Here is a 72089-nt window from a genome sequence, read left to right on the forward strand (position 1 = left end):
ACTACATCAAAAGCCTTGCTGAGATCACAGTAAATGGTGTCAATTTGCCCCCTTTGAAGTACCGGCGTGGAGATCTGTGTCATGAAACTTGCGAGATTTGTGATAGTGGAGCGGCCGGTCAGAAATCCATGCTGATTCGGAATGAGCGAGTTCTTCACAGTAAAAGACAATATGTTGTGAAGAGCAAGCTCAAAAATCTTGGATGTAGCACAGAGAAGAGAAATTGGGTGATAATTCGACACATCTGATTTACATCCAGACTTAAATACAGGAAAAACACGAGCAGTTTTCCACATGTGAGGGAAAGTGGAAGTAGTCAAAGAGTTATTAAATATAGATGTCAATACTGGAGCAAATATACTGCCGTAAGCTTTAGAATTGCGGAGGGGATGCCGTCAGGGCCACAGGATAGGGAAGGCTTCAAGCGCTTAAGGCATTCGTGGACAAGCTCTTCATCAAACAACACAGCACTAGATGTAGGAACCGTCGTGTGCTGCTTACTGACACCAGCGTTGAAACCTGCATCTTTATATATGGAAGAGAAATGGGATGCAAAACAATCCGCGACTGCTAGCACTTCTGCCCCCCTAGAGTCAAGTAAGCGCAGGCCCTCTCCATGTTTATTGGAACGCTTACGGATATACTTCCAAAATTCCGCCGGCCGGTCGGAGGCGCTATTTTCCAAGAATGCCATATATGCATCTTGATCCCGCTTATAGAGACGTTTACAGAGAGATCGAAAAACGCGGAATTCTTCTCTGTACTCATTAGGCAACGGAATTCTGGATTTTCGGTGTGCGCGATCTTTACGCTTTAGGGCAATTATGAGTTCAGACGAAAACCAGTGGGGATATCTAGAGCGTCTAGGCCTGTACTGGGGAATGTATTTGCGCATACTGCTCAGAACAAGCTCTGTAAACTGATCTACTTGGTCATTAACATTGCTTTTGTCTGTAACCAGTGACCAGTCGGTGGTGGACAAGGAATTATATAAACCAAGATAATCACCACGCTTGAAAGCAAAGCGTGGGGATTCATTTACGTCGCTGGAGGAGCTCTGCCTCAGTGCTGACACAGAGGCAGTTATCTTTAGTGGCGGATGAAACTTATCGGTACGCACAAGGAAAATTTCGGAACGAGAGACATCTAAAACCTGAGAATTCGAGATGCAAAGATCTAAGACGTTGCCGCAGGAATTGGTGATTAAGTTATGCTGATTAAGTTATGATTAAGTTATAATAATAATAATAATAATAATAATAATAATAATAATAATAATAATAATAATAATAATAATAATAATAATAATAATAATAATAATAATAATAATAATAATAATAATAATAATAATAATAATAATAATAAATGAAATAAATAAATCAAGATGCATTGTTTCAGGTCGATGGATATACTGGAATCGTTTGCGAACAGCATATGGACTCACGAGCAGGAAGCATTGCCATAAACGCGAAGGACAAGATGTTTGTAAAACCGTACACCGTTGACTCGCAAGAGGACAATGCCACCGACGGTGGGGGTTGTCTATGCCGCACAAATGAAAGACGGAATTGTGATATCCACTGTGTATATATCTCCAGGAACACCCAAGTGTCATATTGAGGAGTTAACGACCACGCACTTTGCATGGGTGTGCCGTGATGAAGCTATCCCTACGATCATCGTTGGAGACTTCAGTGTGGACATTTCAAAACCAGACAAAAAATAGTGCACTCAGTTTGTGCTAGAAGACTTTGGCTTGATGTGCCCCAGCAATCCAAGTCACTCAAGCACTCAACAAAGGTCGCGTATAGATTTAACTTTCGCCAAGAATATGTCTAAAATTGTAACAACACTAATCAGTGTTTACCACAGCAATCACATGGCTATAGTCACTACCATTGCCAAATGTTGTAAATAAATTGTCTAACCCTGTGGCATGTGCTACAGCTTCGCTGGTAATCCACCTTCACATAGTGCAATGGCTCCTCAATTAAATTTTTTTTTATAGTGTTCGAGCAGCCTTTCTCCGAAAGCGCTGTAGGAAGCATCGGTACGTGACTGTGGTACAGCCAATGCCGGGCTCTTGACCTTTGATTGTTTGAGATGTGAGACACGTAAAAGTGCAATTTCCGTTTCCGTCAAGCTTTGTTTACTTCAGAGCCTCGCAGCTTCAAAGAGCTGCACATGACGACGAGTCTTACAAAAACCCCACGTGTTAAGAAAAAAAGTAACATATGAAGTCTTTCTTTAGAGATGCTGCGCGGCCGGCTTAATGTTACTTTCATTGAAAAGACAGGCACAGTGAAAGAAAAGTGTTTTCGATACCTTTGATGCCTTGGTCTTTTTGGTTCACTGCCTTTAATTGAAAATCTTTGTTTAGTTTACTTTTTGCCCTTAATAACCTCGGTTATGGGATACGAGCTATTTATCAAGGGTCAAATAAAAAAAAATTAAAGATGGCTACTTGTAAAGTCCAAGAAAGCAGCCCATTATTGCGCGAAATTCTATCTACAGCGACAAACTTGGACATTATATTAAAATTTTTTTAACATTTCGTCAGTACACATCCCCTGGTCATTGTTGGTGCACTGGCTGCGCGAGCTGTTTGACGATTCCAGAGAGCACAAGTTACAATGATAGACACAGATACCACGCTGTGTGTATGTATAGCATCGGTATGTATAGCATCAATAACTTTAAAACTGGATGTGTCTCATAATGGAATAAGAAAAGCTCATAAAAGAGAGAGAGAGAGAAAACAATTAAACTAACAAAGTGGCAGCTGTAGGCTCATTCCAAGTATGTCGGAAGGTAGCTCTCACACACTGGGCGCATCATTCTTCTCCTGAGTCTTCCGATCCTGACGAGTCCTCTGTTCTGCATCGCGGTCAAGCTCAGAGGAATCTTCCTCCACTACCGCACAGAGCGGTTACGCTACTCCGCAGCAGACAAAACACTGAATAAATCACAATCACCACTTGGCGACTACTTCAGACGCGAACTTTCCCAAACTCCGTGCTATACCACCGCATTTACCCCGATGCATACTCCCCGCTCTAGAAAGCGTGCAAGGCTCATGCTGACCTCGATAACATTATCCAGGCGTGCCCCTCCCCCACCAACACCCACCGAACTAACACTACACGCATCATAACTATGGCCGAGCAGTGGGTGACTCGGCTGCTTAGCTTGGACCCAGAAGAGCAGCTCTGGGCCGTCCGGATGGCCGAAGACGCCGCCAGAAAGCAAGGACTGGTCGCCATCTGAGGAAGGGGGGTGACTGGGGGTTAGTCTCCTCACCCCCGCAACCCCCGGACTCCATCATGGACACAATACAGCTTTATCTCTTTATCTCGCACGGATCAGAGCAGACGCGGAAGAATACGCCATCAACCTCACTAATAACAACTGGCAAAACCTCTGCGATTGCCTTAACGGCACACTAAGCCCCACGAAAACGTGATCCCTCCCCAGAGCACTACTTAACCCAACACACACGAAAACGCACGGAACCAACACCGTCCGCGTTATCATCCACAAAAAACGAATGGATGATGACGCTCTGCACCAAACACTGCAACAGAGATACATAGCTACAGGTAGGTCACCGACCGGAGTACAAAAACTACTCACACGATGAGTAAACCCATTTTGACGCCTATATTACGGAGACAGAAGTCAGGGCAGCCCTACACGGCATAAGACGTAACACCGCGCTCGGGGCAGACGGCATTCATTATGGACTAGTACGCAACCTCGATCATCAGGCCATGCAGCAACTCACTGCATACTACAACGACAATTAGAAGAAACAGCACACTTCCACTAGAATGGCGACACGCCGATATTACCGTAATTCCGAAACCATGGAAACCCTTGTACTTCCAAAATCTCAGACCTATCTCACTGTTTTGTGTATCGGCAAACTCTTCGAACCCGTAGTTCTTATGCGCCTCCAGTCTTACCTCGAGGTGAATCAATTCTTCCGCAACACCTTATTCGGCTATCGATCAGGTTTGTCTGCGCAGGATGTACTGCTACAACTTAAGGAGGATGTTGTGGATGCTCCCAGTACAGCTCAAACCAGAGCAATACTGGCGTCGGACTTGAAGGGGGCGTTCGACAACGTCTCACACGACCTCATTCTAAACAATCTTGCATCCTCCCGATGCGGAAAATGCATCTACGATTACGTCCCTTATCTGACCGCACGGCCACCATCGACCTACGTGAAATTCGCTCAGAGAGCATAAACCTTTCCGGAAGAGGAACTTCACAGGGTTCGGTTCTCTCACCCATCCTGTTCAACGTGGCCATGGCAAAGCTACCACCGCTCCTCAACAAACTTCCGAACGTGCAGCACGCCCAGTGCGGTGATGATGTGACAATCTGGGTGGACGCGGGCTCGGACGGTGCCAATGACTCACTACAGGAAGCACTAAACATAGTACAAGAGTATACAACAGCCGGAGGACTCACCTGCGTAGCTGAGAAGTCTGAGCTCCTGCTTGCATAAAAACGTAACAAGGCCGATATACCACCAACCATCACATTGCATCTAAATGAAAACCTTATTCCGAGGGTAGACAGAATCCATGTGCTAGGCCTAGAGCACTGCACGGGCTCGGGCTTACCCAAAAGCCCGGGCCCGGCCCGGCCCGTGTAGAGGAGTTTTTTCACGGGCTCGGGCCGGGCTCGGGCACGGCGTGTGCTTTTTGACCCGGGCCCGGGCCGGGCTCGGGTTTTTTGACGCGGGATCGGGTTTTTTGACGCGGGCCCGGGCCGGGCTCGGGCTTTCTGCGAGCTATTCTCGGGCTTCTCAACTCTGAAAAACATGTATTTTTCGGTCTCGGGCCGGTTTCGGGCCGGTTTCGAGTCGGGCTGGGGCCGGGCTCGGGCTTAAGGTAAAGGGGTGGCGGGCCGGGCCGGGCGTGTAACGTAGATTATTTCCGGGCCCGGGCCGGGCCCGGGTCTCGCCATAAAAGTTTTGATCGGGCTCGGGCGGGCCGCCCAATGTAAAAACGGGCCCGGGCCGGGCCCGGGCCGCAAAAATCGGCCCGTGCAGTGCTCTAGCTAGGCCTTCATATTAAATACAACGGGAAGGCCACACATACCTTACACATACTGCGCCAACAAATCACCCAAGCAACGCACATGATAAAGCGCATTACGAGCCATTGACAAGGACTCCTAGAAAAAGATGTACTCCAAATTATGCAAGCCCTCATAATTAGCACATTAACCTACCACCTCCCCTACCATAACTTGACTCACACTGAGACGAACCGGATGGACACCCTCCTCTGTACGGCAATCAACGTAGCACTGGGACTACCCCAACATGCGTCCACGCAGCTCCTACTACGACTCGGGGTATACAACACCATTCGAGAACTAGTGGAAGGCGAAGCAGCCACGTCCATAGCAGCAAAAGACATGAATTCCTCCTCTGTAGCTGTCCCTGCCTTAGACTTAAAACCTTTTCTAAGAAAAAGCCTAAGGAACTATTGGCAACGCTCATGGGACAATGAAACATCAAACAAGCTGCATGTCATTAAGCCACAACTAGGAAACTGGCCACCTATATCAAAAACTCGGCGAACAGAGGTCATCATCTGTAGACTTCGAATAGGCCACACATATGGCACACACTCCTACCTGTTGACTGGTGACGAGGCACCTACCTGTGGAAAATGTGGGACGACGTTAACTGTCCTTCACGTATTGCTAGAATGTCATGCATTAGAGGCTCACAGGAAAAAGTACTTTCGTTTACCATACCGTCAACAAGTCCCACTAAACCCAGCAATGTTCTTAGGAAATGACCCACTCTTTGAAAGTAAATCAATCTTAGCTTTTATAAACGATGTTGGTGTACTGGATGTTATACACCCAAGGGATTCGTAGCACGTCCTCCACTTGGAGGGTGCTGCTACGGTAATACGCTTTTGCAGAGCACGTGCTTCTAGGCCCTTGCGTTCAAGGGCCCTGCTGAGGCATTAGTGCTGCTGACACCCACATCTCTCTATATCATCCTCTCAGTGCATATCTTTTATGACCACCGCACGTCTCACACCTCACGTGTCATTCTCATAGTTTTAATGCTTATATATTCTACGCACTTATGTTTTTAGGCCTCTATACAGCCGTGTGACATCTACCCTTCAAAATTCACAGCTCATGCTTCATTGACAACTAATTAGCATTGCCTTGGCGCTCTTTGGCCACACATGGCCCTTGCGCCAATAACGTCCAATAATCATCAATCATCAACTAGTGGAAGGTCACCTTAACAGCCAGTTACATCGCCTCCAACGAACAAAGCAGGGGTGTCTCATTCTATACCGTCTAGGATACAAATCGGTATAGAACACGAAAGTGAAACGTGCCTTCACAGAAGTAGTGTAATGTTTATTGCACATTGATATGTAATGTCTATTGGTGTTTTGTGGCTAAAGCGCCCTTAGGCGTTGATGCACCCACGCTGACGCCTGGTGGCACGTCTCCTCCATCACGACTACCAACGTCGATGACCATGAGCAACCGTCGTGCATATGGAAGCTGCACTACGCTGCACACGCTAGCACAACGCGAAAGACGAAGCACGTAACTGACACACTAATACAACACGCAAGACAAAGCACGTAACTGAATCGTCACCGAGTCAAATCAGCGCGTACAGCGCGTCGTATTTACAGCCTCCGCGATCAACTTCAGAAACATTTTCAGAGCTAATTGCGGAGGCCACGCTCCGCTGTGCTGAGTACGGTGAACGCCACCTAGGTGGCGTTGGTAGTGCTTCTTGATGCCAGCGTCCCTTCGAATGCTGGCATCGAGGCGTCGTAGTGCTGAGACCACCGAAGCGTTCACTGTCGGTGCGCGTTAGTGTCATAATGCAGTAAAAAAAAAAAGCCACAATAGAAAGACCACACACTTCTCGCGCTTAGCATTCGAAACAAAATTCACGTGGCCCCAATTCCGCGAAATATGCGCCCTGGCCGTCATAAAGGTCAGAGACAAGCAAGAGCACAAGCCCTGGCTCGACTCTTTGGCGACTACACATCGGACACACCGGTCCTTTACACTGACGTGGCCCGTTACCCACAAAGACGTGCACTGTGTCTCATTACACATCATTACACCATACAGCGTTACACAGGGTGCATATCGTCTGGACACTTGGACACACCTCTCTCCATGGTAATGAACGCGCTAATGTGGTAGCCCGAGAGCTCTCTAACCGGGCGCCATTGGAAGAGCTGTCCAATCCAGACGACGCACCGACAGAACCGCTGAAGTACACTGAAACTCTACAACATTACAGAGATAGCAGGAGACACTTCCTCCCACCACACCAGTCACTTAACCGAGAAAATGCCGTCGCGTAGCGACAGTTACAAACTAATTCATTCCTCTGTCTCTTTTACCTTCACCTCTTCATCCCTACACAATATCCCTCCTACTGCCCCTACTGGGGAGCAAAGCATATCATTGCACCTGAGAATGCTCACACCCTCAGGGCAACTCCCCTATTCTTTCAACTCCACTTTCCTTCTGGGAAACTGCACTGACCAGCTCAGACCCGCGAGAGCACTGCCATTGCGGAGCCAATGGGGATCTGAACGAAGAGCTCCACCCTACGAAAAAGTCGCCCGATCTCATTAACCACAAATGTTTTTTTTTCTCTCTCTCTCTTCGACTATACGGTATCGTGGACAGGTACGTGCCTCACTTATTACGGCTTTTATTTTGCTATCATTACTGTACTCACGGCCCATTCATCAAGAACCAGCGAAGACTTCTTGAACTGTACATGTCTTAAGATGGTATGGATTATTCTGTCCATACAACTTGGCGGGAGCATGATGGGCAACGACGAGTGAAGTAGATAGCGCGACGAAGAAGCTTTTAGAAGAATGCGATAAAGCGGATTTACATGAACTGTCAACAAGCGCTTTCATTATTTTTTCACGTTTCAGTTTTGGTACTCAGTCGAATATGAGTCCAGAAAACAGCGGGTTCCTCTGCCCCTGAGGGAGAAGATCACGGTGGCCAGCATCCCGAGAAACATGCACCCTGAATACAACAGAGAAAGGAGGCGAGCGAGAGTGCAAGCTCTACGTAAGGCCTACGAAGGATCAAAACAAGAAGAAGTCAGATACACCGACGCGGCAAAGTACAAGAACAGAGCGGCCCACGCTATCAGCGTGATCAACGGCCAAGGACAAGAGGTAGCAGCAGCCTCGGTAAGCACTTCAGACATCGACTGCGCGGAAGAAACGGCGATAGCCCTGGCAGCCACTACGGGTAAGCGAGAGGAAGATCACATCACAGTCATCCGATTCATCAAAAACCAGCGAAGACTTCTTGAACTGTACGTGTCTTAAGATGGTATGGATTATTCTGTCCATACAACTTGGCGGGAGCATGATGGGCAACGACGAGTGAAGTAGATAGCGCGACGAAGAAGCTTTTAGAAGAATGCGATAAAGCGGATTTACATGAACTGTCAACAAGCGCTTTCATTATTTTTTCATGTTTCAGTTATGGTCGTTACTCCTTCCCCGAACTCCATCCCCCGAACGCCACGAGGCGGAGTCGAAGCAGGAGCCCGCGGATGCTTCCTCTACAGGAATTGCGGAAGCACCGCAGGCTCGCAGGATCAAATAAATACTAAGAAAGCTTTCTTTCGTAATGTGCAGTAATTTTCTTTGAATACCATCGCAATAGCGTAATTTTGTATGAGTGCATATAATTATACCCGTTGCCAAAAATTGTGTGCAACAATACTTACCGTAAGGATGCACAAGTCTGGCACACCGAGTTCAGTTGTCTGGCCGTAATTCTGAAAAGAGTCCCGCTGTACTTCCCCCCAATCGTAAAACGTCCCTTGCATAAGAACGCTTGGTGAACGACTACAGAACGAACCCTTACAAATAGCGATATTGAACGCGCGCTTCCCGGAAAATTTCTCGTAAATTCTGGCGCTGCCCGTAATATCTGTCGCTGCTCACGACATTGTGTCCCCTGTTGCGTCGCCTGCTATGTGCGTACTTTATTTTGTATGCAGGCTTTACGATTGCTACGGTGATGAAATAGCCCAAATTATTATTCGAGGCACCGAGACGCTCACTAGGCACTGCAGTGTTGTGAAATAGGCACACAGATTTAGGAAAGTGTTGAAAACCTTTGAACATCTAGTACAGTGTTTGGTTTTATGAAAGCTCACAGACTGGCACTTATTAGAGCATTTTATATATGTATATAGCACAGAGGAATAAAAATGCCACGCCCTGGCTTTTCGTGTGCTGGCTAACCAAATGACGGTGAAATACGTATATTGAACATGTTTGAGAATCCATAACAGTAATAACCTTTACATTAACAGCATGCAAATAAAATCAGTAAAGTGTATGCTCGCACTGTAGGCCTCCGTACTGTTGCACATCCTCAATACGATCCTGAGGCAGCCAACATTTCCTGATGAAATGAGAGATGTGCAATACGTATAAATCGGTGATAAAAATGTCGTTGGCAACTGCAAGCCAATTTCTGTACTTACCCGCCGCAGTGGCTGAGTGGATATGGCGTTGCGCTGCACGAGATCGAGAGTTTGACTCCCGGATGGGACGGCCACATTCCGATGGGGGCTGAATACAAAACGGTGTGTACCGGGCTTTGGGTGCTTGTTAAAAAATTCCTGGCGCTGAAAATCAATCGGGAGCCTTCCGTTACGGAATCAGTTATAAACTTCAGTGCAGCTTTGGGACGGTAAACCCTATAGCTTTATTTTTTATTTCCGTACTTGATGTACTCTATAAAGGCCGGAAAATGTTGTGCTATATTGAAAATAATTCAGTAGCAATTTAGTGGGGAATGCTAGAGAAAAGCGTTAGCATTATGTCACACCTCTTTGAGGTCCCGGATCCATGAGTTAAGCAGCGTTCGCCAAAGTGTTTTTTTTTCGAAGCTCACTGGACACACGTCCTGCCTCTTCGCGGAGCGCAGTGCAACTGGCGGTGGTCTGGAGCAAACTAGCGTCAGTTGCAGTACATACGTATACACAAGGTGTTTCAGGGAACAGTTTCAAATTTTTTAAAGAATTCTCTGTGGCAGATAGCACAATTCAAGTCCATGAGCTGGTCTACTCGAAGAGGCGGACATTACTTGCACAAAAAGAAAATCGAAATGCTTAATAAACAAAAATTCACTAAGTGTTAACTGATTACCATATGACACATATTGTAATATACCAATTCTAGAGGATGAGACGGCAAGGCACGTTCCCTTGAACATAAATGTGTGAATGATACCCTTTACGAGAGATGCACCATCGAACTTGCGTTAAAGATGCACTGTGGTACCACACACTTTCTTAACAAAACGTCGGTTTATGTCTTGAAGCACAAAAGTAACTGGAACGCCAATTCATTTCTCCGCGAAGTTATGGAATTGCTATCTCGAAACTGGTGTCATCCTGAGAATTAGTTCCAAGTGGATCCACCTTGCGAACTCCCCGGCTAGAATTTGTAAATTGCGATATGTGCCATAAGGTAACTAGTTTAAACCATAATTCTTGATTATGCATTTTAATTTTTTGTGGAACTAATGTCTGCCTCTTCGAGTACACCATGGACTAGAACTGTGCTATCTGCCACAGGAAATAATAAAGTGGCAGTTGTCAGCTTGCTCCCTCCCTATTTCCTTCTTGTCGTGTTATATGTACTCAAACCAAATAATAACAAAAAGTTTTGAAAGTGTTCGCTGAAACACCCGGTATATACGTACACATGCGCTCTCTTATAAGCTCTCCCATCACATCTCTACATGTACTACCTGGATTCTCATATTTGCCACACATACATTTTTTCCACTGGGACACTCCTAATACCAACGCATGAAAAAATAACATAAAAAAGTTTCTTTGATGCGCAATTCGGTTTTCGCGCTCGATGGGCAACAAGAACTGCCATTGCTATCTTGAAAGAATTATACTAGAAATTCTAGAAAACATTCTTTTCACGTACGCCTTTTCATAGAGTTTAGCAGGCAAACCAACACATTTGGGGTTAAAATCCCTGCCTTTTTCCTTCTTTTCTCCTCCTCCTTAGCAACCGCTTTTACTGCCTTAGTCATGATTTTCTCGCGGATAAGTTGTCCTTTTGTGGCGTTCGCTGTAAAGCGCTCAGTTTGACGGAATCATACATGCAGAATCGCCGCCAATGTGTGTACTTGGGAGGCTATCAGTCGTGTTACCTTTCTGTCGCACGAAATGGGCCCCAGGGGAGTTTTCTTGGCATCCATATTTTGCATGCTATATCACTGATCTTGAAAATGTTAACAATGCAGCTATGCTCATTACGTATGCTGGCGGCAGTAAAGTGCTCCGTGGTGCTGATTAAGAAAAGTTAATATAACAATGAGAAAAAATAATAAGGCTGGTAAAACAAAGGTCGTTATTTGACTTATCACAGAATATGCTGTTGTATAATAAACACAGATCATAGATACAGTTCATGATCATAAGATGGTACGTGGTGTTATTTATTTCCGCACACCTCTACTGCTACTCGCCTCTGCCCCTCCCCTTGAATGTCTTTCATTTTGGCAAGACGTCTTTTCGCGCAAGCAAACCACATAAACTTTTTTCGTAAGAAGACATTCATTTTTTTCGTAGGACGATTGACAAGTAGAACGCATGATCTTATAGTTCTTTTCTTCGCACTCCTGTGGTAAACAAATTGCAATTATTGTTAACGTAACTTGACTATTTTTGTCAATGTATATTATTTTTCAGTCTATTCAGTTTTCTCTTTTTCATCGGCAAAATTTTTTCATTGAGGGTATTATTTAATCCTCTCTGCTAGATGAAAATAAAAGTGATTATTTGATTGATTGATCTCTCCTTTGCTTAGGCGCATGAGGGTACGCCAGCATCGTACACATAAAAAAAAAAACTTTTTGGACTACTTCTGTACGCAGCTCATGAAACTAAAGTGGACAACCTCATCCGCAAATGCACGAAACGAATACTTGGTCTACCCATGACGGCAAGCACGCAGCGCCTGCTAGGCCTTGGGGTACACAATACGTTCAAAGAAATCACAGAAGCACAAAGAATGTCCCAGCTCATACGCCTGTCCTCGACAGCTGCGGGCCGGGACCTCCTCTCACACATAAGTCTTCCTATCCCAACTCAAGTCAATGACCCAATACCATTACCGCAACACCTTCATGCTAAAATCACAGTACTACCCTTCCCCAGGAATATGCACCCGGTGCATAATCAGACTCGAAGAAGGGCACGCGCTCAAGCCTTACTAAAAGCGGCCACCCTACACGCGACAGACGTGGCTTTCGTAGATGCCGCTAAATACGCAGACAAACCCTACTTTGCGGCTGCGGCGGTCACCCCAGACGGGACAGCCCTCAATGCTCTTACCATACAAACAAAGAAAGCCTGCGAGGCCGAACAAGTGGCTATTGCCCTTGCTCTAGCCCTCCCTCAGCGCGACACAATATTTACCGACTCCAAACCCGCTGCACTGGCATACCGCCGCGGTACACTATGCCAGGCGGCCTTAAGCATTCTAGCTTCCGCTCAAATAAACGAAGACGAGCACATCTACTGGTTCCCGGGGCATGAAGGCCTCAACGTTCAACCAGGGGTTCCCAACGGCAATGAGCTGGCCCATAACCTCGCGCGAGATCTTACGCGCCGCGCGGGGACGCGGGCCGGCTCACCGACCGGGAGCCCCAACACGCACCCGGAGCCACTCCTCTCCTATCACGAGATTTGCTCGCACTATAAGTTATCGAGAAAGGAATTCCCTTCACCTCACCCAACACTAAATAAAGCACAACAATTAACGCTTAGATTGCTGCAAACGCACAGTTACCCCAACCCCTATATATGCAGCAAATATCTCCCAGATATAAGGCCAGAATGTCCTAAATGCCAAAATCCTAAGTGCGACTTAGATCACATGCTGTGGCAGTGTCCCGCGCTAAACGCTTGCTTCGGGTCTCCTGCCACCGAGGACGACTGGATCAACCACCTCAGGAGCCCCGACAGGGCCCTTCAACACCAGGCCGTCCAGAAGGCCCAACAGGTGGCTGGGGAAAGGGAGCACTGTCACAGTGCTGATTACTCCTCCAGCTAAAACGAATAATTCAAGTATCTCGGGCAGTGTTCGCGTCATGCATAAGGAATTGTAGCTTGGTATTCGCGACTACGACCAACCGAAATATTAAAATTTTTATTTATGCAAAAGTAGGTTTTTCAACATGTTGCAGATATTTCCTACTGGAATGCGATTTGTGTTTCAAGAGTATATGGTATAAATAAAATGAAAGATTATTGATTTTCTTGTATTACGGTTTTTTGTTTGTCATCAACTGGTTATATGCAGTTCTTTAACAACACTGCATCTTTAACCCAAAATAAAAATATGCGCACACAGAATGCAATGCACAGCCATGGTTGTCGCCTCATTTTCTTGAAGATTGCAAATTGCAAGCGTTTCAGTTCACAATTCCACCTATTATATAACGAATATAGACTAACAGCATTGGCTTCATTAAAAGAAAATGCGCACGGATATGGGAATTAGTGTTCCATGCCGAACGTTGGTTTTCGTTCTTTTATCTCCTACTCAGAAATAAATTTCATTTTGAACAATGATTATTCTCATATTGTACAAGGACCCGTTTTTTTCTGAGTCGGACTGACTGAGTTGCTGTATTCTCAATGTGGTGAAGTGTGTGGTTGTACGCAAGTTATATATTGTGCACTGCCTAATGAGGAATACTTAGAGGCGCTGTCAAGTTGCCTCTAAAATGTATTCCTGAATCCCTTGCAGCGTTTCTGCTGGAGAAATAAAGTAGACTTGAATTGGACACCTCAAGCGCACTTGTCAGGAGTATAGCACAGATTACCTGTTGCTGCAGTTGTCATCGGCTGGGGCGAACAAGGCGGTGACGGCCGACAATGTCACATTTTGTATGCGCTTATAAGAGACCTAGCTCTATTAAGAGACATCTGTTGCAGCTAGGTAACTTCGAGAGAGAGAGAGAGAGAGAGAGAGAGAGAGAGCGAGAACATTTATTTGGAGCATCGAGGTCGTTGCTCTTGAGTTCGAGTGGGTGGTGTCCTCATTCCAGCACTCCACTGGCCATGGCTGCTCGACGAACTTCCTGGACGAGAGCTTCTTGTCCAGCCAGGGTATCGCCTGTCGGCTGTACCTCCCACCGCTCAAATGACGTGCCAGGCGTCTTTAAGTGTTGAGGTTTGCCCCCCACCCCCACGAGATGTGGAAGAGTGTAGGAGGTCTGTGGCCACACCAGGGGCAGATGCCGCGATATGTTTGTGGGCACATTTTGCTGTACCTGTGGAGGCTTGGGAATGTGTTAGACTGCATAAGTCTGACAGCTACTGCCTCTTCAGTCCTGAGTTTTGTGTGAGGGGGATGATAAATCCTGCGATCGAGCCGCTGGATCTCGAGACGGTTTATGCAAGAGAAGGTTATTCACTATGTTGCAGATATTTTCTACTTCGTGAAGTGAATCACATATGGCCCTTTTTCATGAAATCTATGTCATACGAAGCGCCAGGTGAAGCGGCAGGACCAAAGTGTAGAGTGTAGTTGTTGAGCTCCACTATTCGAGAGTAGATAAGACGCGTACGGCGAGTCACATCTTCCACGCTCCGATAACAGGATTCCGCCTGCCATTCCAGGGTCCTGAGATTGAATTACGTCATGAGCCGAGAGCAGCGTGTGTCGGACCAATTACTACGTTCTTCGGCTTGTTTGCCGTTCGCCGGAAAGGCCAACGCTCCCCCGCATCTCCGAAGTAACGAAGCTAACATTCCAGCCGAGACGAACGGAAATCACATCCTGCAAGTAATGCCGATCCCCTTGCGTTGCTTACCTCGTTAACGCGTCGACGGCAACCTCAGCGTGCGCAGAAAATACACAGCGTGGCTCGCAGTGGGGCAAGAAAAAGGTGAGTACGTACTCTGCTTGGATCCCGAGGGAAAGAATGCAGCCTATATACCGAAGTTGCGCTACTCGGAGCACACTGTGTGTAATCAGTGTGCAGGATGAGCGTATAGTCGGCTTCAAGATTGACAGCGCATGAAAATACAAAACCGAGAGTCCCTGCATGTTCTGTATACGTGCGCTAGAAAAGCTTTCCCAAGCACGCCTCAATTAACGCGCCTCTTTCGTTCGACGCTGCTGCGGTTGAGCAACGGACTTGTGGACGTGGGGTAGCGTCGCTTAGCAGCATAGGAGTACTGACTGTTATGACACAAATGGGGGGTGGCCGCCTCGACACCGCAATGGTGCAGCACTCGTAGCTTTGGAGAAAGCTTGCTCGCGGCCTTTCATGCCTCCTTTCAATTTAGAGCCTTCACGGAAGCTGTCACAATGTTGCAAGCAGTTACCACACTAAGGACAAGCTTTGTTGTGGCAAAAGCAGCATAATCTTCTGCGTGCTGACAATGGCATACGGAGGAGGTCGATTACACTGCGCTGGATACATAGCCTTCCCTGTAAATCGGACCCATGATGTTGAAATTGCGCCTGGATGTCAGGCAGACCTCAACAGCGTATATGCAAGGCGCAGCGATCAGTTGATGTCGACTATGATGATGCGTATTCACCGAGGCACCATTGCATCACATAAGTACACCTTCGGCGCATGCATGATAAGATAATGATAGCCGCAAGGTTTTTCTTTCACTAACCGGTGCAGCGAATAACCTGCTAAAAGGCGTGTGTAATCGTCAATCCATGTGAGCTATAAATGCCAAAAACGGCACTTGAGCTATGCGTAGCAGTAGGGGCGCTATGAATGAATTCTGACCGGGTGGTCTTCCTTAGCATGCATGTTGGGCTAAATACTTGAGAAAGCATGCAATAATAGCATGGCCATTTTATCTATCTGATGGGTTCACATATCTTATTCTCGACAACAAAATCCTATGACATCCTTTATGGCACAAGAACCGGCGCACAGGCTACCTAGAATTCAATGCAAGGCGCGAAGTTAGGAATACCCATGCACTAAACATTTTAACTCATATATGGGTGTATAAAGGCTGCTTGGTTGTTTCATGGCTTACACCGTCGCGTTCAAGGGGTAAGATTGAATAGTTTGTGGGGGTCAATGAAATTTTAGTCTGTGTTGATTTTTTATGGCAAGTAAAAATGATAGCTGTGACCGATGACATGAAAGGCGCATTAAACTAATTTAATAGTTATCGATGTCAAACTGGCGCGTCAGAGATTTCTCTGCGCCCCAGGTGGCCAAAATTAATACAGAGTTTTCAACCACGGCTTTTCGTATCGCACGTCTAGTTATAGCTCGCTGTGGCGTGCAATAACATTTTTATAACCCTGAAGCTAAGCGTTTTACCCATAGAACCAGCCAACACCCCTAAGGGTGCAACATTTTTCTAAGTAAATACAGCAACATTAGCCAATCTCATCCAAAGTTCTGCACAAGAGAGTGGCTGTTGGGGCAAGCGATCGAAGTGGCAAGTGAGCGAAAAATAGTGTTTGTTGATTCTTTATCGCCCGCCGTGATTTACCCAGACAGAAGTTTTCAATGCCCCCAAGGAACAACATAACGCGACATGTGCTACTCCCTTGCCGTTCGAAGTTTGAAACTTTGCAGCTGCCTTTTACACCTCCTCAAGTCGTCGCAACGCTCTTGAATAGGGAACGTAGAACGACTGCGCAGTTTAGTCTCCAGTGGTTAAAAGTAATTACGTCTAACTACACGTCATGCACTTTTTTTGGCGCATTGCGCATGACATCGCACCTAACGAGATGTGTCAGCTCCGATGCTATATAATGGTAATGCATGCCTATTATGGCTTTTGCAGCGCACGGATTACACGTTATATCGAAAAACTGTCGCAGCGGTAGGTTTGTATACTTCTTTTTAGCGGGAACTTGACATATTGCGCACTCTAAAAACGTAGTAAATTATAAATAAGCGTTGTTAAAAAAATCTCGCTTTCTGATTATGAAAGAAAAGAACTGAAGATGAAGCGCCAGAGTAATGTTTTCTGAATCCATTTGCAAGTGCGCGGGTGCGTGTTGTTCATGGAACGCTTGGGGTATGTTTAGTATTGAATCCTAAAGTATTAGTATTGAATTTTCATATTATGACTTTCGCACACTGTTATCATAGCATTTCATCGGCAGTATGAACGACCCGCGTTTCTATCACTGAAGTGCGACTAAGTATAGAAACCTTTGCTGCCGCATACTGGCGAAGGCTGCTCCTTTTTGAGTAAAGTACGGAAAGAACCTGCTCCCCGACGGGGAATTCGACCGACTTTGGACCCCCTATTTCAAGCTACATGAATAAAACCTTGTTTCTGCTTGACCGGGTACTATAAAGAGCACCGCACAAAATGAAAAGAAGCCACAGGTTTCTGTCGAGTGCAATAGCTCCCATTCAGTATCGACATTGAACGAAGAACCACTTGCCATATCTGCACACACTCGGTGAATACAGGCTTTCTGCATGGTGAACACCGTCTGAATGGCGCGTAAGGTGGCTGAGGGGGGTAAATATACAGAGCGCCCCGCATAGATCAAAAACAGAAATAAGAAAGAAAGAAAACAAAAGACGAGGGAAGCTGGGAATAAACGAAAGGTGAATTGGAAAACTAAACACCAAAGCATACGGCTAAGGCAGTGTGTGTTCATGCAGTTCGCAGAGATCGATTAGTTTGGAGTGGGTCACCGATAAGCTGTCCTTGGTGCGTCTGCCCACTTTGACGAATGATGGGAGCAGTCGTGGCTGTACTCTCGTCATGCTTGTAGAACAACTGGAACGAACAATGCAGTCAAAGTATAAAATTACAGGATGGTCGACCGATATACAAAGTTCAGGCAAAAGAATACAGTATACGGCAGGAAAAAATATGGTAAATAGTTGCTAAATTATTTTTAAATGTACTGTGCAGTAAACTTAAGCTGGAAAGTCGAAGAATGTCTTTCTCCGCTCATGACAACAAAAATCTAGTGCCCATGGTTTAGCGGAAGCAGTTACGTCTTGGAAGTATGGGGTTTGCTCGTCTCACAAAAATCCAGAAGAGTTGTAGCGCCTTAACCAAAATAATAGTTAAATTGGCTTGATCAATGATGGCGAAAGACCTAGAAATTTGCTGGTGATGTTCTTGCGCCTACACACAGCTGCTAGCTTAACTATAGCCAAAAAAAAAAAAAACCAGTAGACTACGAATACACACGCGAACGAGCTCTTTTACGCCAAGTTCGTTTTCGATGACTGTGTCAGAGAAACTAAAGGTTGATCTTACGTTCTAGTTTGAAACATGCTCACTGATAACGACTTAGCGATTTTCGGTGTAAAATTTAGAAGTGAAGCCTTAGTGGTTTTATACCATCACCACGCAGTGACACGACGTATCATTCTGACTTCTAGCACGGGTATCAGGAAAGCTCACCCGGTAACCGTTTTAGAAACCCAATATGTACAGCAGCGCCGCATATCTAAATTTAATCCACTTGTCAGCCAGAATATCGTGCACCTTCATTCCTTCTGTGCGGCCTATGCTGTCCTTTGTTTAATGTGAAGGGTCCCGCGTCAACGTACCAATGTCCTGCGAAGAATCGCTGTGTTGTCGTCTGGGTGAAAATGAAAACAGGCGAGGAAGCGCCAAATAGGAGTGTACCAGGCACACGCAAAACAGCTGACGTCTCGGGCATAAATGCCTGATTTTGTCTGACATATGATATAGATGTCGGAGACGATTTTAGATGAGCAAGCGCGGAAAGGCGCCGACATTTGCAGCGTGAGGCTTTTGACGTCAGGTCACACTAATTTTTCTTTGTATTCCGCGATCAATGTTGTGAATTAATGCACGGCTGACCTAGACGAAGTTTCTGTCACCTCCGAATAATTGTGCCGCCCAGAAAAGTACCGGTGGGCTCACCGTTCTCTAGACTTTTCGTTGTGTTTAGATTGCGGCCCACCAAAAGAGTTCCGTGCCTGGTGCAGCGGGTTGACGCATTATGTCTGCGCCTGTTTCCACGCTTCATTTTTGCGTATGTTGGAAAAGAATGATAGAAAACAGGTTATTTTCTGTTTGCAGGGGGTCATTCTACCTGTTTCGTATGTAACTTTCAACATTCTTTAGCGTATTAACTGGCTAGTGCAGTGTGGTGTTTTTAGTGTTTCTTTCTTTCCTAGAATAAAATTAATACATTAGAGATCAGAACCTTTCTCAGTGAGGTCAACAAGATTTCTGCATTGCAGCTGATGGGTGAAAAAGGTGCGTGGTATGAACAATTCGTTTATATTTTATTATTTATTTATTTAGAAAACACCTTACAGGCCCAGTCGGGCATTGAGTAAGGGGGGACAATGTAACAATGATGCTGTTGAGTACAATGGAAACAACTTAAAAATAAATCTAACACAACTGTACAGTGAATGAACTAAAAAACAAAACAAAGCACAGAATTACCAAGCATAACAGCAAATAAGAGGAAGAAAATTAAGCAAAAAGCGCGCGCAGATGGTTACGGAATATTTTACGATCGGTTATCGAGACTATTCATCGGGAAGACCACTTCCAGTAAGATATGGCACGATGTACAGCAGATAAATTGAAAGCAGCAGTTTTACCAAAAATTCGCTTGAAGCTAAGATGATTATGTAATCTTGAGGACGTACGGGCGGGGGTTTCGAGGGGTAACATGCAGGGCTTATCGAAATGAACAAATTTGTGAAGTAGACAGAGCAAAGCAACCTTGCGGCGGATGTCGAGTGGCTGTAAAGAAATATTCGAGCTTAATCTGCGTTATACTGGAGTTCCGATCTAAATTCCGAGTGATATATCAGGCAGCTCTGTTCTGTATGCGTTCAAGCATGGTTATTAAATATTCTTGGTATGGTGACCATATAGCAGATGCAAATTCTAATTGCGGGTGTACAAACGTCAGCTATGCTAGTTTACGCACGTCAGCAGTTGAGTTTTGCAAGTTGCGCCTGAGAAAGCCAAGCGTTTTAGATGCAGTTGCGCAAATTGTAGTAATATGCAAAAACCAAGAAAGGTTACTAGTGAGGTTCACGCCAAGATATTTGTAGGCAGTGGTACGTGACAAATTCGTTTTATTTAACCTGTATGTGAATATGGAACTAGTGCGCTTGCGTGAGAACTATATAATATTACATTTGGAAGGGTTAAGAGACATTTTCCACATGTTACACCCGTCGGTAATAATGTGAAGGTCATGCTACAAGGTGGTATGATCGTTAATGGAATTAATCGCTCGGTAAATAACGCAATCGTCGGCAAACAGTCGTATGCTAGAGGAAATGTTTGAAGGTAAATCGTTAATAAATATAAGGAAAAGCAGAGGCCCTAAGACAATCCCCTGTGGTACACCAGACGTGACCTCAGTAATAGAAGAGGGACAATCGGTAACAACGGTAAATTGGCTACGAAGTGATAGGAAGTTTCTATAAGTCAAGAAAGGGTTAGTGAGTCGATACCTAGATGAGATAATTTAGAAATGAGCCGGCAGTGGGCAACGCGATCAAATGCCCTTGAGAAGTCCAGGAAAATGGCGTCTATTTGTTGACTGTTCATACTGAAGTGTAGATCGATGGTGAATTCCAGTAACTGTGTTTCGCAAGATAGACCTTTCCTGAAGCCATGCTGTTTCTGGAAGAAAAAGTTATTTTTTTTCTAGGTGCGAGTAAATGTGCGATGCGATTATGTGTTCAGGCAGTGTGCATGACACAGATGTTGGCGATATTAGGCGATAGTTTTTAGGCTTATGTTTATCTCCACTTTTAAAAATAGAGACAACCTTCGCAATCTTCCAGTCAACCGGCAAGACAACAGGCGATAAGGACTGCTTGAAGATATGGTACAGAAGGACACTTGAAATAGATACTATGTTTTTTAATACCTTAGTGTTAATATTGTCAATACCACAGGCAGATGTTTTTTTAAGCTTGTTAATGAGGCTAACAATGCCTTCAGTTGAGATATTTATGGGTGCCATGAATGGGTAATCGAAATCCGGAACCACTGGAATATCGGAATGGTCTTCCCTTGTAAAAACAGAAGAAAAATATGCATTGAATAGCGATGAACATTCCCCGTCTGAAAGAGGTTGCTGTTTGTCGTCTAGCATGGAAATATCGGAACTGTGGTCGGGTGTCATCCTTTGCCAAAATTTTCGCGGATTAGTCTTCATTACAGAAGGTAAGTCGTGAGCGAAGTACTTGTCTTAGCAGTGCGTAAGGCAACAGTGTAGTCACTAAGAAAAGTTTTGTACTTGCTCCACGAGGACTCGCTTGCACGGTTTATCTCACTGCGGTAGAGACGCTTTTTTTATTACGAAGTGTTCGCAGTTTTTTATTGAACCATGGTTTGGTCTTGTCGTTGGCTGCCGAAACGTATGGAATATAGTTGTCTGCAAGAGCGAGTAATTTGTCTTTGTAAAGTATCCAGTTTTCGTTAACGGAACGTTGGGAAAAAGACTGAAAAAATGAGTCATTCAGAAAAAACTCAAGTTCGGCGTTGATGGCAACGTACCCTTTGTTATAATCGCGAATCTTTTTATACTGAAATCTAGTAAATAACATGGGTACCCGAAGCGTTAGCTGAAGCAGCTTATGGTCACTATAACCATCAGAAATTAAGACGGGACACACGGTTTCAGGTGCAGTAGTTAGTGCCAAATCTAAAAGGTTATTGTCACGGGTGGGTTGATTGATTACCTCAGAAAGATTTAAGTCCAGAGCTAATTCAATGAAATCGGTTGCGTGCTTACATGAAGATGACAAGCACGGCCAATCGATTTGGGGGAAATTGAAATCGCCAAGCAGGTAAACGTAACTAGTTGAACATTTCTGCATGGCAGTAGTAATGCTTTCGTGTAGATCATCAACAAATGGAAGGGACATTTCAGGGGGGTGGTAACAGACACCAACTAATGTTTCCGCAAGTGGTTTGACAGGCAGCCCAGATGATCTCAAGCGAAGACGAGGTGTCAACTGCATAAGACGAAACCCTTTTATTTATTGGAAGCAGCACACCATCGCCCCTTTTATCACTGCGATCATGCCGATAAATGTTGAATACGTCACATTGTGTAAAAGTTTCATCATCTGAAACATCGTGGTGCAACCATGTTTCCGTTAGAGATAGAATGTCAGGATTGCTATCTTCTATATAAGAACAGAATATATCGCGCTTATTTAGTATGCTACGTATGTTAGTGTACGATATTGTGAGCAAGCGCTACACCTTGAGGCTCATCCAATTATTCTTCATTCAGTTATTGTGCAACATAAATATGTTAAACTTCACCGGTTTTATTCATCGAATGTTATATATGTTTTGGCCGGTATGAACACAATAGCAACTCTTTTTATTCATGCCTTGAATTGTTTCGCTAACTTTGCTTCTCAGTCATAGGTTTGCCTTATTCTAAACTACGTATGACTGATTTTGACTGGTGCATAAAACGTTATAAATATTTTGCCTAATTTTGCATATAAATTTCTATATTGTTCACTTTACCCACAAATCTATCGGAATCTCCGATTCTTCATTTCGGTATTTTATTTTGGGTAAGTACCATATCAATAAAGTCCTTAATATTTATAAGGTTATGCTCGCTGAAGAATTATTAGCTGAAATATTAAGCGAAGCAATACAAATGCTTAGCAAGCACGTGCACACTCACTCACACATGCGATACTTCAGAGCTCCTAATGCATTTTAAACATCATCCAAGCTATAGCTGCAAAGCTAGGTGTTGTACCAGGGAAAGTAGTTTAATGATTTCTGTCTCATTCACTGCTAAAAAAATCTCGCTTCTTTCAATGAAGTCAACAGAAAAAAATAAAAAAATAAAGAAAATGCACGGATGTTGATTGTACGCGGCGGCCTGATTAATTTCGATTTCACTCCTTTTCTTTTCTCTTACACCTGTAAATTTTCGCCAGCCCGACAAGTATTCCAGACAACTTGAGTTCTCAGTCTACTATATAAGGGCATGTCGGCATGGCGGTGCGTCGCACAGGCTCTGCACTTGACATTTTCTATGTTCCGAAGGATCAATGATATAGAAAGAGGGATCTCAGAAGCAGAATGCGACAGAGCGGGCTCCTAATTGCTTTCGTAATGAAGTGTTGGAACTAAGGTCAGCTGGAAAGTACGCAAGAAAAGAAAGAAATGCTGTCAAAAAAGAAGCTGTCGATGGAGAACTAAAGTTAAGAACTGCCCTTGCTGTCAATTAGCTCACTGTGAGAACAGTTTAGGCATTACTTTTGAAACTTGGCTGAGAAAAATCGAGCAATAAAGAAAACGTGGGAGATAAAAGAACCACGTTAATGACCGCTATCGTAATGATTCAGAAGTAGGCCGCATGTCCGGCGGAAGAACACTTCAGAGCTGCTAATGCATTTTAAACGATGTTTGGCGCCATGTGCTCCAATCTCCAAAGAGCAAAATCTTGTCGTGAGCCTAGAAACAGAAAGCAGTTGGCTCGTTTTGTCCGTTTCTCGAGTTAGCCATGGGCTTTGTCTGCAGATTACAAAAGCAAAGTATTCTTCATTACTACTGCTTTAAGTCCAAGAAATTATGTTGCTTTGTTGCCTCCAAGGCGTAGCAAAAAAAATGTCCTTGCGTTTTTTTTTTATGCCTCTTCAGTAGTGATGTGGAGCTCAATAAGCGTTCACACACACACACACACACACACACACAAGAAAAGGAACGCTGAAGCACAGCGAAGGCAATTAATGTTCCTCGTTAATGCACCACGCACGTTTTCGTGTAATTACTCTGGTACCACTTGGGAGCCGTGCACTGAGGCAATATTGCCATTTGGGAATAATTTCAATTTCAACAAGTTTTGCACTTCAATGTCAACGAATCAAAAGCAGATTTATTGAACAGCATAGTCATTTAAAAGAAGTTTTGAGGGGGCCGTATTTGAGTCATTAACTCGGTCCTCGGGTGCACACTGCAAGTGCGTTGATTGGCGCTCCAAATTAGACCTAGTAAAGATAACTGTTCGTGAACTTCCTTCTAGAAATCAGATCCTGTAAAAATTCTCTCACCGTAATATTATGCTGCATGGACTGTTGCAGCCCATTTCGTCGAATTCGGCGCGTCAATTTCTAAAAAAAAAATTACTTTGTTCTCACCAATATGCCGATTCGTTAAAACTATTGCATTCTATCAGTAATAACGCTTTTTGTGTCTTTGTCAGCAACTACATAATTTTTGTGCCATGTTGGGCGTCAATGTGGGGAACTCGCGGCCCCGAAGAACTGGCAAGAAGCACGGTAACAAACCAAAACTGAACCGTAAATAACTCCCCCCCCCCCCCCCAAAAAAAAAAAAAAAAAAAAAAAAAAACGTTATCTTGCGCGAAGCCGGTACTGAACAGGAAGGTTAAAATATTTCGTTAGACCGGAACAAACCCAAATATATATATATATATATATATATATATATATATATATATATATATATATATAACGGTCTTCGCTTCCAGTTGGCCAACTTCCCTGGAGCATTGCACGCTTGCATTGTCTGCACTTGTGGCTTAACCATGCTTCCGCATTTGTCAGTACACGCGGGCTTGCTGACATTGAAAGGTATGACATCACCGTTATTGTGGTTTCCAAAGTGGCGCAGTCGGGAGGCAGGCATGTTAGTAATACACTCGTGAGTGTTCGAAAATTTTAACGCGAACGCGTTAAGGACCCCGTGTCGCAGAAAATCAGTCGTCGGCGTGGGCGTAGGCATCGGCGTCCGTGGCGGAGAAATTCACCCCGAACCCTCCCTACCATACAGGTCCTCCACGTGGCATAATTATGTTGTGAACAAATATTGAATTACTCAAAGTCAAATCCGTCAGAAAAATGGTAAAGTGCGACTTACCTACAACCTGCAGACACGATAGCGCCGGATTGTAATTTGAATGTACGAGAAAACATAATTTGTTACGAGGAAACTCAAACACAAACCCCTTTTCCAGAATTTGTACCATAACAACAGCAGCGCGCTCGGGTAGGTTACTTGTGAAAACCCCATCCAGATGGCGCTCGCATCCTCGGCAGGTTAGGGTGTCTCGATGCCCAACGGCGGCGCTGGCATCGAGGCACCCTACGGCAGGTCAAACTGGGATTTAGCCTGCCTAATACGTTTTGGACATGCTCGCGCCTCGGGGCAACAGCAAACAATTAATAAAATAATAAAAAGAGGTGCTAGGGCCTTCATATTTTGATATGAGACCCTGGAAAAACTTATTCCCAGCAATGCATTTGTGTTTAAAAGTGAAGCCGACTTTAAGGGGATCAGTGTAAGCTTGGTCTTTGTAAGCTGGCTTTCCCACGTTGTAGGTTGCAAGTGAAGCCTACTCATAAAGAAAAAAAAATGGCCACATATCTGCTTGCTTCACTGCAAATGACGTCGAAAGACGATAGTCTTCTGCCGCCCCTGATACGTAACACCCTCTCTTCTCCCCCCTCCCACCTCTCACGCTATTCCCCTCCCCTCTCACTTTTCCCATGATGGATGCAATGGAGGTTTTGCTGAATTCAATTCAAATTTCCCGCGTTCGCCCTGCTCTCGCGCCATCTGTTGGGACCTTTTATTACCGTTGGCTTGAAGCCGGCTACAGAGCCGCTGGCTTGAGTCAGCGTATTTTTAACGCGTAGCGTCTCTTCGACGCCCTTTCTAACGCGTTGATTTTTCATTTACTAACGTAAAAATTAAGCTAGTTCCACTCTTGTGAAATCTGATGAAACAGCGGAGCTCTGCAAGCGTGGGTGTAAGCGTAGTGGGTACGACGCTCGCCTTCAGACCGTGAGTACCCGGGCTCAAATCCCGCCTCTCCCTCCCTCTCTCTTTCTTTCTCTATCTCTCTTTCTTTAAATCTCTCTCTCTCTCTCGCTCTCATTTTCTCTTTCTCTCGCCCATAGCAAGTTCTGTTACAATCGTTGGTGCAACGCAATCATATGGTTTCTGTAAATGCATGTTCTACAAGCGTGGGTGTATAGCCTAGTGGTTATGACGCTCGCCTTCGGACCGTGTGTACCCGCGCTCGAATCCCGCCTCGCCAAGAAAGTTTATTTATTAACGCTATAGCTTTGGGCGCCGTGTCGCAGAAAAATCCTGCGTCGGCAACCGGCTTCGGCGTGCGATGTCAGTGGGTGACGGAGAAAATCATCCCCAACCACGCAGGCCCTCCGAATATATTTATGTATATGCCACGCCTTCATAACTGACACGCGGTATATGCGGGTTATATTGCCACACCATTGTATCATTAATGTTGCTCATACCTTGCCTTGCATTCTTGGCAAAGCTATTCCTCGGAATTTTGAGAATGACAATTCACAAAGAAATGTCATGAAACAAAACGCCCACAGCGCATGCCTCTAATGTAAAATCTTCTCAGACTGAAATATTAAAAGTACGAAACAAAAACCTGCAAATTAAGCAGTTTTTTTTGGCGGCTGTGCAATATCTCCGGGATCGCCCCACGCAAGAGGCCGCGTTTCTACCAGAAAGCTCGCTTTCGTGCATAGCGTTCGCCGCCAGTGTTTCCCGGTAACCGTTACGGTTGCTTAAGCTGCAGTTGTCGGGAAGCGTGAGAAGCAGTCATGGATCTTTGAATGCTATCGCGTTCCACTCTTAAAAACGAAGCTCAAGCGTCCTCCAACTTTTTATTACTCTCGCTCTCTGTATGTCTCATTCTTTCTCTCTCTGCACCTCCTCTCCTCATGCTTGGTTCTGGTCGGGCGGTTGAATAGAGTGACGGACAGACGGACGGACGGACGGACGTGTTTTTCGCGTTTAGGTAGCCCAGGAAAGACTATCGTCTTTAAAATGCGATGCGAACGGGCCCTGATAACGCTATCGCGTTCCACTCTTCAAGCCGAAGCATAAGCGTCCTCCCATTTTTAACATCACAGATTTCTCCGCTCTTGGAAGACCAATATATATATATATATATATATATATATATTGCCACGAGACAGTGAAGGGGCTGCTACTGTCGGTCGGACGAAGACGACGGCGACGAAGTAGCCAGAGGCGCGCGACAGCCTTGCATCCGTCGCCGCTGCTTGTCCAAACCTTGCATATAGGACTACTCCCTAAATAAACATTATCTCCGTAACATCTTTTGGTGGAGGTGCTGGGTAAACCTGCCAACGTGCCGGCTCAGTCAACCAAGCACGGAACTTCGAAGCGGTCACCGTCTTGGTTGCTCCGCGATGACCAGTGAAGTGTCGACGGTGCAGCAGCCACCGGCTCCTGTGATTCTTTTGCACCCACAAGACCCGGGAACCTTTTCTCGCACAGATGGCTTGGATGTCGAAGACTGTATCGACATGTACGAACGCGTCAGCAACCACAACAGGTGGTACCCCACGGTTATGTTAGCCAACGTGATATTCTATCTGAAAGGAACAACACGCGTGTGGTACCGGACGCATGAAGAAGATATTACAAATTGGGACGCTTGCAAGGTGAAGCTGCGTGAGTTGTTCCGCAGATCATTTGGCCGACAGCAGGCCGCTAAAAAGGAGTTGGGATCTCGTGCTCAGACGACCACTGAATCGTACATTTCGTACATACAGGACGTACTGGGCCTTTGTCGAAAAGTTGACGCAAAAATGGCCGAAGATGACAAGATATCGCATACTTCGAAAGGAATAGCCGACGACGCATTTAATCTACTGGTGTCTAAGGACTGTACGACGGTCGACGCCATAGTTAAGGAATGCCAGCGCTTTGAACAAGCGAAGAGTCGCCGCATCACCCACCAGTTCCTTCGGCTACCGAACACCGCCGCCACATCATCATGCGAAGACCCACCGACGCCTGTACATGCTACAGCGTCAGAAGATCTAACGCGTATTGTCCGCCGCGAACTCGAAGCTCTAACTCCTACGGCCGTTCTTCCAGACGTTCAGTCAACCAACCTGCCCACCGTGTCGCTCATACAAGCAGTCATCCGCTAGGAGTTCGCGAACATGGGATTATCATCGGCTATCTGTTCCATCCGTACATCCGAACGTGCCCGTGCAAATGTCATCCAGAACCAGGTCTACCTTTCGCGCTACAGAAACCCGGCTGACTGGAGGACGGCAGACGACCGACCCATATGTTTCAACTGCTCTCGCGTAGGACACATTTCCCGTCGCTGCCGCAGTAGCTGGTCGTTGCCTTCAAACTGGAGCACTGAATCTTGGCTTCGTCCTGGAGGCAACATTCGGCGGTTTTCCCCTCGCTCTGATCCACATGCTTCCGATGCCGCCGTTCCACACTCCAGGTTTAGCCGCTCACCGTCCCAACAAGACCATCGATCTCGATCGCCACGACCATATCGGTCATCGTCTCCTGCACGGCCTGGCACCTACGCTCCGGAAAACTAAGCCGTGCAGCTCCCGGAGGTGACACTGCATCAGTGACCCGATATACAAATCCTCTGTTGACTGTACCTACGCGCCGAAACTTTCTGGACATTCAAGCGAACGACGTCACCGTTACGGCCCTCATAGACACCGGAGCGCAGATTTCAATAATGAGCGCTGCTCTCCGTACTCAGCTCCGGAAAGTGCTCTGAATTGCGGGCGTAATCACAGTACGGGGGCTCGTATGAATGAAGATGGCAGCTCGTCTGCCGTTCTTGGTATGTGCACCGCCCGAGTGTACATTGCTGGCCATCAGACCATTGGTTTGTTTGCCGTGCTTGCGCAGTGTCCCCACGACGTGATCCTCGGCCTAGACTTTCTCTCGACGCACTCAGCCCTTATCGACTGCTCCACAGGTGTCCTTCAACTGGAACTCCCTTTTGACGCCCACGTACTTTCGGGCACTCCCAGCCGCTTATGCTCTGTCGAGTTCCTCCACCTGCCACCGCAAGCCTCCACGTACGTCCCATTAAGTCCCTCTCCTCCTGTATGCGATGTTAAATACGTTGTTTCCCCGATTCTCGACGTGGTCCTGATGCAATCTGTCGTCCTCCCGCACACTGTGGTTACCGTACGCGACAACAAAACCTGCCTGCCGCTTTTGAACTTTGAACTTTCTACCCACGTGCTACCTGCCGGTATCGCGCTTGCCACCGTGTCGTCATTGCAGGAATGCGCGATTTCTGTGTTAGCCATCGACGGCCCTCGAGCTGTTTCCGGCTCTCTCACAGCCACCTCGTCGCTGTGTACCAATTTCGAAAAAATGATATCAGTTGACCTCCCGCATACGCTAGCAGATCTTCGCCGGGTCTTGCTGTCCTATTCCAATATCTTTGATCTCTAAAATCGCCCTTTAGGCCCGACAACAGTTGTTCAGCTCTCCATCCACACCGATGATGCTCAACTGGTTCACCGGCACCCTTATCGCGTTTCCGCTGCGGAACGCGCCATAATCCAAAAGGAAGTCGATAAAATGCTGGCCAAGAACATCATCGAACCGTCTTCGAGTCCTTGGGCCGCTCCTGTTGTGCTGGTCAAGAAAAAGGACAACACCTGGCGATTTTGTGTTGATTATCGATACCTCAACAAGATCACGAAAAAGGAGGTCTTTCCCTTGCCCCGTATCGATGACGCACTTGACTGTCTTCAAGGCGCCCAATATTTCTCGTCTATTGACCTTCGCTCAGGTTATTGGCAGATTGCTGTTGACCCATTGGACCGCGAAAAAACCGCATTCGTAACTCGCGATGGCCTCTATCACTTTAAAGTGGTGCCTTTCGGCCTTTGCATGCGCCGGCCACATTCGAGCGCATGATGGATTCGCTTCTTCGTGGCTTGAAATGGTCAACCTGCTTGTGCTACCTTCATCATTTTTTCGCCAACATTTGACAGCCATGTTCAGCGCCTCTCCGCCATTCTCGAGGTATTCCGCAATGCCGGTCTCCAACTCAACGCCTCAAAATGCCGTTTCGGACGCCGTGAAATAACCATACTTGGCCGTCTCGTCAACGCGACAGGTGTCCAGCCGATCCTGAAAAAAATCACAGCATATCCACGAAGTGAATGATGATGAGTGGGTGAAGCACCGGGGGATCATTCGGGTAAACCACAGTTACGGACGAGAGATAAAGAGAGAGCGCGCGTTGGGAACGAGAGAGAAAGAGAGCGCGCATCGGGAACGAACGCCCTTGTGCACCGCAGCGCCCCTAGCTATGGACGAGAAAGAAAGAGAGCGCGCGTCGGGAACGAGAGAAAGAGAACGCGCGTCGGGAACGAACGCCCTTGTGCACCGCAGCGCACCTAGCTACGGACGAGAGAGAAAAACGCCGGAAGCGTTCTCCGGAAGCCGGAAGCTGGCTTCCGGAACCGGAAGCGGAACCGGAAGTGGAAACGGAAGCGGAAGTCGGCTTCCGGTTATACTATACATATACATATATATGTATATATGCGTATACATACATACATAGCGGTCTCCATGCCAACCAGAGCTACGAACTTCTAGTGAACGCTTCATAAAACTACATGCGGCGTCTCTTTCACGTACGGACACACAACGCCATCTATTGAGCAATTCATAAACTAGAGGTGGCTACATACTACAACGACAACTACTACGACAACAACGACGACAACGACAACAACAACAACGACAACAACGACAACGACAACAACGACAACGACAACAACAAAACGACAACCTACTACTACTACAACGACAACGACAACGACAACGACAACGACAACGACAACGACAACGAATAAGAAGAAGAAGAAGAAAGAGAAGAAGAGAAGAAGAAGAAGAAAAGAAGAAGAAGAAGAAAAGAAGAAGAAGAAGAAGAAGAAGAAGAGGCAACGACCCACACCCTAAGGAGCTTCGCCCCTAAAAGTTCGCGCCGTGAAGCATTTTCCTGTACCTTGCTCGGCTAAAGACGTACGCAGTTTTAAGGATTGTGCTCCTATTTCCGACGTTTTATTCGTAATTTCGCCGACATTGCGCGTCTCCCTACTGCGCTCCTCAAAACAGACGTTGCTTTTACATGGGGCTCACCCCAAGCTGCTGCCTTTTCGGCGCTTATCGATGCGGTCACGACTTCCCCTATTTTAGCACATTTTGATCCGACTGCACCAACGGAACTTCGCACAGATGCCAGCGGCCATGGAATCGGTGCCGTCCTCGCTCAGCGTCAGAGCGACCACGACTGTGTTATTGCGTACGCTAGCCGCCTCCTGTCCGCGCCGGAGAAGAATTACTCCATCACGAAACGAGAGTGTCTTGCTCTTGTCTGCGCTGTCGCCAAATTTCGTCCCTACCTGTTTGGCCGCACCTTTACCGTCGTAACTGATCCTCATGTCCTCTGTTGGCTTTCTTCGCTCAAAGACCCTACAGGCCGCCTTGGTAGTTGGGCTCTGTGCCTCCAAGAATACTCGTTTTCAGTGGTGCACAAGTCCGGTCAGCTTCATCAAGATGCCGACTGTCTCTCACGGCATCCCGTGGATTCCCCTGACGTCACCGAGCAAGACACCGACGCCTGCGTCTTGTCTATCTCGGACCTCGTTAATATACGGGACGAGCAACGCCGCGACTCAGCTTTACGGTCTATCATCGACCGCCTCAACTCCGCCACACCCGACCCTTCACGCCACTTGTTCTTCCTTCAGGACGGCACCTTATACCGCCATAATATGCATCCTGAGGGCCCTGAACACCTCCTTGTCGTGCCTGCCCATCTGCAGTTAGATGTCCTTCACCAGCTTCACGATGAGCCCACTGCTGGTCACCTTGGTGTTACCTGCACTTATGATCGCGTCAGGCGCCGTTTCTTCTGGCTTGGTCTCTATCGCTCCGTCCAACGATATGTCGCTAGCTGCGACAAATTCCAGCGCCGCAAGAGACCAGCTATGTTACCTGCCGGTCTGCTTCATCCTATAGACATTCCCGCCGAACCGTTTTTTCGTGTTGGCCTCGACCTTCTTGGCCCCTTTCCAACCTCGACATCAGGAAACAAATGGGTCGCCGTCGCGACCGACTACGCGACGCGATACGCCATTGCCCGTGCCCTCCCAACCAGCTGGGCTGCGGATATCGCCGACTTTCTCCTTCATGACATCATCCTGCATCATGGTGCTTCTCGACAGCTTCTGACTGATCAAGGCCGATGCTTTTTGTCTCGATGACATCCTTCGTTCCTGCTCTACCCACCACAAGCTCACAACTGCTTATCACCCGCAAACGAATGGACTCACAGAGTGCCTGAACCTAACTCTGACCGTTATGCTTTCAATGTACGTCTTCGCCAATCACCGCGATTGGGACGCTACTTTGACGTACATTACTTTCGCCTACAACTTGTCCTGACATGACACTACTGGCTACTCTCCGTTTTATCTCCTGTATGGACGCGAACCTTCTCTGCCTCTCGATACTTTACTTCCTGTCAGCTCAACCACCACGTACGTTCGCGACGCCATAGCGCGCGCCGACACAGCTCGCCAGATCGCTCGTGAACGGCTCACAGTGGCTCAGGCTTCCCAAAAAGCCCTGTATGATAGTCGCCACAGAGACGTTTCTTACTCCCCAGGCGCCCTCGTGCTACTGTGGTCTCCGTCCCGCCGCATCGGTCTCTCCGAAAAGCTATTGTCCCGCTGCGATGGTCCTTACAGGGTGCTACGTCAAGTCACCGACGTTACGTATGAGATCGAGCGAGTCACCGCGCCAGCACCGTCTACGCCCCAGCCCTCTGCTATCGTGCACGTTGCGAGACTTAAGCAGTACGTAACTGGACCCTCTGGTCCGTCGTATCAAGCAAGCACCGGGTCGGCGCTCTCGCCCCGGGGGAGGGGGGGATAGTGCCACGAGAAAGTGAAGGGGCTTCTACTGTCGGTCGGACGAAGAAGACGGCGACGAAGTAGCCAGAGGCGCGCGACAGCCTGGCATCCGTCGCCGCTGCTTGTCCAAACGTTGTATATATCAATACTCCCTAAATAAACGTTATCCCCGTAACAATATATATATATTCATTTAAAGGAACATGTGCCTCCCAGCTATAGGCAGGCGGTTTTTATCGCCCCGGAATCTAAACTTATGTAGATGTGATAAAAATGACGCATTCCTTATGTCGCATTGTTTCTGAGGTGTGTGTATTCCCCCAGTGTGACTTTTTAAACTATTGGTGTCATGAAGAATCAGTAGAAGAACGAGAGAGAGGTGGCGAAATAACATTTATTTCCACCAGTCAATTAACGCCGCAGAAGATGGTCTTCCTCTAAAGCGCCTCTATCCGTCGGCCGGGATACCGGAGGACTCAGCGGCAGCTAGAGCTTGGCTGATGATTTCGTGTTGAGTCTTGCTCACCGGATTGCGTAGTAAGGCCTCCCAGGATTCTATCGTATTTGAGCTATCATATATTGCAAAGAAATTTCGGTTCGGCACTCAGGCCAGCAGGCCTCAGGGGTGGTTGCACTGCTCCTAGTCCCGTTCTTCTAGCCGAAATGTTGCTCTGACTGTATTATACCGTGACTCGCGGTAGCGCTCCCTATATTCAAGATAAAAAAAAATATGGGGTTTTACGTGCCAAAACCACGATCTGATTATGAGACACGCCGTAGTGGGGGACTCCAGAAATTTGGACCACCTGGGGTTCTTTAACGTGCACCTAAATCTAAGTACACGGGTGTTTTCGCATTTCGCCCCCATCGAAATGCGGCCGCGTCTCCGGGATTCGATCCCGCGACTTCGTGCTCAGCAGCCCAACAGCATAGCCACTGAGCAACCACGGCGGGTATATTCAAAATGTGACAATCACGTACATCGCATATTGAATGTCTCGTAACTCGGCGGGTTTGCATTCATTGCACCATTTATGTGGCGGAATCCCACCACACGAAGCTGTCTATGCTTTGGGACGTTAAACCTCACAATTAAATAAGCAAATAAAAATAAATAATGGATAAATAAATACAGCAATGAATAAATGAATGGATGAATGATTGATTGAATGAATGAATAAATGAACGAACGAATGAATAGGTAAATGGATAAATGAATGATGAATAAATGAATAGATAGATAGATAGATAGATAGATAGATAGATAGATAGATAGATAGATAGATAGATAGATAGATAGATAGATAGATAGATAGATATGTCGAAGAGTGAGAAAGTTTAATAATAGTTGGAAAATGCCCTTCGATTCCCGGATGTGTAGTGGCCGCATTTGCATGGGGACCAAATGCAGAAAAGTTCGTCTGCCGTGAATTCGTGTAGATTACAGAAACCCAGAGGCTCCAAATTAACCTGTAGTCCCTAACTACGGCCTGCCTCGTAACTTCTGGCACGTGAAACCTCCGAATTTATTTTATTTTGGGAATGTCAATTTCAGCAATGTGGTGGACAGTGACGTTGATTAGTGTGCAGCGACAGGTCGGGAGATGAAGCGGGAAGAAACACACACATACACATACGCGCCGGAGTCGAGCCAACGTGCACTCGTTTATTCGTCACTTAGTCTTGTCTGCGGATGTTGCTAAAATGTGTTATATTTAGACCGCTTCACAAATTTCACGACCATATTTTATAAACAGCAACTTTGGTCCCAATTCTCGGCACTTCGCGAAAGCCGCACGTAGAGGCCACCATGGGAGCTTTTTTGTTGATTCTAAAAATTCCTGAAATTACAATGCACACCGCCTTTTTATTGTAGCGTTTGTCGAAGTATCGACGTCGAAGTAGCCGAGTCTTTTAGGTACATATATACGACCACTTGCAAATTCAAATTTATGCAGTAGCCTTCTCCGAAAACGCATTTTTCTGCCGACGAACGGCTGTGCAAATATTGCAGATTTACATAAGCTCTCGCGCTCTGGATTGAGAACGCAGTTTGGAACATGAATTTCACGCCAAAAAATAGGTACCACTGCACATGGTATGTTCGATGTTCCGAACAGAAGCTCTTACCTACAGTAAGTAGTGGTTCGTTACCTGCGCTGCCGCTTCCTCTAAAAAGAACGGCGTTTTGCTGTAGCAATTGTGTTGTGTTCACGCTTTAGGGGGCTGGCGCTAAGAGGCTTTGGTTGTGTGCGTCATAAACTTCTGGAGTTGAAGCACGGACCAATTTCTTCTGCAATGTTTGCAGTACCAGCGACGTCCCAGAAGGGATATGCTTTCTAACTACCTGCGGCTTCGACTCTAACTTTTAAATTGTGGTTAACTATTCGCAACACCTTTTCACCTCACTCCAGTATGTAGAGCAGTAAACCAGTCTTTTTTTGTTCTCGTTAACCTCCCTGACTTTGTGCTATAATTCCTCGATTGCTCTTGGGCTCTCAATTATGTTTGGAATATCACTCGACGTACATCATCACCATCGTCGCCGTCGTCATGATCGCTGCCATCATCACCATGATCTTCTAATGTGCACTGCAGCACGAATACCTCTCCCAGCTTCCGCCTTTCTTTACTAGTTGCTATGTTGCCTTAGTCGAGTCCCTCCAATCCCCTCAAATTCGATAATCTCAATAAACCATCTAGCATTATTCGTCCCTCAGCCGAGCGTTCCTATGCTATCGATAATTTCGCCATTTTTTCTGATTTGTGAGCAGCCCTGTCTCGCCTGGTAACAGGTACCTTCGCATGGGTAAAAAAAAAAAAAGAAGGGAGTCTTAGGCTCAGCGCAGATTAGCTTTTGTGCCTTTCACAAGTGCTGAGGTATTGCTCGTTTCTGAGACTACGTGCGGGTGTGGAGCTCCAAGGGATCCGCTGCATTAGCCCAGTGGCTATGACATTTCTCTGCTGACACAGAAACACAAACAGTAAAATACAAATAGGTCATTGGTGCGATCCCGGCCACAGCGGCCGCATTCATATGGAAGCAGAATGCAAGGAGGCTCATGTACACTGTGCATTGGCTGCATGCAAAAAAAAAAAAAAAAAAAAAAAAACTCCAGGTGGTCTAATTTAAACCGGATCACCTCATTACGGCGCGCCCCATAATCAGATCATGGTTTTGGCACGTAAAACTGCAGAATATAATTCATTTTTTTTTCAACTCCAAGGTCTCGCGTCACTTGCATTACCTGTATTCTAGACATGCTACACATGCTCCATATGCTGTGTGCTTTTGAAAAATCGTCAGGTGTGCAATGGATAGAGTGCGACCGGCTAGATTCTAAGCTGAAACACGCCCCGTGTGTTTGACTGTACCGTGACAATTCTCTATTACATGTATATTAATCTACAACTATGACTTGACGTTTAGGCGAGTGGAAGCACCCTTGGTGCCAATGCGCGATTTGGAGGGACCTTGATGGCTCTTAGCGTGATGCTGGTATGCGGCCACGCTACTTAATCACACACGAGCACAGAACGTGCTTAATCTTAAATGTCTTCTTTCCATATTGAACTGCACCTGGCCGCACAGCAGCACATGCGTCATAATAAGCTAAATGCACTAAGACACGCTAGTAAATTGGTGCTGGAGTGCGAGCGAACCGCCCTACTGTAGCCTATGACTAAGACAACGCCAATTTAATAGGACGCCTCGTAACATTTTGTCAACCTAAGCACCTTGTAACCGCTTTTTCTAGCTGCGATGACGATAGGCCTAATATGAGCCTTAGCCCAACTTCAGAGTTCTCTTTAAATCGAACATTTGCAAGAATTTAATTTCATGGCATAAAGTCTACAAAACGCTAGACGCGTAAGCCTAAGGTCATGTGATCAGAAAAGTTGTCACAATGTAACGTCATCAATGACGAATGTTCTAGTCTGTGCTCCAGACGAAATGCGCTCGGCCTATAGCGCCAACAAACAAAACACTTTAGAAAGGGCAGTCGCTTGAACGTAAAGTTACTCTGGCATTTCACCGAAGTAATTAGCCCTTGCGTCTTATAACGTCATACCGGTCATCACGTGGTTATAGCCTGCTAATGTAAGATACAAACTTTAAGGATACGCTGGAGATGGTAGCCTGGCTGATCGCCTGGCACGCTACTTCATGGTGCTGGGTGACATTTACGATATACGGTGATCATATAAATACGTAAACAGCAGCATATACAGTCATACAAAACATAACATACACATACACATAAGATATATATGCAGAGTTTCGTTAAGGCATGTGGCCCGCAAGAACACCAGCAGCGCTTTCGTGGCGCGTAACGCGCAGGTGATGCTTTGCCACGTGCCGAGAATGTGCCGCAGTTCCAAGCTCGAGTCGCGTAGCAGGTGTAGTGCCGCCTCCAAAAACTGTATCCCGGATAAGTAGCTAATGTAAGAAATCTACATGGCGGCTAATGCAATGAAAATGTAGTCAGCGTGCAGACCCGCATTCAAATTTAAGAAAGAAGTGGCTGCAGCACTTTGTTCATGGCTCTATAGTCATGCATGACATGCATATTTTCCAAGCGGATCTTTTTCCTAAATTTGTTTTCAAATGACAATAGGTCAGACTCTATTTCTTCTATTTTAACATTCTTTAGTAGCGGGACCTGCAGTGACCGGCCCCACTGTGTGCGACCGGTGCTGTGTGTGACCGGCGCTGTATGTGTTCTGCTTTATTTTTGAGATAATTCATCTTTCTTTTCTCATTCCTCTCTTCTTCCTATCTTCCATTGCTATGTTTCTGTCTCCTTCTTTCTGAATAATAGGCAGGCGTTGTGCCCCTTCTGGTGGCAGTTGCCAGCCCGCTCCTCGGTTGCTCTTTCCTGTCATGTGTATATATGTTTTCAAAACAATTTAATAATAATAATAATAATAATAATAATAATAATAATAATAATAATAATAATAATAATAATAATAATAATAATAATAATAATAATAATAATAATAATAATAATAATAATAATAATAATAATAATAATTCTCGAACTAGCTTTGGTAACTTGCTCATGTCGATTTACACCGCGCATTTTATTTGTGCCATTCGAGAGCGAGGAAACAAACAAAGAAAAGAAAGAGTGCGGCAGGTCGAAAGACAATTTTTTATCAACACAAAAGCCGCACAGGCTAGATATTTTTGTGGCCATTAGCGCTAGGTTTACGCATGTCATGCCGCAATCATGATTACTAACTAGAATGTCACAGCACAGGGTGCAGTATATTGGAAGTGCCCCAGGTTATGCAAAATATCTGAAACACGAGGCAGAATGTGCACGATTAGTAAAATTACTAACAGATGCTTAGGTCTCGTTGAGGAATCGTCTTCTGCACCCAAACGCTGAATACGCTCGGTTAATCCTGAAAACAGGTACGTTTCGTGTGACTGCGGCAAATGTTGCATAATATATTCGCTCAAGTTGCTTCCAATACTCAGCTTCATTAAACAGTTTGATCCCCCTAACGAATGTTAGACAAACACTGAACAGGCAGGATAAGTTAGTCGTGCTTACTCAAGGAAACGCGCTGCTGGCGTGCGTGTTCTTGAGGCAGAGAGCCACTTAAGATTGCAAAACCTGCGACGGCACGGCGGAATGCCGTGACCCCAAATGTGAGCCATGAGCCCTCGGGACACTAGAGCCGAGAGGTTCACCCAAAGCAGTCTCTGTTGTCACATGTACCAGTGCTTTGTGGTTCGGGCTGCTTGCCTCGCGGTCAGTATTTTATTCCAACACAAGTCCATCTCACCCCTCAAGAACAGTGGGTGAGGGTTAGGGTGGGAGGAAGGGGGCATGAAAAATCAGAACGCCTAGCTATAAGATGCGTGATTATCACACAGAATAACCATGTTAAGTATGAGTGTACCGCGCACTCAAATAATGCCCCGACATAAGTTGGAGGATGAAGTGTTGAAGTAGTGGCACCTGCATGGAACACAGCCTGTCTGGTTGGAGTGAAGTCTTCGTCTTATTAGGCGTTCCTTCCTAGAAAACTGCAGTCAGCGCTTATTAAAAAAAAGGAAATAAAAAATTAAGAAAAACATGAACAAGAACGCGTAGTCAAGAAATTGTATTAGGTTGTGTTTTGGAAGCCGTTTAGTTACCCCTTAACATGTGGGAACTATGACAACGGAATTGCCAGAGGCTTTCTAGGTTTTGCAACGAATACATGCAAGGCAGCGCTTCGAGGCCGCCACCTTTTGTTGCTGAAATAAGGTTTCTCCACTAACGAGGCATGATCTGGAAGACACCATGATACAAAAATGGTTCAGCAGATGACACAGACACACAAAAATCAGGGCCCATAGTAGAAGAAAGATAGTTCAGTACAATGCGTTGGCGGGCTAGTTGGTGCGATTCCATAATTACTTGATTAGCGCAAAAACAACGGACACGTGAAAGACGACAGGACAAGGCGCTAACGCTAACGTCTTTCACGTGTCCGTTGTTTTTGCGCTAATCAAGTAATTATGGAATCGCACCAACTAGCCCGCCAACGCATTATACAAAAATAGATCCGATTTGCGAATAGCGTTTTTGCATGCGTTGCAAAATAGGCATCTCGTAGTAAATTACTTCGGTACTCAGATGGACATTCAAAGGCTTGTTGGGATGTCTCCAAACCACACGACAACCTGCGTTTTTGAAACTTGCTGGACAAACATGGAATGAACCGTAAAAAGTTAGGCGATTCGGGCACGACGGCCCTCAATGATACGCTTGCGGAGGCAGACAAAGATTACATTTCTGCTCTGAGGCTCTTTTCATTTACATGGGAAATGGGATGAAGATTACGTTTTGAGGCAGCCGATAAATCAAGCAAACTGACTGAATGTCCGAAGAAAACGAAAAGATTACGCTGCGCAGGCGCAAAAAGCTGTTTCAGCGGGAAATCAAAGAAAGGTGGTCATCATTGACAACTGGAGACAGCCGTCCTCTGTCAAAAACATGCGAGATCAGATAACCAGGACTGGACATCTTGATATGGGGTTAAATAAAACGGGTTTTTATGTTTTAATTAATTATGGGCGAAATAAGGTAGGTTGTATTATGCATACAACAGTGGCGATGTTATTTGAACCTGCAAGACATAGCAAAGGGTACAATGCCTTGCAACGATATTAGAAAGACTTTGTAGAAATTTACTTACATCATCGTCTGATTATAAGGCATATAACATACCTTGCAAATCAAGTTTCTCTCTTTGGTACAAAGAAACGAATATATATATACTGAATTATGGCTTTCATTACCGCCGCAAAATACCACGGCGCTAGACTTAATCACATGAAACTACCTCATTACCGCTAGACGAAGAAATTGGACGTCCTTGTTAGAAAAGAACGTGATTCATAGCTAACGTTAACGTGAAACAAAAAAGCCTGTATCGTAGACATATATAGACAAAAAAGAAAGACAAAAAAAAAAAAGCTCGAGCATTTTACTTTTTGAGAGGAATGAGGCTCGGGGAGTGAATGGCACTCACATACGCGCGTATATAATTTTACTCTTCCCTGCAAAGTTGTTTTTTTTCTTTTTTCAAGTAGAAAAGTAAGAAGAACGGTAGTCTGCCAAATAAAGGGTACGCACCAGGTACAATTTGAATATATGTAAATTTGCACGAATGCAAATAAGACTGCTTTGACGACAGGTCGTATTTGGAGAGTGCTCGAAATCATCGGCATCTCTGGGAGGCTAACTTAGGATTCAGTGACACCTTAATGTTTGTCGTTAAAATCTTAATTTAATCTGCATCGTTATGTTCGTTTTTGTTTCTTTTTATGAAGGATGGGAGGAGTTATGAATTATTTGTACGAGCCAAATGGTCTTCTTTATCAGGACGCGTAGGACCGGTGAATCGGGAAAAAATTCGCAGCTCCAAATGCTTTGTGAAGTATTCATGAGCTAGAACTTGCGAAAGTTCATCTTCGTGTCACGTGGCTGTTTACAGAGGGAATAGGGCTGCTACATTTCATCAGGACTTTCCCGATTTGTTAGAGACGTCACATTCTCGTCCTACCATTACATCACATTCTCGTCCTACCATCGAAACCAAAACTGTGAAAGTCCACAAAGACAATAATTGGATACAACTTTCGGACGGATAGATGCTCATTGAAGCTGCATTTTCCCACCAAAGGTCAGTATGCGTACCATGGGTCACCCTCTAGTGTGCGTTGCCTAAATTACATTCTGCATGAATGAAATTACCACGTTTGTTTTATTAGAACGCGCACTGTTGCATGTTTTAAAAGGCAATTATTTCTATGTTACTTTTTGCTGGCAGTTTTTTATTTGATAACTCTTTCTTGGGCCACATTTGGTTTGCGTTATTTCTAGATATGGGAACAAATAAAGATGTAAATGATCACATTGGCAGGTGTCGGCTCTCAGTGGACGAAATGAGACGACTGGCATTTAATTTGGTGATCACATGCATTCGAGGTGGTGCTACAAGAGAGGTGAATTTGGCGGAGACTGGGTAGATCGCTGTAAGGCGACGAGCATTGTGACAGCACTGGTGAAAGTTAATAATATGATTTAACATCGCGCGCCTGCCTTTAAGTACGCTAAGGAAATATTCACTAGTTTTGTTTTATTCGCATTCTAATGCAAAAAAAAAAAAAAACTGAAATAGCACAGCTGCATGATCATGCAGAAAATTGTCACTATACATGAACGCTATTTGTGATGACTTATTGGTTTACTGCCAGTAATGCGAGATCGAAAGTTCAGATGGGGCATTAGGCAACTAAAATAAAATTTGAGACAACGACTCAGCGGGAGTGCTTGTCTGGAGCAATCGGTTAGGGATCGGTTCGAAAAAAAAAACATTTAATGATCCCATTCATTGGAATACTGCCGACGCTTTTGTGTCATCTTGCTGAAGAAAGCGCATGAATATCTCCAAAAGGAATTCCTTAGTACCACCGAGTAAAGGCACAGCTCGCTGGACAACGACGCTGATAAGAATTATAACGAATAGGATGACAGCACGACGACGACGATTCTCCCGTGAGGACGCTCTATCAAATCCTGAGTGGGGCGAGATTCCTTTCCTTCCTAATGACTACTTTTCCGAAGAGAGGGACAATGATAAACGTCACGTCGATACCTGTGACAGATGCCACGAAACCTGAATGAAGCAATAGTTAAGAACTATCGCTGTAAGATATCGAGGACCCAAAGAAAGCCTAACATTTAACAAGCACAAACGGTACAGTGATAACCATCCTTAAATGCGAATAATAGGATGCACTTGAGTGATACAGATAAAAAAAAGAAGAAAACAAACAATTTAGTCATTTACGTATTAGCATTGTGCTTTGTGGAAAAATACTTCTTGAAAGATGTGGAATATTTTTTTCCCTCCCATTCACGCCGACCGGCTCGCGTGTGAGGAATCAAGCTTAAACGGAAGGAATTAAAGGAAGCGTGACAGCAACGACTGCAACGAAGATAATTATATTGCATGCGGCTCGACTTCCTACTCAAATTTCCACCATCCCGTAGGATAAACAAGGCTTTTAAGCGAAGCTTTATAGGCTTTAAGTGTAGGCAGTGGTGGTGGTCGTGGTGGTGTCACGCAGAAAAGTGTGTCGATCCTGGTGATAGTGCAGAAAGGGTACCAGCTCAATGGGGCATACCAGGGACAAAAAAGAAAAAGCGAGAGAAAGAGAGAGAGAGAAAGGAAGAAAGAGAGAAAGAGAAAGAAAGATTGATAGAGAGAAAGAAAGAGAGAGAGAGGAAATCACCACAAAGGTCAGATACACACATGACAAACTTCGCTTACTCCCATTTTCTCGACAGGGGAAGGGCTGGTGATTTTTCTTCCGTTTTCGTTTTTGCAGCCAAGCAGTTAAGGGGATTTCAACGACCGGTTTTGTGTGATGACGGCGAAAGCCGACGGTGGCGTGGTCAGTGTCAAATGTTAATGAAAGAACAGCCCACAGCGCCACCTGCATTTGAATCCCAAATTTTTCCTTTGAAACGTTATTATCAATGATTCAGCCATATATGTTACCGCTAGTGTGCCTAAATTCGAATAGGCGTTAGTGATTTATTTTTCACATCGCGTTTTGCCAGCTCCACGTTGGAGGTCAGCCAGTAGTTTGTATGGCTAGAACGGTGGAAGCTGACGGCGTGGTCTAGCAACGCAGCCTGCACGGAAGCCCCGAAGCGGTCGTATGATCAGTGTATCGGTGATAACTAAGAACTAAATTATCACTAAGGACAACCAACAAACGACCCACAGTACATCCGAAGGGTGTGTGAACGTGCTTGCAAAGCTTCGATGGCCTTGATGCATCAGTTGCTCAGACTGACATACACCTGCGAAGGATTTTTCTTTCTTTTCTCAAAGTTCCCGAAGACATTGGGAGTCTACACTCCCAATGTCAACTACACACGTGGGAGTGCAATTGAATTGTTCATCATTCGTTTGCAAGCTTTGTTTACCCACGTGGGATATAAGTGCAAGAACCCGAGTTGAACTTCGCCGAGTGATCGAGGCAGCGGAAAGAAATAAAGATGTATTTGATGGCACACGGTCCGTTTTGTGTGCTCTTGCATTTCGCCCGTGGGTCATAATAACGTTCGAACTGCTTGTGAAATTAGGAGTAATCTTTCGTTTCGAATGCTAAGCTATATATTAGAAGGTTTCTTGTGCTTTTACATCCGGTTTACATATTTACCTCGTAATTACTGGGAATGAAACTGCAGAAAATGCTACGCTTCACGCTGCGCGTGAATTTGCTTTTTTGTATTAAGTTTAGATAAATGTCAATTTTTGGTTCATAAGGAAAACTCCGGGGCGTCGACAAATTCGGATGCGACAAGCCTATACTGGGAAAAGATAATGTTACCGAATGTGATGTTTTAAACAGGCTTCGTCGTTACACAACAATGCGACGCTTGCAACGGTAGACGTGCCAAGAGATTATTAGGTCTATCCTGTAGAACAAAAGTTCTTTCAATTTCCAATAGAACTTCACTGGTACTATTTAACTTCCCGAACACGTCTTCTGTGTGGCGAAACCCCTGGTTAGGTTACACCACGCCACAGTTAGGATTTCTGATTGCTTAGCGGTAGATACTAGAAAGTTAAAGAACCTGAGGATGTAAGCTTGCGTCGGTGAGCAAACATTTTGGAGAAACTTAAAATTCCGATTTCAGGGACACGAGCGTCTCACGTAATGACCTGAAACTAACGATCGCGTCTGATGGATTACCCCAGTAAGTTTCTCTAACAATGCCTTTATTTATTATTTAATTTCATTCGTCGCCTAACTATTCGCTAGGTTGGCAGATCCTTTGTGAGGTATAACTTTGTTGCTTTAGTATCATAGACGCGTTACAATGAGGCGATTGGGTAGCGCTTCACGGCCCACTGTAAATAGGACGGCAAGTTTCGCAATGGTGGTGCTCATTCCATTCGGCGCACTTAAGCGCATCCAATTTCGAGCTTCAGGTGTCGTTCTCCTTGAATGTCTTTTCCAAGACTTACGCAATGCTCAGCGCATGCTTAGGTCAATCGACTACGATGTCTACCTTAGCAAACTTCTAACACAGTTTTCAGCCAAATTGCCTTCCGGAGTGTTTACCTGCCTTTACGGGATCAGTGAGCCTTTCCGCAATTTTGTTGGAAGAAAACGAATTCAATTTGCATAGCATTAACGGTGCAGTGAAGCAACGTATTCGGCCTTCGTATCTGTGCAGTGAGGCGTGTAGGGCATTGCCCAACAACAGTTCACTACTGTTCTTAATTGAATACTTTGTGCATTTGCTCTACAACAACAAAAATTATATCGACGTAGCGAAGATTATCATGGAATATTCGCTTAAGGTCCAAACGTACTAAAATCAGACATCAACGCCGATTTACGGAAGGTAGCTATAGCTACCAATGCTACGCAGTTACACAGGGGGGCCCTTAGGGAAATAAAACTGGGCACAACATAACTGATAATACGACAATGTGAAAGCAAAGCAAAGCAAAGCATGGTGTTTACTGCTTGTGATGTCGACCGCTAATAAAAGACGGAAGACAGATGGAAGACGGAGAAGAAAAACACAAAATGACGACACGGGCGGTTTGTGTTTTTCTGTATCTGTGTTCGTCTTTTATTAACGGTCAACATGACATGCATTTGTACACAGAGTGCTCAGAATTTTAATGTCTTTCATATACGTAGTTCCGTTCTTGGAATACAATAGGCCAGCTGGCCGGAGGTTTTTTATGACTTTCCTTTATGGAGGTTAAGACTACTTCAGGGTTACACGTCGAGCACGGGGCTCGCCGCTAAGAGTACGCAGGACTCATTCCTAAGAAAACTCACGTGGACTGCGGGGATATTCGGTCTTGCAAAAACTAAAGGAATTTTCTTCAAAATAGTCTCCTATAAGAAAACCTTCTCACTCTCAGAATGCTAAAACCTTTAAATTTAAAGAAAGACAAAGCTCAAAGACGTTACCTGATTGTACGAATTTTGTACTTCCGGTATCCCAACTCCTGTTATAGTGTTATATTTTTCGGTGTTGAATCTGGGGCACTCAGTAACTTTTGAAAAGTTAAATATTCTACCAGCGACTTCGTCATGCTACAGGTGATATGTTTGGTTATTACTATCAAATGTCGCTTATCGACTGCAATGTCGACTTCAAGAGAGCCGTTTAGCGTAATTCGTAGTTTTTTTTTTTCGCTTGGTTTGCCACGCAGCATAACGCCATACTGGAGTTAAATATAAGCATGCAGACCTGTTTCAGAGAGGTACTGCAACAGCCACTTATAAAATGCGTAGCCCATAATCCATCTTTCATAGCCTTCTACTTGATCACTCTTCCATTTCACACCTTTAAGAACACTTTCTCGAATTGTCTTCGTCCCAGGACACGCCCTAAGTAGATGGTGGGCATCCGCTGCAGACGCAGGAGCGGAGCACTTCAGACACCGGTCAATGTCTTCGTACGGTTGACTCCAAGCACAAGTGACGGCTGGTGTAAGGACCGCCCCGGCTCGAAGCCTCCGGTGAGAGACACCCGAGAAAGATTGTGGGGAATGGAGCAGACACGCGGGGGGATGAGGGCACGCGTCTCACGCCAGAGGATGATTTTCGGGCGATGAAAAAAGAGGGGGTCAGAGGGAAGCGAAGGAGGAGGAGTTACGGGTGTCGGGAAACAGTGAGCAATGCGATCCACAAGGTCATTCTTGTGGTCATGAGCATGTGCCTGCACCCAGTGGTCAGTAACGCTCACACGTGTAGAATTTTGAATTTTGTGTATCTGCTCACAAATACGCAATGTTTTCATTACTTGTTTGAGATGCTTAACTGCGCCGAGGCTTTCTGTATAAAAGAGGGCTTCGTTGATGTTAGGCAAGTTGACAAGGGTTTCTATCGCATCGTGTATAGCCTGCAGCACAAATATTGGGTCTGAAAACTCTGTTGCATAACTGCCAGTGGATCTCAGGGTGTGTCGGACTTGAGAAGGCTATTTGTCCTCCTTTAGAGTTGACCATCGAGTTGCACTTTTATGTCTATGGAGAAGTCTTCGTGAATGTTCTGATCCTTCTGACCTCGTAAATTAAGTGAGCGTAATAGACAAACTGTAAGGAGTGTAGTATGTTCCTGGGCCAAATATAACATACCTCTTACCTGCCTTTATTTTAATAGTATTTTCTTTTTTCATGCAAAAACGTTATGGCTTGCGAAATTCGACCATCTCTTTTTACGTAATGCACCCTGCAGAAGCCCTCAGACGAAAAATTATAGACACTTATTAGTTCCTTTTTTTCTAGCACTGCTAGAATGCCCGCACAGCACAGCACAGCAGTCTGTTGCGCCCGATTATGTGTGGTTGTAGCCGCGCACGTAGCTCTACCATTCGCTTTTTCAGCAGCGCTTCGTACCTTGCGAGGAGACGTCATAACGTGTACCGAAGAGGTACCCAGAATACGTGGCGCACATCTAACATCGGGATAGCGTTGAATGCGCGCCTCGTCTGAATCGCATCTCGTCGTCTGCGCCTGCGCGCGCGGCAGTTGCAGGCACTTTAACTAGGTGGCGCCACCATACTGGTGGAGGCTCGGGTCGTCTGCGCCTGCGCGCCTGCCTATAGGGCGCGTTTAAAGGGAATATTTCTGCTGCCTGATAGTCAGCGCTTGCGTGGATCAGTGGTAAAGTATCCGACTCCCACGCAGTGGGCCTGGGCTCAATCTCGGCGGAGAGCGGGCACTTTTTTTCGCATTTCCGGTGATAGCGGTTACGGCCAAACGCCGGCGACGGCATCATCGCGAACCGGAACGGCTATTGGAATGAGCCCATAACAGCTTACGCTGTAAAACACTACTCAACGAGGCGTTATGTCCTTAAATTGTGTCTGCAGATCTTACTCCGGTGACTAACGAATACTAGGAAATAACTATAGTGACTTTAGTTGTCTTCGCGTGCATGACTGCTTGGAAGATTGAGCTTGCGCAGTGTTTAATAGGCTGGTTATATATTGATGATATGGTGCCAGGATAAGTCGCAGCATTTGCACAAGTCCAGCAGCAGTCCTTTGCAATGAAGCCGACGAAGCTAATTAGCGACAAAACAAACGCGATGACAACGGAACACTGTATATTGGAATAGTCACCAACACTACACTGCAATCTGTGGCTTACAAACAGCAGCATAGACTTATTCTTTAAATATTGCAATATCAATCCATGGACAAAAGAATCACAAGAAATTTCCTGCTGACCAAGTTTTCAGCTAAACCAAGAAGTTAAACCTCTGAAGCTATAAACGATCATTTGAAGGGCCTGGGAATACAGTAGTCCTAACAGGCCTTCGCACGTTGTTGCACGCTCTTATCGCGATTGTCATCTCTGGAAAGCGCTGCTTTTCTCTCCCTGTCAGAGAATGGTTCTCAAGGGATTCCTTCTCCCGACGTTCCAAGCCGCAGTCTCTCAACGCCAGGCGCGCAAGAACGCCTACACCGACAAACGTTTGCGCGATGTTCCGTAGTTCAGGCCGTGTTTCCCGAACTCCCGAGGCACTTACTTCGTCAAAAGCAAGAAAACCGAGCGTTCACACACATTCCCAGGCGTAAAAAGCAAGCTCCCATGCTGGTTATGGTTGCGGGGCATCGTTACCGCCAGAAGCGACGCAGGCTGCGGTGTTGGCGACGCCGCAATGTTTCCGCCTCATCAGCAGAGACTCCCGGCCTACTTGTTGAACTTACACGCTCCCGCCCTCACCATCTCACCCTTATAGCGTTCTTTCGTATCGTCCTATCTTTTGTTATTGTTGCCTAGAGCCCATCTGACCGGTCGGACAGAAGGCGAAGCAGATTGCAGACTGAGAGTGCACAGACCGTTGATGGCTTGTCGCTCCCCGCCCCTCCATCGCACTTGTAAGCTTGGTAGTATAATTTGAAAGGACCTCAAGGGTATCGTCTACATTCTTCCTTTTCTTCTTCGGGCGTGTGCCCGATTCGTGTGTTCGAAAGCGCGTTCGTGGAACCATCTCTTTTCTATTGTTTGTGAACCTAACCCCTCTTCGCGACCCACGGAAATCGGTGCTTAGAAGAAACGAGTTTCTGTCACCCGCTTGTTGACAAGAGCATTCTCGCTTTGCGCGGATTGTCTCGCTATTGTATGTTGATTCTGTTCGTGAATTTTGTTGTACGTCATTGCTTCATTCATCTACAAAGCACTCGTTGCCGAAGCATTTGGGTTTTCTTTCCTGACGCTTTGGAGCGTGCAAAATCAACGCTGTTGACAGAAGTTTGAAGCCATGGCAATGAGAGCCTTTGTTGGAACATCACGCCGCCATTTGGATAAAGCTTGAGTGCTCCCACATGGGCATTTATCTGGAGGTGTTCCTAATGGATCATAATTTAGGTTACTTGCGATGACTTTCTTTTTTAACAGAGGCCCCCGGATCCGTAAAATATGTCATGAAAGTCTCACTTTCGCCCTCATTCTACAATACAGCCGAAAATAGAAGGAATATGAATGTTATGTAAACAAATATGTTAGATAAACAAATCAACACGAACTTTGTATAGTCGGCACTCAGTGCAAGTTGACTACACAAGTGCTGGAATTATTAAAATTCATATTCTTTTACCAGGGCATTAGCTGCAACGTACAGGCGCTAACCTGCGGGTACAACACCTAGATGACTTAACTAAGAAACTGTTATCTCTAAAACAGTATGTTTCAGAATTACCATTACAAAAACGCTGCGCAATGAAAAAAGAGTTAAATGTGCGTAGTTTTTTGTCCAGGAATAATACTTTTCGGGTGCAGTAAGATTGTTTTGACAATATTTTTGCTGATATTGCGGCGCAATTATAATTTTTTATTGTGCATGCCCGTAAAGACGAGCAGATAGATGGTATTGCTAATTTAATATATAAACCGACAATGCTACTTGCTCACCGCATAGCCAGTTGCTATAGCGAAAGAATGACAGTGCTCACCTAAATCTTTTCAGTGTATACGTAGTGCTGAGCGAAACCAGAAATGTAGATGAACAACTCTCGTGATGCATACATCATAACTGAGATTTTGTAGACTGCGCGAAGTTCCTTTTCTGCTGAAGCACTCTGCTTAATATGGCGCCTTCCTATACACTTGTAATTCATTTTCATCCTTATAAAACTAAGACGTTTCTCCCATAAAAGTTGTCTTGCTCGAAATGTCACAACGGTTTGTTGGGCTAGTCGGTCTCTCATGGTTTGCAAGCATGGCCAAAGAATACGACGAATAACAAGGATGCATCAAGATTAGCGTTATGTGATCGTTTTGATGATCTCCTCATTGCTTGTCCTTACTGTTCTGTGGTTCTGATTGGAAGCCTTGCTTTGTTCGAAGTATGAAAAAACTGGTGTAAACAGAGGTCCATCACTGTCTAAGACAATATAACAAATCGTCATCGCAATAAGTTCTAGCCACCGTCTGAGAAAACAGAGTGCAATGATGCCATTTATCTAAAAGGCAAATATATTCGGCTCAAGAAAATTATGAGAAACACCTTCAAAGTTTGTAAGAAACGTCTTAACCAATACTTTAGTGAGAACGATCCCACGCTGATGTTGTGATCTGCATTTGTACAATATTCATATTCTGTGCAACCGCAGTTTCGTGTCGGGGTTTAGCGCAAAACGTTTATACAGCACGTTAGCCTAGCGGCAAGCCTGGCATGTAACTCCCGGTGAGATGATGATCAAGGGATGAAAGAAATGGAGTGAAATAAAAACAAAAACGATGCAGACACTGTCACTAACACAAATGCTCTAACGCAAAAGATAATTGCCGATTATCATTGAGGCCTGTATTCCGCTGGATTGACATCAGCGATTTAGGGGGGAGCAGTTGAGATTTTGGACAACGTCATGGTCTATGAACGTCTTGCAGATGAAGTAACGTGTCGTGTCGCATGTTTAAAGCGTTCTTTCAAAACACTGTATCACATCGTTAAAATGTGGACTCGTATTTACTGTATGTGCCTGCGTTTTTAAAGATGAAACTTACTGACTGCGAGAGAGAAAGCTAAGGCGAATATACCTTTTGAAAAGTGCCATATAAACACGCAGTTTTACTTACCACAACCACGGAGTCCGGTTGGTATTAGACAGCGCCAAAAGCAACACGCCTGCGAATGCGAGCGAACGTATATACGCAACTCAAAGAAGGTGAAATGAGGCTTTTCGGAGTTGACGAAATGGTGCTGGCGTTGGCGTTAATTATTCTTTGAGCGGGCATTAGCCTCACTAGCTGTTACCTGCTGCTTTTGTCTCGTCAGGTGAAGGTGTATATTTCGGTATATTTTGTCACACAGGGGCGTCGCCTTTGCGTGCAGCTGACACGTTCCGTTACGGGCGCCAGCCCAGGTGCCAGCACAAGCGTTCAATTAACGCGTTCGCTGCGGCGTCCGCATGTCGAAGCGCTGTCGCTCTCTCCTGTACTCAAATGAAAGAAGCCCTGTCTTTGTAACTTCTTTTGGCCCATCGCTCCACATATGCAAGGCAGCGGCATTGGTACTGATACATCAGTTTGGAAATATTTGTTCATAATATGTGCGACGAAATAGAACGGTGCTACAGCTAATCTTGTGCTTCAAATCATAAAAAGTAATTTTGTTAAAAAGTAAAGGCAACAGTACTGTATTTTTACAGCAAGCTTCACGACGCTTATCTCACAACTCATGCTAGTATCATAATTCATTCCAAATGAATGTGCCTTCAAAGCTCACTGGCTGCAATTCGTAAATTGCAATACATGTACTAAAGTAATTAGTTAAAAAGTTGATGAGAAATCTAAATAACGCTGCGGCTTTAAAATGCACCAACTATGTTAACAGAATAGTTACACTGAGAGTTTATTTTATTTTAACTCATCATGTACGCCTTCCTGGTAATCGTGCATGGCGCGGAACTTGCTTCTTTCTGGGTCAAGACAAAAAGCAGAGATATAAATTAACCTAAGAGGTTTCTAATAAGGTAGGCTCACTGTTGTATATTAGCCTGCAAAATAAACAGTTGCAAACGTTGGAGGCAGAACATGCCAGTCACCAACAGCTTTTCTCTGAATATTAAAAACCAGTCAAAAGACGAAGGACAGAGAAGAGACGTGGCACACACGACGACTGGACTAACAACTGTGCTTTATTGAAAAACCCCGTTTCTCAGGAAAACCCGGCGAGCATGCGCAGCTCAAAAGCCGACACCCACACACAAACAAAGGTGATTGCAAAACGCCGCGTAGCTAACGCCAGTGCGATAGGAAACTAAGTTCCTTCTGCATCAGTGAGAGAGAGGTAGAACTGATGCAATTATCCCCTTGCAAATTGATATGGTAAGCTTCGAGAATTTCACGCTCCGTCTTGCCCTTGCCCCTACCAAGGATTTTAACATTGGAAAAAAGCGGGACGCAGCCGCATTCCCGACAATGGCGAGGCAGATTTGCTCCATCAGAGGTATTCCAAGAATTGTAGTGTTCTCGCAGCCTCTCATTAATACACCGGCCTGTTTGACCGATGTTAGCTTTTCTCAACTTGCTGTACTAAAGCATTGGCCGAAACCATATAGAAGCAAAGGTAGCCAGGGATGGTCCGTGATGATATAAAGAAGCCAGATTGTGCGAACAAGATCTGTACCATGCTTAGGCGAAGCAAATCCGATATTGAAATAGCATCGGAGCATTCCAGGGCTCAGGGCGATAAAGCGAAAAGCCATGCGCGCGTGGCTAGTAACTGGAGGGCCACAGCAACGTGGTTGCAACTTGCACGCCTGAAGAGAACGCGCATAGTTGTTTACATTGCGAAGACTTCGACGCGCGCTTATGCGCTGACTGCGATATTGAAAACCAAACAGCGTGTGTACTGTGACGTTTACGCTTTCAATCTCTCCAACTTGGAATCCCGTGCGAGTAAAATGATACTTGTCGACGAAAACATACAACTACCCTCAAGGTTAACTTATTTTACATATGAAGAACTGTCTGATAGCCTCTTTTAAGTGCCTTATCTTTGTGATTTTGTATCTGGTATGGGTAGATGACGTTTTATTTTTATATAGTCTGTTCCACGCTAGTCCAGAACACACTTTTATTTAGCCAGTTAACACGAGGCTGTCCCTTCTGGCACAATAAACAGATGCGTTCTTTGCAATCGGTCGCACCCTCCGCAAAAACTGAATTGGATCCACACATGTTATACGGAGTTCCTACATATATTTCAGAATTATCCAATTGTTATGTACTTGCATATTGTCATGGTGGCTTTGTTTGCTGGCATTGTCGCTATATACGTTTACATAAAGTTCACATAAAAATGGCTGAGGGCGGTTTAAATGAAGGAGATTCTTGCAAAAACATTTACAGTAATGAGCGTAATAATTATGGGGTTTTACGTACCAAAACCACGATCTGATTATGAGGCACGCCGTAGTGGTGGACTCCGGAATAATTGGACCACCTGAGGTTCTTTAACGTGCACCTAAGTCTAAGTACATGGGTGTTCTCGCATTCCGCCCCCATGGAAATGGGGCCGCCATGGCCGGGATTCGATCCCGCAGACCACGGTAATGAGCATCGAATAGTGATAATGTTATTCCGCTCTCTGTGGTAGCAGTTCTTACGAGAATTCCTAATAAATGCCCTGCCCCTCTGAGATACACGTACTACAGAAAAAATACTAACACTATGCTTGGAATTACACACAAGCTCGCTCAACAATGGCTCTTTGACAAAACACCAAAAGTTATAGAAACCTGGTAGGAAGCTCAACTTTCTGCGTTGACAACAGTACTCTCGCTTCTAGTTTTTCTAGATCTGTTAGACGACAGGCTCTTCTCGGCATCTTCGCAATCAGGTCTTCCCATTCCAAACTTTGGGTGCAAACAAACATGCTCGCGATTGTTAGCATTTCCAGGGAGCTGTGCACGCTGACAAGTTTGTCTCCGTTCGCTGCGATGTCCCTCTTCGTTGCGCCATGCATGTACGGGAACACAGCTTTGCAAAGAACACCTCCACAGAGAACAGGCATCCGGTTTCCCAGACGACTGCGTCCTCAGCCACTCACCGTAGCGCAGTATGCCTTCTCACAAATGCTCAGGACGCAGCAGCGCTTCCGTTTGCGATGCTTCGCGCGTCAGGTAACCTTTGCTCCCTGAATCGTCGCGAGCCTTGGTCTGAGTTCGCGTAGAGCTCATTAGTTGTAATGAAGCTTCCAGCTAGCGCGCCTGGGAATGCGTCGCAGTTATCCCAGCTGATTGTGCACTTCTCGGCTCATCGCTCACGGAAAGTTGGCGCGGACGGTGAATATGAGCATCTTGTAACGGTACTGAGTTGCTCCTGACCGTGATACAAGTTATGTCGGTTAATGCGTTCTCAGAGTCTGTTGTCCTGAAAACGGAGTAAAGAATGATAACGAGGGAATTCTTCGGCTCCAAAGTCATGCGAGTTGCTTCGAGGGAGAAAGAGCTGCTGTGCTGCAGCCATTTTTAGGCTTGTTGCATGGCCTAAAGTAGGCAATATCTGCAGCAGCAAAAAAAAAAAAAAAAAAAAAAAAAAAAAAAAAAAAAAAAAACCGCTTAACCTAGCACTCGGCCGCGCAACGCTTGAAACAGCGAAGCTGGGCGATCGTGGCCCAGCATTTTCCGGTAGTGTGCGCGAACGTTTCATCTTATTACCCGTAATGATGATAATTTCTTTTCGCGCGTCTCGGACTTACAACCGTCACTGCGCGTTGCATAGCGCAGCTTGCAACACCGACACCGCGTTCCAGGAGAGCCGCTCCGTGAATGCATCTCTCTCTCTCTCGCTCTCATAGCGCGCAAAACCTCTTCACCGAGCAGAGCACGAGCGTACGAACGCGCCAGCTGTGGACGAAGACGACGACGCTCGAACGCAATCACATAGTTCGCATAAATGCATGTAATGCAAGCATGGCAGCATAGCCTAGTGGTTAAAATGCTCGCTTTGGGACCGGGGGTACGCGGGTCGGAATCCTGCCTCGGCAAGAAAGTTTATTATTGCGATAGCAATTATATGTACACTCAAAGAGGATTTCTGCCGTTGGCGTCGACGTCGCCGTCGCCTTGAGGTTCCGTATGACGTCAATTGCGATGCAGTAGTAGTAAGTGGTTCATGTGGAAAGGGAAAGGTTGACGCTATCTTCTGCAGCCCTTGAGGGAGCACGGCTCAGCGCCAACAGGGAGGGGAAAGTGGGAATGAAATCGTCGCCGCGCGCCGGACGCTGTATGTGCTCCCTCAAGGGCTGCAGAAGATAGCGCCAACCTTTCCCTTTCCCTCAAGAACCACTTATCATCGAGTGAAAGGGCGCGAGGGACGTGCGCTTTCACGGGAGCGAACGCAGCGGAGAACAAACGCGCGTTTTGCGCCGTGCTCCCTGAAGGGTTGCAGAATTAAGCGCCTCTTTTCTCCTTTGAAATCACCATATATATATATATATATATATATATATATATATATATATATATTGAGAGAGAGAGAGGGAGAGAGAGAGAGAGAGAGAGAGAGAGAACGCGACTTCTTCCGTCGCGCGAAAGGCCGTGGGGGGACGGGAGGGAGGGGAGGCGACGTTTATCTGCGGGACCAAATGCGTATTTACATAAAAAAGTTGTGGCAGTTTCACCTGAAAGGCGAAGCATCAATTGCGATAGCAAATTTGTAGAGAGCTATACGGAGTAATGATATTAGCTTTATCAGCTGTATAAACTTGGACATGCAGCAGCACCGGCAACACGCAGAACTGTTGTCGACGCCGTCGGCGTTTTGCCCGCGTTCGCTCAAAATGCGTGCGGCGTTGGTGACTGTTGCCGGAGCCTCTGATATAAATAGGCACTTGGTGCCGCAGCTAAACGTCGCCTCCCTTCGCTACCCCTCCCCCCTCCCCCACGGCCTCTCGCGCGTCGGAAGAAGGCGCGTTTGCTCTACATATATGGCGATTGTAAAGGAGGAAAGAGACGCCTACTTCTGCAGCCCTTAAGGGAGCACGGCGCAGAACGCGCGTTTGTTCTCCGCCGTGGGTTCACTCCGCGTGAAAGCGCGCGCCCCTCGCGCCCTTTCACTCGCACATACAGCGTTCGACGCGCGGCGACGATTTCATCTCCATTGACGTCATACGGAACCTCACGGCGACGGCTACGGCGACTGCAACGGCGGAAATCTGCTTTTGAGTGTCCATATAATTGCTATCGCAATAAAACGTTGCGAGGCGAGAAGGTGGGTACGATTTCCGAGGCTGCTCGACGAGCGTCCCATTCCGATCTCGTCGAAAACCTCCGAACCACCCCCAGAGGCACCGGCAACAGTCACCAACGCCGCGCGCATTCGGTGCGAACGCGGGCAAAACGGCGGCGGCGTCGACAACAGTTGTGCGCGTTGCTGGTGCTGCTGCATGTCCAAGTTTATAGAGCTGATAAAACTACTATCCTTACTCCGTATAGCTCTCTACTAATTTGCTATCGCAATTAATGCTTCGCGTTTCAGGTGAAACTGCGACATTTTTGATACATTTTTAATGAATGGAGTTTATTTTTGATGACTGAGATAGCCGGCTCTTAAGTGGCCTATTTTACAGCTGCTCATGATTTAATAAACAAGTCCACAGGTTTCTGCGACATTTTCTAGACACGGTGCGCGCAAGAAGGGGAGAGCGTTCCTTTCTATCTATTCGTTTCGTCATCTTGGACGCGCGTGTTGTTAAAATCCGTTCTCCGTGCTTATCCGTCTTTCCAAAAATGTTAGAACTGCCGACTTAGTCAAAACCTGTCGCTCATCTCATTCATCTGTTACGTCTTGACTAAAAGAAAAGAGAAAGTGCAGTTCATGAATGTAAAGTTCACACGCACACCCACACACACGCACGCACACACGCGTGGGCATGTATATGAGTGTGTGTCTGTATTTTAAATTATTTACAGTACGGCACTTGCGGTAAAAATGCATGGTTGTTCCGCTTACTTTTTGAAGAAAACGCTGTTTTATGCTTTCAAGCATGGAAGTAACTCGAACACCGATGCATTTTGCCGGACACTTTGAAAATAATATATCGAAACTGACGTAGTTATGGAGAATTCTTTGTAAGTCGCTATGCCTTGCATACTCACGAGCTACAATTTGTAGATTGAAATATGAATCGTAAAGTAATTAATTGAAAACGTTATTTAGCATAATTATGGTAATTAGTCAAATACGCATTTTGATTTCTCGCAGAAGTAATGGCTGCCTCAGCGAGTAATTTGGGCCAAAGGTGAGAATGATGCTTTCTGCCATGGGCAATTTAAGGAAACTGGGGCTCAAAACACCCTATATATATATATATATATATATATATATATATATATATATATATATATATATATAGTAGACGTCAAATACAATTTACCCCCAAAGATGCCCTTTTCTTCCTTAAACATTCTCAAATAATTATCCTACGCTTCGGCCATTTCTGCTTAGACATTCGTGGGATCACAACGATCGTCCAACGCGTAATTAATTTGCTAACGACTGTGGCGCATACCTGCCACAGGCACTTTCATAGCATAGGCGCCGTCAATCAGTCAGTGGGTGTAGTGGTCGGGTTAGTAGTGATGAGACACGTAACGTGAGAGGTAAACGGGGCGAAGTTGGAGGAGTCATGCGTCTCACCAATAAATGCGGCACAGTCTGTGTTAGGTGCGGTCCAAGGACGTTATGAAACTGAGCCCTATATTCACAAAACTTCCCTTATGTAAGAGCGTTTCATTCCTCATTGGCTAAAGCTCTGACGCCTTACACTCACGTTAGCAATCAGCGTGATAGCGTGACAATCTCAGATCTCTTTTTGGCATTGTTCCTTGATGTGTAACTTACTCCAGGGGTTGCAACAAAGTTATTATCGCAACAAGCACAAATACTAGCGAGTATTACTTCTTTTAGTTTAGTACCACGACCACTCGATGAAAACAGAAAAAGTCTGTTTTCATAGAGCCGTTGTGGTAGTAACAAGACCAGCATGTTGCTCCTGCGCATTGAAAAATTACCAGCAGATAAACTGATGCGTTGACTGTTCGCCTGATTCCTCGGTGAGTAGGATTAGGTTGCACTGGGTTGGTGCTGTGGCATTGGTTCGTGTTTAGGCTTACGGGCGTATTCTGGATTCTTAAATCCTTTATTACGCAGCCTGTATCGCTGTTTCTAGGCCTACGAGAGAGAGAGAGAGAGAGAGAGAGAGAGAGAGGATAGCTTTCTCCAAACCCCTCAAAGAAATCCGACTGAGTAGCTTTCAGCGGAAACAGCAAGCAACGCGTCGTATTTCGCGTGCACGCAGCCGCGTTTGCGTCTCCTGTGACACGACGCATCTTACGGTGGACGAATTCGAAGACAAAAGAAAGCGTTTCTCTGAAAGTATTCGCTCTCGCAGCACGTATTGTCGTCTCCGTCTACTCTCTGCGTGGAAGCGGATACATGACCAAGATGTGGAGAAGCAAGAAATACGTACAATCGAGCACGTATATCCGCCGGCAACCTACTTGCCTTTGCGCACAGCCTCGTCGTAGCTGAAAGGGATATCGGGTCTCCGCCTTTTCGTTCTTCGCGTCGACAGACGGGACAGATATCCTTTTTCGAGCTGCTGCTTTCGGTCGCGTGCATCTCAGAAGAGCGGAAGAATGATAAGAGAAGGTGAAAAGGCCTTCGCTCGAGGGCATTCTGTAAAGACCTAGAGATCCGCATATATACGAGGCCTATACCGTTGCGAGAAAAATATGCGTCTCTAGCTTTTCACGTCGGGCGTAAAAAAACAAGTAGCTGACTCGTAGGAATTTGGTGCCCCCCGGAACGCTATCCATCTCCCGGCATTAAGAAACAGCGGTATGAGCGCATGCTCGTCTACGGCGGACCTTAACACGCTCAGGGCAACCAAGCACGCCCCGCGCGAGCCTTTAGTTCCTCTTCCTTTTCTGTTGTTTAGCCGTTTCCTGCTGAATTCCTGCAGGATTCCTTTAGAATTCCAGGCAGCTTTGGATAGAACCAAGGATGGACTACGCTGCTCAAGGGGCGTCTATTTGCGGCAAGCCTTAGTCTGCACCAAGAAGCATATCAGCGAAGCCACAGAAGCTCACCTGCATGGATGGGTATGCCCCTTGTGGATATTTTGCCATTGTTTCTGGTTGGTGGTCTTCAAATCGTGGATTCTCCTCCCTATAAATTAGAACAATGTATGTGAGCTAAAGCATAAACTGTAGGGGTAACAAGGAATGCGTACCTCGCAGAGGTGCGAGCGCCTGTCTGGTGGTCTGTTGGGTCTGCACCCCGTGGCATATATTCGGGATTTTGTGTAGAAAATAGGCTTCATATTGGTTACGTATTCCGCTTGCAGGAAGGGAAAGAACGAGGCGTGTGCTTGTCAGCAAGACAAAAGGAGCGGTGCGAGCGATGTTCTTCTGGGACGAGCTTTTGCAACCCCGATGCAGCAGGGGGTAGTAGTAGCACTGGGTTCTTTGTTTGAATAAATGAATAGATAAAGAAAAGAAAAGGAACGGAAGGAAATTACTGCTGGCTGCAGTAACAGTCCAGCGCTATCTACTGACACATGAACAGTGGTCAGCAGTGGGAAGGGGAGGGTAAAATGACAGTGAGAGAGGATAGTAGGGAGGATATAGTAAAGAACCATTTACGTATATACAAGAAAGCGACTAGGTAAACGTTGCCCATAGTTCGCTTGTGGAGTGACGTCCTCGAGAAACATTGTCACCCGTTCCCGCACACCGGCACTGTTAGGTCAAATAGCAGTGACGGTGTGCTGGGTCGGACTACAAACTAAAGAAAGTCACTCCACACGCGAACTATGGGCGACGAAGGCACTGCTACTGTTGTTAACAACAGACTTGCACAAACGGCTGTAGCTGGAACTGATTTTCATTGTACGGCAGATGAACCTGTGATGTGATAGTGTGCACACTAGGGATCGTGACGAACTGTGTTTCTGTCTCCCTCTCTACTTTCTTGTCTTTCAACTCCCCGCTTCCCAGCATAGGATAGCAAACCGGACTTCCGCTGTGGATAACTTCCGTGCTTTCCTCTTTTTTATTGCGATGGCAATAATATGGACACTTCAAGCGGATTTCTGCCGTCGGCATCGCCGTCGCCGTGAGGTTCCGTATAAAGTCCAAGGGCGATAAAATCATCGTCGCGCGCCGTATGCGCGAGTGAAAGCGCGCGGGGGACGCGCGCTATCACGGAGAGTGAACGCACGGCGGAAAGAAAACGCGACCGTCGCACGAAAGGCTGTAGGGGTATTGGAGGGAGGGACGCGGGGCGACGCTGTGCTGCGGCACCAAATGCGTATCTTGCAACCGGGCGCAAGGGGAACTGGCCACTCAATCTCCCACGCGAAAGGAGGAAATCGGGAAGGTAGCGCGGGAGGGGGGGGGGGTGCAGCTTCTACTCTGCCAACACTTGCGCTTGTGCTTTGCCCGGCTGCGGCGGTCGCCCGCACTGCCTCTTAAAAGCGATCTCCACACGGCTCTGACCTTTGTATGCGCTGTGCATTCGCCGCTCAGTTTCCGTTGAAGTGATAGACCGCACTAACCTTCGCTCGCTGCGGCGGCTGCGCTTGCTGCCAGCGTTTTGACAGTGGTTGTCTGCGGTCATTGAGTGTGATCTATTCATGTTTGCGTGTGCGCGCTGACACCACGCTTTTTAATTCAATTAGTAAGCGAATGTGTCCAAGTTTATGCAGTCTATAAAACTACTATCCCTACTCCTAATAGCTCTCTACTAATTTGCTATCGCAATTGATGCTTTGCCTTTCGGGCGAAACTACGACATTTTTTTTCGTCCCTCGCTCTCTCTTTCTCTCTCTCTCTTTCTACGAGGAACACTACGCATTATCTACTGCCATGTATGGCTCAGACAGCCACCCAAATTCACTTTCGATTTTTTTTAGTCTGCTGTTGGTCTTACCTAGGCTTGTCGTTTTTATCTTTTTCTTTATACTATGCACCGCAAAGCCGAAAACAGGTAGAGTAGGCTGCATTTTGCCACTCTCCTTAAGCACATCCATAGGGACCCCGTAACAAGCGTGTCGCCAACCGGCGTGCATCATTCAAACTTCCTGGCGTATACTGCGGCGGACTTGTGTGCTGTAGAAGAGAGAGCACGAGGAAAAGGACGCTTGGGACCCTGATACGCATGCGCTGTTATACTCGATCGTCTTCTTCCTTTTGTCTTCTCTCATAGAACGAGTGCGTCGATTGATTTCTTGTTTTTTTGCGCCTCGTGAGTAGATCAGTACCTCCCCCGTTGCGATTTCCGGGCCGCTTCGCTGCTGAATATTTATTAGGCACCGTAGGCCGGTGTATCGCGAGCGCACCACGGCCCGTGCTCGGTTGTGGCGCGTCTCGCAAGTGGAGCGAGCTGCGCTGCGATACGTCCACCGCGGCTGCCGTCGCCGCAAACAAAACAGCGCTGCGCATTTAGTGAACGACGAATAATTTCGGAGCAGCAATTTGAAAGCTTCACCTGCGCTCGTTGGAATGGTTCGAATTCCATAGTCATGCGAGTACTGTCGGACTGACCTCGTTTTGATTATTTACAGCGAATCTGTTAAGCTGGAGGTAGTGCTTGTGGAGTACGCGGAAAACTCCTCTGCTTGGCGATGACGTCACGGGCGTCGCCTAGCAACGAAGCGCCACCTCCTCACATACTGCTACTTCGCCGAGCTGGAGGAGAGAGAGCTGAGAGAGAGTGCAAGCCGAGTATAAAAATAGCATCGCGCAGCATAGCGGATGCGAGGTGGAGAGGAGTGAGGTAGGTGGTAGTGGGACGCGTAGAACTGCTGCCGACGCCGACCGCGTTTCCCCGCGTTCGCACCGAACGCGCCCGTGACTGCCGCCAATGCCTCTGGCGGCGGCTCGGCAGGTTTCGACCAGAGAACTGCGCACTCGTCGCTTCCGAAAGACTGAAGCGATAGCTAGGGAAGCTGAAACCAAGTGTCTTGCCTAACCTCCACAGCAGCGCCGCTCACTCCTCCGCCGTAGCTTCTCCCCACATCCGCGCGGGAGCGAAGCTAGGCAAAGACGTCACTCAAGAGTTTATAGCTCCGCGTCGCCTAGGCGCGGAGACACACTTTGCCTCGTGAAATTGCGCCGAGCACATGGGTCGTCCGAAGAAGATCGTCACGCCCGAAGAAGAGAAGGAGCGGCGCAAGAGCGCCGCGCTGCCACTCCAGAGCGACTCCGAAGACTTCGCACCGATCCAGAGTTTTCCCAGCACCGCCACCTAAAGCCTAGAAAAGCCAAGCTAATAGAAAGGCCAAGTTAAAGCTAATAGACAACCAAGGTAAAGCTAATAAAAAGGCCAAGTTAAACCTAACAGAGAACCAAGTTAAAGCTAAGAGAGAGCCAAGTTAAAGCTAGGGAAGTGCCACCAGCTTCGCAGTTTGCTCAGACTTCGCACCACTAGTGTGAAGCTGCCCCCATGTTTTTTTTTTCTTGTGAACAACCACATCACATTTGATAGGTGGCGTACAGGTGGAAGCAATAGTCGGCTACTTTTGCAAAGCTAGGTGCGCTTGCAGCAAGCAACACCCCTCCTCCTCGTGTCATCTGTAACCTTCTCGAGCAGATCTTACAGGCAGAGGAAGTTCAGTGGAAGTTGCTTTTAAATGTCTTCTATACGTGTCGTCATCGATTCCTAAATCTTCCTCGCGGCAAAGTTATATCTGAAGCGATAATTTCTGTGCATCTGAACAAGATTGAAAAGTAGAAATAAGAAAAATAAATACTCTGCTACTTTCGCAAATGTACTCAGAAACCTTGACTGTGAGAGCGCAAATAGGTGACGGGTATCACACTTATAAATTTACAATTTGAAGTTGGAAAGTACTAGAGCCGGTTGAATACGAATGTAATACGACAGACCAGTTCTGCTGAATTCCGTAAGGTGGAGGAAGTATCAAGATAGGGAAAAATTGTCATCCACCCGATTGTAGGACGAAGCTAGAAAAGAAACCCATACCGGTTTCTGAGAAAGAACGCTTCGCAGTTGAGAAAAATTTGTCTTGGTCCGAGGTTCGAAAAATTTGTCCTTTTCCCCATCATGAATACGAATAGTAAGTATTGAATATAGCATCGATTATCCAATATTGAAAGACAGAACCATATATTTAAAGAAGGAATATATATCTTGGTTTAATTAGGGTCCACGGTGACAAAATAAAAAAAAACGATTGCTCTTAATTTCTAGGTCAGCTCTAAATGGCTGCCAGTACAGTTATTAGGCGTTTCTGTGCTCGTGCTGGGGCCATAGAGGGGGCATGCGTGCTTGTATCGTTAATGGTATCTTCGACTGGTCACCTCCATCGTCCTAATCAGAGTCGATCAGATTTGACGTTCCTCGAACTAAGAGGCAGGGAACAAGCGCGCAAGCCGAACGTGCGACTCGCTGTAAGAGAAAGAAATGGCCGAGGCGAAACCACGTGACTACAGCAAACGTCCTATTTCGCCTAGCCAAACCTCTCGGCGCTGCCGGGAAAAAATGACGGAGGCGGTGGTGACGGCGAGCGTTCGTGGAAACGCCAGCCTGCGGTGGCCTAGATTACGGTGTACCGTCGCCAGCATTGGCGATGCTGTGTTGACGTGACGCGAAACGTTCTCCTCTTATGTGACTGTTCCGACGACAGAGCTCAGCGTGCCTGAGAGCCCTCCACGCGGGAGGACAGCGATCGAAAAGAACAAGCCTAACCAAGGCGCGTGCTCTCTTTCGACCAGTCGAAGAGGACGCTGCTCACGAGAGCGGTGTAGGGCACTCCGAAACGACCACCTAAAGATGTCTTAAGGAAAGCATACCACTTACAGTCTCATGTACAAGACGCACAAGGTATAGGCGACAGAAGGGCTCGTATCGGCACCAAAAAAGTCAGAAACAGCTCTGAATGCCTGCCAGTACAGTTATTGTACGTCTCGGCTTTCGTATTCTGACCGGAGACGGCGCGTACTCGTGTGTATAATTAAGGAACACATAGTATGTCTCGTGACAGTAACCCCTTTCCTCTCTTAATAGGCTTCGCCTTATAACAACACTGTTCAACGGAGAAAGTAACTTGAGGAAACCGGCCATTGTGCTACGGATATTAGGGCTTGGCCTCACGCGCGCTCCTTAACGCACCTGTCGATCTGAAGTGAACCGAGTTACGTTCTGAAGTGAACCGCACAATCGGTAGGAGTGATCGGAATTCGGGAATCTAGCGCACAGATCGTGAGAGTTGGCAGGCATGCGTATGGAAACTATGGGTTTTTAGATGGGACCCCAGCATGTTCTTATGGTATTATTAGATGCGGGGCTTGTTGGTTTTTTCATCGGATAATCATCTCAATACCCTGTATGACTAGTTACAGGCTGCCTAAGGCATGGAACATGCCTTAAACGGCAGCGTTAGAGATCAGACACAGATTCCTAAACTCACTTTACTGCAATATGTGAACTAATGTGGACACTTTCAGGTACAACTTATGATACACTTCTTCGTGACAATATAACTCCGCAAATTGGGAATTGTGGATATTATCTTAAAGCATTACTATTCTCAGAGGAATTATTAGACCACGAAGTGGTTAATCCATAGTAGATACATATAGCGATTGGTTCATAAATTATTTGGCACCTATAGTGATATCGATTATACATAGGTCACGCGCGAAAATTTGCGAGACGGGGACGTAGTCACCAAAAGCAACGTGTCGCTCTTATTTCATTTTGGTGCATGCGCGGTCCGAAGTATGCTTTAGGTTCGTCACCGGGGGTGGCCAATACTAGAGTGTGCTAGATTGTGAGAGTGGGTCCAACGAGGGCTCTGTGCCGAGACATTTTTTATTGAAAATTCAGGTGGCGCCACCATCACTTTCTCCCGAATGAGCGGCCCCGCTCGCCGGCCGGACGCTTGTCGCGTCGGAGACCATACCGCAGCTGCATGGAGCCTTGACAGGCGGATACTCGGTGGCGGTAACACTGAGATTATTCCCCACCAGTCTATTGTAAATAAAATCAGAAAAGAGCAGCCGAAAGAACGCAAACGACGCACCCATGAAGGTGCGTCGAGCAGACGACAGCTACTCAGCCCGTGAGCTTGCCTCAGCCAATGAGCGCTGCCGAAACAGCCGAAGCCAACGTTTATTGGCCGGAGATTCAGAAGAAGGCGACGGCAGTGCCGCCACATTTTCCCCGTTTTTTGCTTCACCCTCAGCGCTTGCCAAGGCGTCCGCTGGACCCAGTCCCCCAATCTAGTACACTCTACCAATACTAAGTAAAACTTTCATTTTGCGGACATCGCCACCTGTCCTTCAGGAAGGTTGTTTCATATATGCTACGGAGACGATTGTTTCGCGTCTGAAGGAGCGCTTGTTGAGGACAGAATTCCTTGGTAGCTCTGAGGACAATTCGGAGCTTTCATGCAAACGGAATATTGCACTTCACTAGGTTCCAATCAAGTTGTATAGTATTAAGCCCCGCCAAACGTTCTCACTACCATGTCATTATCACATTAGATGGAACTTGCCCTATTACCCGCCGAGGCACCCCTGTTCGCTAAGGCGTTGCACTGCTGAGCACGAGGTTGTGGGATCAAATCCCGGCCGCGGAGGCCGCGTTTCGATGAGGCGAAATGTAAAAACGCCCTTGTGTTTGCATTGTAGTGCACGTTAAAGAACACCAGGTGGTCAAGGTTAATCCGGAGCCCTCCACTACGGCATGCCTCATAATCAGAACAGGTTTTGGCAAGTAAAACCCCAGAAAGAAGGAACTTGCCCTATTCGACAACACTCTTCCCGCATTTCAGGGTAGTAACGCGATCCTATTCAGATGCAAGTAAACTGAATAATCGGCGACGACCATCCGACCAGTCGGCAGTCCATGGTACTAGTCACTATTTCTCGTAACGAAAAAAGTTTCGCTCTTATTCATCGATTCAGAATCATTCTCATCGTCGTGGCCATCGTCGTCAGTATGATTATCATCATCTTATTTGATACTCACTGCAAGACGAAAGCCTCTCCCGGTCATCTACAAATAAAGAGGGTCGCTTGCGTCAGCTGACCCCATCCTTCGTGGGCAAATATTGTAATTTTATGACTGCACCTAATGCGCTGCCGCCTTCGACTACGTCCCCATTCCTCTTGGCACCCAATTCTGTTACCACAGCAGACCATCATTTATACATACAAACATACATCTTTCATCAGCTCAAAGCACATTACACATTTCGTGTAATATGTTGTTTAATAGCATATCTATTGATTGTGTCCACTACAGGTACCTAAATGCCGTTTCGCTACCGTTCTTTTCGCTCCCGAAATTTTCGCTCCCGATCTCGAGCTTGTCGTATCTTTTGGAAGTCTGAATTTCCTGCTTCATCCATGACATTTGAGTGTAAAGTATATCTTAGTGTTCTGGTTTAAGCTACTACGTACGCTCTCCTCGAACGCTAGAGTGCTCGCCGGCTTTCTAAGCATACACTGGATACACTTGAAGCGCGATGGAAGGCGGCGCGCTTTCACCCCGCTTTCTTCCCTTAATTGCGCGCGCCAGATTGAGCCGCCATCGTCGGCTCACCCTCGCACGCTCTCACTCGCACATACAGCTAACGGCGTGCGGCGACTATGTAATCGCCTTGGACATTATAAGGAACATCACGGCGACGGCGGCGGCATAAATGCGTCTCGAGTGTTTGATTTGATTTGAGTGTTTATTTCTTTCAAACGAAACGAGAAGTCAAGGCAAAAGGCGGTAGGCCTGACGGGGCCTTGGCTCCCTGTTACAGCTAGCAGCACACACATCGAGTACATATACAGTGTTCATATAATTGCTATCACAATAAAAATAATAACATATACAGCTATCATACAGTGTTCATATAATTGCCATCACAATAAAAATAATATCGGCGCCATTCACGAACATTTAGTACGAGCCTAATATAATCACAAATCATCGTTTCTGTTGCTCCATTGTTGACCATGGACCAAGTATGTTCTTCAGAGTGAATGGCCGATTGCCTAGCAGCGTTAAACCAGGTTTTAATCCTCGCCTCGTAGTATTTTGTCGTGGGCACTCAAGAAGGTGTTGTACGTCTTCGGCAGCGTGGCCAGAATGGCACTGCGGACTAGCAATATACAATGAATTCTGCGCAAAAAGTGGCGCCCATATGCTGTGCCAAGCCGCAGGTGGTGCAATAATCATACTAAATTTCCATTCTAGCTCAGTTTTGGCGGAATGAACAATTTAATACTAGGGTCTAAGAAGTAATGATTAAATTATAGTCATCACATACCTAGTGGCCCCCGTGGCACTTATATGTGGACTGTACTATCTTCGGTATCGTCCCACGAGAGAAGCAGAAACATGCTGGAAACAGGCTAGAAACAGACACACCCGATACGGAAGAGTGGTGGTATTTCGGCAGGGAAGACATTGCCTTAAAAAAAAAAACAAGGCCATGGTTTAATATGCCAAGCATTCTAATATACTTGCGAGTCAAGCCGCGTGACGCGTTATCCGAACCAAGTCTACACCAGAGTGCGATAATGGCAGACAGCATCCGAAATTCAGGAACCGTTTCGACATAATCGTATCTTTAGACAGACCGTAATGGCGCAGTCTGCATTGTACCCTCTACATCTCAGCTTAAATTTTCCAGAAGCATATCGAGGCATTAGTTTCAATTCCTCGCAAGACAGTCTCTTCCTTTTATCAAAACATTTACATGGTTCATTTGAAAAATTTCAGCAGTAAATTAGATGACTAGGTTACAGAGAAGACTGATGCAGAGAGAATGACTCCCGGAAACCAGTTTCAGCCGCTTGTTTTTATCGCCTTTCAGCGACCTGGCTTTGACTAACCCCTGGACGGAGGTTGTATAAACCGCGTCGAGAGCTGTTGCGGCGTGGGCATGAGAGATGCACTGCGCCAGAAGAACCTGCATACTAAGTAACGTACTTTACAAAACAATACGACGCGAGATATTTTTATTGCTACAGCGGCTGGTGACCAGAAGAAAGGCCATGTACATCATTGCGCTCTTTTATACTCTTTATGGGCTGAGGTCCATTACAAAGTTGTAATGTCAGCAATGCCGAAAGGAAATTTCTAGTAACGCAGAGGTTATACGGAGACAAATCACTTCATTAGCATATATACGAGTTCTGGTGTCATTGCTGTTCTCACGTGGCTTTATTATTTTTTTTCGCACGCATCTCTGCGTTTTCTTTATGTGTGAAGATTGTGCTCATTTCTCATTTCTTTATTCTTGATAAAGACATAGCGTACCGGGACAACTGGAAGCGTGGGAGAAGTTATGTTGTGAAATTCTTTCATTTTTATTTTTGTTTCATTCAAACGCAATCAAGAAAACTTGCCAATTCACCGGCGACCGCTTCTACAGCCACATAGGTTAGATTATAGCGTTAGATTAAAATGGGCTGATAATTGTACATTTTTTATCTTTATCTGTATTTGTGGGCAACGTGTGATAAAATAAAGAAAATTTTTGATTCTATCTTTTCTTCTGAGTGGTGGGATGGAGGCAGGGTTTTGTGGTGTGGGAAATCTGACACTTGTACATCATTATCGTCAAATACCAGCGCATAAAAAAAAAAAACGAGGGACAAACGTAAAGCTACATAAGTAGCGCCGACTTCCAACTGGTCTTTATTTCATAACGAGCGCACATGTATAGTTGACACAACAGAAAAATAAAAGAGAGAACTGCTTACTACCTTGCGGCAAATACGCCTTACTTCTTCGAGAAGAAAGATAGAAGGACTTCTCACACATTCCTCACCAAGTCTGTCAATCAAATATGCTTCAATAATTTATCTTGTCGCCGGTTCTCTTGCCCTTTCGACGACACAGAATTTCTCAATCGTCGAAGCACACCTGCATCAAGCGCAGTGATGGGCTAGATTACTTTGCTTGTATTTTTATACATTGCACTTGTGCTCTGATGATCTGGAGTTGAAACTGTCGCCCGGTTTGATCGGTATACGCTTTTCTACAGGATAACTGGCACTCGGTACATAACATTCACAATACACTGGACAAATGGACTTTTGTGCTTAATATTGCACTTGTGCCACATTTTTGTGGTTCGGATCAGTGAATTCACACAGTTTAGACAGCTTTTCGGGTGCCGAAAATACAACACGTACAGTAGAACACTTAGCCATCTTCTTCAAATTGTGCGGTAAGGTTTGCATGTATAGAACCACAGCCATTTTGAGCTTCGGTCCGGACTCTTGACTAGGTCTGTGCTCATCTCTGAGCGAACTCTCAATACGAGAGTTAGTAAATGCTTGGGATACTTCGCGCCAGTTAAGCAGCATGCTTGTTGGGTAAGACTGAGGGTCATTACGTGAAGATAGGACTTCTTCACAGCGTTAGTGAAGCAAAGGTTTGCGATACTTTTCTTAAGTAGTTAGAAGCTGCGGAGTTATATTGAAGGTAACGGTTTGTTACCACGTGGATCATACATCAAACACATGTGTTCCTCAGTAAACGTTAGTTTAAGGTCCAGGAATCTGATGCACCTATCAGCGACCATTTCATGCTTGACTTCCAGTGGAGACGTTTAAGGTCCAGGAATCTGATGCACCTATCAGCGACCATTTCGTGCTTGATTTCCAGTGGAGACAAATCCTTCATTCCTTTCTGAGAAATACGTATGGGTTTCCTTTATAGCTTCGTTCTACATTCGGGTGGCTGACAATATCTTTCTTATTCATATTACTTCTTGAACCTTGCGGGATTCCGCAGAACTGATCTGCCATTCTTCAAAGATGGTTATGATGTTTTGCACGTCAATCCTTTACACAACTGTGACTTTGCCAATTAAAACCAGATAGTTTAAAAAAAATCTAAACACTTTAAAGCCATCTCATTCCTAGACACGAGTTTCTCCAGCGACGCTAAAGCCAAGTCACTGAGTAAGGGAGCAATAAATGAACCATTGAACGCTCCTTGGTTTTAAGACAGTCCTCCCAAGCATGCCGTTTAACTGACGCAGGGTTGACATTAAGCGGAAAAAGTGGAGCTGGGAAGGCCATGAAATGCGTAGGATGGATGACCGGTGGACCATTAGAGTTACAGAATGGATACCAAGAGAAGGGAAGCGCAGTCGAGGACGGCAGAAAACTAGGTGGAGTTATGAAGTTAGGAAATTCGCAGGCGCACGTTGGAATCAGCTAACGCAAGACAGGGGTAATTGGAGATCGCAGGGAGAGGCCTTCGTCCTTCAGTGGACATAAATATAGGCTGATGATGATGATGATATTTTAGGATCTCTCTCACACACACACACGCACATACATACATACATACATACATACATACATACACACACACACACACACACGTACACACACATACACACATACATACACACACATACACACATACATACACACATACACACATAGATACATAGATACATACATAGACACATACATACATACATACATACATACATACATACATACATACATACATACATACATACATACATACATACATACATACATACATACATACATACATACATACATATATATCCCTTTCTGTGTGTGTGCTTTTCTTATTTATGTGTCTGTTTCGCCTGACCCTTCCCCAGTGCAGGGTAGCAAACTTGATTCTTGCTATTTATCTTTCGGTTAATCTCGGAGCGTTTCGCAACTCAATTATCTGTCTCTCTCTCTTGACAAGTTATCGCCCATATTAAAGGGCATTCACACGAGGGATGCTTTCGCTGGGAATATAGTGACGTCAGCTGCCGCGAACAATTCCCCGTAGACGTCCCCCGTTCACACGTGCGAGACAACCGCGGGGAGGGAAAGCAGTGTTAGCAGACTGCTCTGGTGTCTTCTACTCTCGACACCACTCTTCGTTTCATCAAGTTCACCTTGTTGTACACTTCAGATGTAATGCCTCAAAGGCATGAAAATTGTACGACCAGGGGGAAAAGAATAAAGTGCACGTGGCATCGTCGCTTAATTTGGCCATCGCAGTGGCGCACGTTGAACGCGCCTTAGCAATTGAAACAAGGCCGCCAACCAAAACACCGAAGCAATTGCGATGCGGTTTGCCGCCATCTGGAACAGCAACTTGGCCATGGTTTTCAAATACCAGCTCGAAATTCCGCTGTTTCACTCGCCAAGCGGGGATTATTTGTTCCGTCCGGACAGAAGGTCTCCTCTCCCGCAGGATGCGCGGCGGCAGGATGCCATCTCGCAAAACCGTGGTGTCGTTGTCACGTGATGCGCACTCCCCACGCCGAGAGCCGAGGTTTCTCCCCCGTGTGCATAGGCGACGTTTTAAATAAATCAACCGCGTAGTTGTCGTTTACTGTTGTGCAACATCTTCTAAACTCCGGCTTCCATATTTTCGAGTATGCAGCACCGTCTGACGCAATACAATAACATGCGACCACATTACAGCGTTTTTCTTTCTTTTACAAATAATACGTGCCTCATTCTACTCGGTTACGTAGTAATGCCTCCGTCAAGCCTAACGTAGCTGAGGCTGTATTTAGCTGAAAACTTTGTCAGATAGGGTGAAGCTTTTTCGTGTGCGTGTTCGCGCGTGTGTGTCTGAGTAAGGTGGTGAATAACTGGATCGGTGGTTTCCTTTCATGTTCCCGAAACCTGTAACGACACCGGAAACGCGCGGTATGGCTGACTCGTCGGTAGACATACGTAAAGGGCTTGGGGAAGTTCATGCATATGTAAATCGTTCGTTTCGTGTGAGGGCTTACCTTTTTAACGATGCCAAGACGATCGTTCCACGCTAAGTGAACGCGAATGTCATTGCAGTGTAGACTTTGTGGCAAGTAGTACATGCACTACTAAGTCGATATAGTATGTATTTTTGTAGAGGTCAGAACTGTAGATGTAAGTACACGGTGGCACCAATGTTTAGGTTTTTAAAGAGTAATGAACGTTTCCTGTCTAACCAGGCATCAAAGTAACCGTATCATTGGTGGGGCTACTTGTCAGTAGTTTGGAATATTTCAATCCTTCGAGATGTATCTTAGCTTGGTTGAATCAGTGTTCTCTATTTCGTTATTGTAGTTTACAGCCGCTTGTATGTCAGGAAGGACCGAGCACCCATCTGAAAGATGAAAATATGCCCAGAATAGTGCTACACGGCTCACTAGAAACCACTGTGCCTCACTGGCTCACTGTGTTTGTGTATCACGGCGCTCAATTATGAGCTACCTTTACCGCAAGTTGACAAATTTTTGAAGCCATTTAAATATTCGATATGAACCTTCACGTGCGCGCAACTATAAATATTTCGGTCTCTTTCTTTCTCTCTTTTCGTCCCTTTATCTCCTTTCCCCCGTGCAGGGTAGCAAACCGGTTGCGCGTCTTAAATCCTCTCTCCCTGCTTTTCCTGTTTTTTTCTCTCTCTCTTTCTCTCGTGCGTTACGCATAATATAGTAAGCTGATCTTCCTAGTGATGAAATCGTAGGTTTCGCATAGTCGTGTTGGAGGAAGTATAGAAAGCCTTATAAACGAGTGAGAGAGAGAGGGAACAAGAAAATAAAATATAACTTGCTACAAGCTTAACACAATCTCAGTGTAAGGTTCACCAATCTGAGAAAGCCCCTGTGGCTGAGTTCTAAACACTCCAGTGTTTCTGTGTGCCTAGAAGAAAAG

Source organism: Dermacentor silvarum, chromosome 6 (assembly GCF_013339745.2).
Source record: "Dermacentor silvarum isolate Dsil-2018 chromosome 6, BIME_Dsil_1.4, whole genome shotgun sequence".
Taxonomy (NCBI): Eukaryota; Metazoa; Arthropoda; class Arachnida; order Ixodida; family Ixodidae; genus Dermacentor; species Dermacentor silvarum.